Source organism: Taudactylus pleione, unplaced genomic scaffold, assembly GCF_031769625.1.
Source record: "Taudactylus pleione unplaced genomic scaffold, aTauple2 ptg001086l, whole genome shotgun sequence".
Classification (NCBI taxonomy): Eukaryota; Metazoa; Chordata; class Amphibia; order Anura; family Myobatrachidae; genus Taudactylus; species Taudactylus pleione.
Window position 1 is genome coordinate 228,351 of NW_028285487.1, and position 59,089 is coordinate 287,439.

The window sequence follows — 59,089 nt, forward strand, 5'->3', positions numbered from 1 at the left end:
GCCGAGGCATTTAAGTTGCGGTGCAGAGGCGGGGTTGGCCAATGTTCCCGGAAACAGGGACGTGTCCACTCCTTTCCCGGGAATAGCCAGCCCAGAATCTGCATTGATCAACGCAGTGTCCAGGGGTCGCAAGCCGGCCAGCCTGAGTAAGCATAGTCTTAAGGTGCATATCCACTACACGAGTATAGAACGGCTATATGATTACAACATCGTAATCGTTCATTATACTGTGTGTGTAGTGGATTTTATGCCCACACTGAACCGATGGTCACGAAGGTGATCCCAGCCTGCGACCTCCTGCTGTATTTGCATAATAGCAAGGATCGCAATTGCAAAGCTGCCTGCGTGCATACATCATATATCTATAGCCTGCGTGCATACATCATATATCTATAGCCTGCGTGCATACATCATATATCTATAGCCTGCGTGCATTCATCATATCTATAACCTGCGTGCATACATCATATATCTATAGCCTGCGTGCATACATCATATATCTATAGCCTACGTGTATACATCATATCTATAGGCTGCATGCATACATCATATCTATAGCCTGCGTGCATTCATCATATCTATAGCCTGCGTGCATACATCCTATTCATAGCCTGCGTGCATACATCATATCTATAGCCTGCGTGCATACATCCTATTCATAGCCTGCGTGCATACATCATATCTATAGCCTGCATGCATACATCCTATCCATAGCCTGCATCAGAGCCGTAACTAGACTTTTTGGTGCCCTGTGCTAGAAAGAGCATTGGCGCCCCCCTAATTTTTCAAACGGACATAATGCACCCAAAAAAGGGCCATGGCTTCATGGGGAAGGGCCAGGGAAGAGATAGGAGAGACCAGGAGATGCTGGGGATGAAATAAGAGGAAGCTAGAAGCAAGAATGATAATAAACAGAAATTTGACAGGCCCAAACAGCGCCCCGTGACCTGTGGTGCCCTGTGCGATGGCAACGGCCAAACTACCCTAGCTACGGCCCTGGCCTGCATGCATACATCATATCTATAGCCTGCATGCAGTTTTGCAATTGCGATCCTTGCTGAATCAGGCCCTTCGGCTGATGTGTGCAGCGCCACCCACTACCTTTTTGTCTGTATATTCATTGTGAGTGAAGTGGCAATTCTCTCAGTAGGTGTGCAGCAGCTATTTACTATTTAGCCTATTGGGACATCCATTGCAGTTTGGCGCCTAGATAATTTTTTTCTGTTGGTGATTTTATCTGGAGGTCCCTGTGTGGTCCCATCTGCCCCATTGTTAATCTGGGCCTGGATGGGGCAGTAAAATAGAGGGGATTTATTAGAATCCTTTTACATTACAAGCTGCAGATGCCTTAAGGGGGAGATGTATCAAGCCTTGAAGAGAGATAAAGTGTGGAAGACGCCCAACGCAACCAGCGTCTAACTGACATTTATCTAGCACAGGCTTTGAACTGGCAGAAGCTGATTGGGTGCTTTGGGAAACTTCTTTCTCTCTCTTTCTCTCTCTCTCTCATGTTAGTACAATCTAGTAATAATAATGTAAGTGACAATATTTCTCTCATACTTGGCTATGATATATACAGTAGTTATTTGTGTGCGGGGGAGAGAGAGCGCTGCTACATCCGTTACCCCTCAGGCAGAATGTCGGAAAACAGGCTTCCTGCTGAAAGTGCTGTGGTAATGGTGTCATGTGCAGTCGTGAAGATGCAAAACAATGAAAATGTTATTACACTGCTCCCACAATGCCACATTTCAGTCAGTACAATGCTAAAAAAACAAATAACAGTTGGACAACTTGTCTGTACTGCTTCCTTTTACACAGAATGGCCTTCACACAGCCCTGTGCCCAGGGCACCATCGGCCTTATGCCTGCCAAAGTCCAACGCCCACCACATAAAGCTCGGTGCCTCATGACCGTCATCGCTCCTCCCTTACTGTCTCCCTGGCAGGTACATCAAGATTTTCTATTTGTGCAAATTAGCCTATTTATCACCTTGCACAGTCCATGGGTCAACACCTACATCGCCATCCACTGTGGCGGCCGCCAGGGAATGAGTTTGGACCTAATTGCAGGTCTCGCTGGAAATCAGCATTTGTGGAAAGCGTGAAAAATGTCACTTTAATGTCCGTCCTGGTCAGCGTAAGATTCAGGCACCATTATTTCTGTACTGCGCCATAATCCCTCCACCCCGGCACCGTAGCGCTACGTGGTTCCAGCCCCCACTGTATGCAATGGATATAAAGTAAAAGAAACTGACATGGTACAGCTCTAGCCTATTAATAATCCCATTATTAAATGTAACATGCAGCTAATAAATCTCCCCCTAAACCCTCACACCCTCCCTCAGATTCATTTGCACTTTAGACCCTGATTTTTGTAGCCTGTTGCTGTTTCTAGTTTAAAATTACAGTATTCATTAATGTTACCTTTTCTGTTTAATTCTCCAAAACTACTGCTCAATTTGGCCTAATAAAGTGTCTAAAACTAATCTGAGAGTAAGCGGACAACTTTAGTCCTTTTACTACATGCCAGCAGGGCCTCCCAGCACTCTGCTTGGCTGGCATGCTGAGAGACGGGGGGTGCCACGAGGTCAGACTCTTTACATAGCGCTGTGAGGCACGGTCACGCCCATGTGTGCGTGCAGACAGATCATACGTTCAATATCAGAGCTCCTTTTGCACTGTCTCTCCTCTGTGTCACCCCTGTCTCCCTTAGACTGACGAGCAGGGCCCTATTCCCTCATATGCTCTTCCCTTCCTTCCTTCTACCACCATCTCCTCCCCAGGGCTGCCATCAGAAATTGTGGGGCCCGGTACTGACAAAATAGGTAAGGTCCACCCCGGAGGTATGCAGCAGAGGTGGGCGGAGCTGTGGATAATGTGGGTGGAGCTATTTCAGGGTGGGGCATTAATTGTTGCATAAACCATTTTAAACATTTTCAAAATTTGGGCTGTGTGAGCAGCTGTTAGGGAAGGCTGGTTGGACTAGGGGGACAAAGGGCTGGCTAGACTGGGGGGGGCGCAGGAAAGGCTGCCTGGACTGGGGCAGGGCAGGGGAGACAGGCTGGCTGGACTAGGGGTAGGATGCAGGGAGGGCTGGCTAGACTGGGGGGCACAGGGAAGGCTGACTGGACTGGGGGGCACAGGGAAGGCTGGCTGGACTGGGGCAGGGCAGGGAAGACAGGTTGACTTGACATGGGGCAGGGCGCAGAGAAGGCTGGCTGGACTGGGGCAGGGCAGGGAAGGCTGGCTGGACTTGGGCAGGGAAGGCTGGCTGGACTGGGGCAGGGAAGGCTGGCTGGACTGGGGCAGGGCGCAAGGAAGGCTGGCTGGACTGGGGCAGAGTACAGGGAAGGCTGGCTGGACTGTGGCAAGGCGCAGGGAAGGCTGGCTGGACTGGGGCAGGGCGCAGGGAAGGCTGGCTGGACTGGGGCAGGGCGCAGGGAAGGCTGGCTGGAATGGGGCAGGGCGCAGGGAAGGCTGGCTGGACTGGGGCAGGGCGCAGGGAAGGCTGGCTGGACTGGGGCAGGGTGCAGGGAAGGCTGGCTGGACTGGGGCAGGGCAAGGAAGGCTGGCTGGACTGGGGCAGGGCGCAGGGAAGGCTGGCTGGACTGGGGCAGGGCGCAGGGAAGGCTGGCTGGACTGGGGCAGGGCGCAGGGAAGGCTGGCTGGACTGGGGCAGGGCGCAGGGAAGGCTGGCTGGACTGGGGCAGGGCGCAGGGAAGGCTGGCTGGACTGGGGCAGGGCGCAGGGAAGGCTGGCTGGACTGGGGCAGGGCGCAGGGACGGCTGGCTGGACTGGGGCAGGGCAAGGAAGGCTGGCTGGAACGGGGCAGGGCGCAGGGAAGGCTGGCTGGACTGGGGCAGGGGAGACAGGCTGGCTGGACTAGGGGTAGGACGCAGGGAGGGCTGGCTAGACTGGGGGGCGCAGGGAAGGCTGACTGGACTGGGGGGCACAGGGAAGGCTGGCTGGACTGGGGCAGGGCAGGGAAGACAGGTTGACTTGACATGGGGCAGGGCAGGGAAGACAGGTTGACTTGACATGGGGCAGGGCGCAGAGAAGGCTGGCTGGACTGGGGCAGGGCGCAGGGAAGGCTGGCTGGACTGGGGCAGGGCGCAGGGAAGGCTGGCTGGACTGGGGCAGGGAAGGCTGGCTGGACTGGGGCAGGGCGCAGGGAAGGCTGGCTGGACTGGGGCAGGGCGCAGGGAAGGCTGGCTGGACTGGGGCAGGGCGCAGGGAAGGCTGGCTGGACTGGGGCAGGGCGCAGGGAAGGCTGGCTGGACTGGGGCAGGGTGCAGGGACGGCTGGCTGGACTGGGGCAGGGCAAGGAAGGCTGGCTGGAACGGGGCAGGGCGCAGGGAAGGCTGGCTGGACTGGGGCAGGGAAGGCTGGCTGGACTGGGGCAGGGCGCAGGGAAGGCTGGCTGGACTGGGGCAGGGCGCAGGGAAGGCTGGCTGGATTGGGGCAGGGCGCAGGGAAGGCTGGCTAGACTGGGGCAGGGCGCAGGGAAGGTTGGCTGGACTGGGGCAGGGTGCAGGGACGGCTGGCTGGACTGGGGCAGGGCAAGGAAGGCTGGCTGGAACGGGGCAGGGCGCAGGGAAGGCTGGCTGGACTGGGGCAGGGCAGGGGAGACAGGCTGGCTGGACTAGGGGTAGGACGCAGGGAGGGCTGGCTAGACTGGGGGGCACAGGGAAGGCTTACTGGACTGGGGGGCACAGGGAAGGCTGGCTGGACTGGGGCAGGGCAGGGAAGACAGGTTGACTTGACATGGGGCAGGGCGCCGGGAAGGCTGGCTGGACTGGGGCAGGGCGCCGGGAAGGCTGGCTGGACTGGGGCAGGGCGCAGGGAAGGCTGGCTGGACTGGGGCAGGGCGCAGGGAAGGCTGGCTGGACTGGGGCAGGGCGCAGGGAAGGCTGGCTGGACTGTGGCAGGGCGCAGGGAAGGCTGGCTGGACTGGGGCAGGGCGCAGGGAAGGCTGGCTGGACTGGGGCAGGGCGCAGGGAAGGCTGGCTGGACTGGGGCAGGGTGCAGGGACGGCTGGCTGGACTGGGGCAGGGCAAGGAAGGCTGGCTGGAACGGGGCAGGGCGCAGGGAAGGCTGGCTGGTCTGGGGCAGGGCAGGGGAGACAGGCTGGCTGGACTAGGGGTAGGACGCAGGGAGGGCTGGCTAGACTGGAGGGCACAGGGAAGGCTGACTGGACTGGGGGGCACAGGGAAGGCTGGCTGGACTGGGGCAGGGCAGGGAAGACAGGTTGACTTGACATGGGGCAGGGCGCAGAGAAGGCTGGCTGGACTGGGGCAGGGCGCAGGGAAGGCTGGCTGGACTGGGGCAGGGAAGGCTGGCTGGACTGGGGCAGGGAAGGCTGGCTGGACTGGGGCAGGGCGCAGGGAAGGCTGGCTGGTCTGGGGCAGGGCGCAGGGAAGGCTGGCTGGACTGTGGCAGGGCGCAGGGAAGGCTGGCTGGACTGGGGCAGGGCGCAGGGAAGGCTGGCTGGACTGGGGCAGGGCGCAGGGAAGGCTGGCTGGACTGGGGCAGGGACGGCTGGCTGGACTGGGGCAGGGCAAGGAAGGCTGGCTGGAACGGGGCAGGGCGCAGGGAAGGCTGGCTGGACTGGGGCAGGGCGCAGGGAAGGCTGGCTGGACTGGGGCAGGGTGCAGGGAAGGCTGGCTGGACTGGGGCAGGGCAAGGAAGGCTGGCTGGACTGGGGCAGGGCGCAGGGAAGGCTGGCTGGACTGGGGCAGGGCGCAGGGAAGGCTGGCTGGACTGGGGGGCGCAGAGAAGGCTGGCTGGACTGGGGCAGGGCAGGGAAGGCTGGCTGGACTTGGGCAGGGAAGGCTGGCTGGACTGGGGCAGGGAAGGCTGGCTGGACTGGGGCAGGGCGCAAGGAAGGCTGGCTGGACTGGGGCAGGGTACAGGGAAGGCTGGCTGGACTGTGGCAAGGCGCAGGGAAGGCTGGCTGGACTGGGGCAGGGCGCAGGGAAGGCTGGCTGGACTGGGGCAGAGCGCAGGGAAGGCTGGCTGGAATGGGGCAGGGCGCAGGGAAGGCTGGCTGGACTGGGGCAGGGCGCAGGGAAGGCTGGCTGGACTGGGGCAGGGTGCAGGGAAGGCTGGCTGGACTGGGGCAGGGCAAGGAAGGCTGGCTGGACTGGGGCAGGGCGCAGGGAAGGCTGGCTGGACTGGGGCAGGGCGCAGGGAAGGCTGGCTGGACTGGGGCAGGGCGCAGGGAAGGCTGGCTGGACTGGGGCAGGGCGCAGGGAAGGCTGGCTGGACTGGGGCAGGGCGCAGGGAAGGCTGGCTGGACTGGGGCAGGGCGCAGGGAAGGCTGGCTGGACTGGGGCAGGGCGCAGGGACGGCTGGCTGGACTGGGGCAGGGCAAGGAAGGCTGGCTGGAACGGGGCAGGGCGCAGGGAAGGCTGGCTGGACTGGGGCAGGGGAGACAGGCTGGCTGGACTAGGGGTAGGACGCAGGGAGGGCTGGCTAGACTGGGGGGCGCAGGGAAGGCTGACTGGACTGGGGGGCACAGGGAAGGCTGGCTGGACTGGGGCAGGGCAGGGAAGACAGGTTGACATGGGGCAGGGCAGGGAAGACAGGTTGACTTGACATGGGGCAGGGCGCAGAGAAGGCTGGCTGGACTGGGGCAGGGCGCAGGGAAGGCTGGCTGGACTGGGGCAGGGCGCAGGGAAGGCTGGCTGGACTGGGGCAGGGCGCAGGGAAGGCTGGCTGGACTGGGGCAGGGAAGGCTGGCTGGACTGGGGCAGGGCGCAGGGAAGGCTGGCTGGACTGGGGCAGGGCGCAGGGAAGGCTGGCTGGACTAGGGCAGGGCGCAGGGAAGGCTGGCTGGACTGGGGCAGGGCGCAGGGAAGGCTGGCTGGACTGGGGCAGGGTGCAGGGACGGCTGGCTGGACTGGGGCAGGGCAAGGAAGGCTGGCTGGAACGGGGCAGGGCGCAGGGAAGGCTGGCTGGACTGGGGCAGGGCAGGGGAGACAGGCTGGCTGGACTAGGGGTAGGACGCAGGGAGGGCTGGCTAGACTGGGGGGCACAGGGAAGGCTGACTGGACTGGGGGGCACAGGGAAGGCTGGCTGGACTGGGGCAGGGCAGGGAAGACAGGTTGACTTGACATGGGGCAGGGCGCAGAGAAGGCTGGCTGGACTGGGGCAGGGCGCAGGGAAGGCTGGCTGGACTGGGGCAGGGAAGGCTGGCTGGACTGGGGCAGGGCGCAGGGAAGGCTGGCTGGACTGGGGCAGGGCGCAGGGAAGGCTGGCTGGACTGGGGCAGGGTGCAGGGAAGGTTGGCTGGACTGGGGCAGGGCAAGGAAGGCTGGCTGGAATGGGGCAGGGCGCAGGGAAGGCCTGCTGTCCTGGGGCATTGCGCAGGGAAGGCTGGCTGGACTGGGGCAGGGCGCAAGGAAGGCTGGCTGGACTGGGGCAGGGTACAGGGAAGGCTGGCTGGACTGTGGCAAGGCGCAGGGAAGGCTGGCTGGACTGGGGCAGGGCGCAGGGAAGGCTGGCTGGACTGGGGCAGAGCGCAGGGAAGGCTGGCTGGAATGGGGCAGGGCGCAGGGAAGGCTGGCTGGACTGGGGCAGGGCGCAGGGAAGGCTGGCTGGACTGGGGCAGGGTGCAGGGAAGGCTGGCTGGACTGGGGCAGGGCAAGGAAGGCTGGCTGGACTGGGGCAGGGCGCAGGGAAGGCTGGCTGGACTGGGGCAGGGCGCAGGGAAGGCTGGCTGGACTGGGGCAGGGCGCAGGGAAGGCTGGCTGGACTGGGGCAGGGCGCAGGGAAGGCTGGCTGGACTGGGGCAGGGCGCAGGGAAGGCTGGCTGGACTGGGGCAGGGCGCAGGGAAGGCTGGCTGGACTGGGGCAGGGCGCAGGGACGGCTGGCTGGACTGGGGCAGGGCAAGGAAGGCTGGCTGGAACGGGGCAGGGCGCAGGGAAGGCTGGCTGGACTGGGGCAGGGGAGACAGGCTGGCTGGACTAGGGGTAGGACGCAGGGAGGGCTGGCTAGACTGGGGGGCGCAGGGAAGGCTGACTGGACTGGGGGGCACAGGGAAGGCTGGCTGGACTGGGGCAGGGCAGGGAAGACAGGTTGACATGGGGCAGGGCAGGGAAGACAGGTTGACTTGACATGGGGCAGGGCGCAGAGAAGGCTGGCTGGACTGGGGCAGGGCGCAGGGAAGGCTGGCTGGACTGGGGCAGGGCGCAGGGAAGGCTGGCTGGACTGGGGCAGGGCGCAGGGAAGGCTGGCTGGACTGGGGCAGGGAAGGCTGGCTGGACTGGGGCAGGGCGCAGGGAAGGCTGGCTGGACTGGGGCAGGGCGCAGGGAAGGCTGGCTGGACTAGGGCAGGGCGCAGGGAAGGCTGGCTGGACTGGGGCAGGGCGCAGGGAAGGCTGGCTGGACTGGGGCAGGGTGCAGGGACGGCTGGCTGGACTGGGGCAGGGCGCAGGGAAGGCTGGCTGGACTGGGGCAGGGCAGGGAAGGCTGGCTGGACTGGGGCAGGGAAGGCTGGCTGGACTGGGGCAGGGCGCAGGGAAGGCTGGCTGGACTGGGGCAGGGCGCAGGGAAGGCTGGCTGGACTGGGGCAGGGCGCAGGGAAGGCTGGCTGGACTGGGGCAGGGCGCAGGGAAGGCTGGCTGGACTGGGGCAGGGCGCAGGGAAGGCTGGCTGGACTGGGGCAGGGTGCAGGGACGGCTGGCTGGACTGGGGCAGGGCAAGGAAGGCTGGCTGGAACGGGGCAGGGCGCAGGGAAGGCTGGCTGGACTGGGGCAGGGCAGGGGAGACAGGCTGGCTGGACTAGGGGTAGGACGCAGGGAGGGCTGGCTAGACTGGGGGGCACAGGGAAGGCTGACTGGACTGGGGGGCACAGGGAAGGCTGGCTGGACTGGGGCAGGGCAGGGAAGACAGGTTGACTTGACATGGGGCAGGGCGCAGAGAAGGCTGGCTGGACTGGGGCAGGGCGCAGGGAAGGCTGGCTGGACTGGGGCAGGGCAGGGAAGGCTGGCTGGACTGGGGCAGGGAAGGCTGGCTGGACTGGGGCAGGGCGCAGGGAAGGCTGGCTGGACTGGGGCAGGGCGCAGGGAAGGCTGGCTGGACTGGGGCAGGGCGCAGGGAAGGCTGGCTGGACTGGGGCAGGGTGCAGGGAAGGTTGGCTGGACTGGGGCAGGGCAAGGAAGGCTGGCTGTCCTGGGGCAGGGCGCAGGGAAGGCTGGCTGTCCTGGGGCAGGGCGCAGGGAAGGCTGGCTGGACTGGGGCAGGGCGCAGGGAAGGCTGGCTGGACTGGGGCAGGGCGCAGGGAAGGCTGGCTGGACTGGGGCAGGGCGCAGGGAAGGCTGGCTGGACTGGGGCAAGGCGCAGGGAAGGCTGGCTGGACTGGGGCAGGGCGCAGGGAAGGCTGGCTGGACTGGGGCAGGGCGCAGGGAAGGCTGGCTGGACTGGGGCAGGGCGCAGGGAAGGCTGGCTGGACTGGGGCAGGAAGGCTGGCTGGACTGGGGCAGGGCGCAGGGAAGGCTGGCTGGATTGGGGCAGGGCGCAGGGAAGGCTGGCTGGACTGGGGCAGGGCGCAGGGACGGCTGGCTGGACTGGGGCAGGGTGCAGGGACGGCTGGCTGGACTGGGGCAGGGCAAGGAACGCTGGCTGGAATGGGGCAGGGCGCAGGGAAGGCTGGCTGGACTGGGGCAGGGCAGGGGAGACAGGCTGGCTGGACTAGGGGTAGGACGCAGGGAGGGCTGGCTAGACTGGGGGGCACAGGGAAGGCTGACTGGACTGGGGGGCACAGGGAAGGCTGGCTGGACTGGGGCAGGGCAGGGAAGACAGGTTGATTTGACATGGGGCAGGGCGCAGAGAAGGCTGGCTGGACTGGGGCAGGGCAAGGAAGGCTGGCTGTCCTGGGGCAGGGCGCAGGGAAGGCTGGCTGTCCTGGGGCAGGGCGCAGGGAAGGCTGGCTGGACTGGGGCAGGGCGCAGGGAAGGCTGGCTGGACTGGGGCAGGGCGCAGGGAAGGCTGGCTGGACTGGGGCAGGGCGCAGGGAAGGCTGGCTGGACTGGGGCAAGGCGCAGGGAAGGCTGGCTGGACTGGGGCAGGGCGCAGGGAAGGCTGGCTGGACTGGGGCAGGGCGCAGGGAAGGCTGGCTGGACTGGGGCAGGGCGCAGGGAAGGCTGGCTGGACTGGGGCAGGAAGGCTGGCTGGACTGGGGCAGGGCGCAGGGAAGGCTGGCTGGACTGGGGCAGGGCGCAGGGAAGGCTGGCTGGATTGGGGCAGGGCGCAGGGAAGGCTGGCTGGACTGGGGCAGGGCGCAGGGACGGCTGGCTGGACTGGGGCAGGGTGCAGGGACGGCTGGCTGGACTGGGGCAGGGCAAGGAACGCTGGCTGGAATGGGGCAGGGCGCAGGGAAGGCTGGCTGGACTGGGGCAGGGCAGGGGAGACAGGCTGGCTGGACTAGGGGTAGGACGCAGGGAGGGCTGGCTAGACTGGGGGGCACAGGGAAGGCTGACTGGACTGGGGGGCACAGGGAAGGCTGGCTGGACTGGGGCAGGGCAGGGAAGACAGGTTGATTTGACATGGGGCAGGGCGCAGAGAAGGCTGGCTGGACTGGGGCAGGGCGCAGGGAAGGCTGGCTGGACTGGGGCAGGGCAGGGAAGGCTGGCTGGACTGGGGCAGGGAAGGCTGGCTGGACTGGGGCAGGGCGCAGGGAAGGCTGGCTAGACTGGGGCAGGGCGCAGGGAAGGCTGGCTGGACTGGGGCAGGGCGCAGGGAAGGCTGGCTGGACTGGGGCAGGGCGCAGGGAAGGCTGGCTGGACTGGGGCAGGGTGCAGGGAAGGTTGGCTGGACTGGGGCAGGGCAAGGAAAGCTGGCTGGAATGGGGCAGGGAAGGCTGGCTGGACTGGGGCAGGGCGCAGGGAAGGCTGGCTGGACTGGGGCAGGGCGCAGGGAAGGCTGGCTGGACTGGGGCAGGGCGCAGGGAAGGCTGGCTGGACTGGGGCAGGGCGCAGGGAAGGCTGGCTGGACTGGGGCAGGGGGCAGGGAAGGCTGGCTGGACTGGGGCAGGGCGCAGGGAAGGCTGGCTGGACTGGGGCAGGGCGCAGGGAAGGCTGGCTGGACTGGGGCAGGGCGCAGGGAAGGCTGGCTGGACTGGGGCAGGGCGCAGGGAAGGCTGGCTGGACTGGGGCAGGGCACGGAAGACTGGCTGGAATGGGGCAGGGCGCAGGGAAGGCTGGCTGGACTGGGGCAGGGCGCAGGACTGGGGCAGGGCGCAGGGAAGGCTGGCTGGACTGGGGCAGGGCGCAGGGAAGGCTGGCTGGACTGGGGCAGGGCGCAGGGAAGGCTGGCTGGACTGGGGCAGGGCACAGGGAAGGCTGGCTGGACTGGGGCAGGGCGCAGGGAAGGCTGGCTGGACTGGGGCAGGGCGCAGGGAAGGCTGGCTGGACTGGGGCAGGGCGCAGGGAAGGCTGGCTGGACTGGGGCAGGGTGCAGGGAAGGCTGGCTGGACTGGGGCAGGGCGCAGGGAAGGCTGGCTGGACTGGGGCAGGGCAAGGAAGGCTGGCTGGACTGGGGCAGGGCGCAGGGAAGGCTGGCTGGACTGGGGCAGGGCGCAGGGAAAGCTGGCTGGACTGGGGCAGGGCGCAGGGAAGGCTGGCTGGACTGTGGCAGGGCGCAGGGAAGGCTGGCTGTATTGGGGCAGGGCGCAGGGAAGGCTGGCTGGACTGGGGCAGGGCGCAGGGAAGGCTGGCTGGACTGGGGCAAGGCGCAGGGAAGGCTGGCTGGATTGGGGCAGGGCGCAGGGAAGGCTGGCTGGACTGGGGCAGGGTGCAGGGAAGGCTGGCTGGACTGGGACAGGGTGCAGGGAAGGCTGGCTGGACTGGGGCAGGGCAAGGAAGGCTGGCTGGAATGGGGCAGGGTGCAGGGAAGGCTGGCTGGACTGGGGCAGGGCGCAGGGAAGGCTGGCTGGACTGTGGCAGGGCGCAGGGAAGGCTGGCTGGATTGGGGCAGGGCGCAGGGAAGGCTGGCTGGACTGGGGCAGGGCGCAGGGAAGGCTGGCTGGACTGGGGCAGGGTGCAGGGAAGGCTGGCTGGACTGGGGCAGGGCGCAAGGAAGGCTGGCTGGACCGGGGCAGGGCGCAGGGAAGGCTGGCTGGACTGGGGCAGGGCGCAAGGAAGGCTGGCTGGACTGGGGCAGCGCAGGTAAGGCTGGCTGGACTGTGGCAGGGCGCAGGGAAGGCTGGCTGGACTGGGGCAGGGCGCAGGGAAGGCTGGACTGGGGCAGGGCGCAGGGAAGGCTGGACTGGGGGAGGGCGCAGGGAAGGCAGGCTTTTTACTAGAACAGTAAAAAATAGTGGAGGAAAAGGCGCTCTCCTACTTAACTAACCTGTATGTTTTTAGTGAAAATCAATATATGAATATATTAATGAACTTGTAGGCAGCAGCTGTGAAAAATAGGTAAATGCTCAACCATATGTAGACAGACAGTACAAAAGAGAAAATAGACAGCGCTAATATACAAGAAATTTAATAGAATTAAAAATGTATATGTAAAAAAATAATAATAGTATAAAATCTACCCCAATACATCGGCCGATGTAACCACAAGCATTTTATAATTTAATGATGCATCATTGAATACATATAGCAATAAAACAACATGTCAGACTTAAGTTTGTAATAGATCAAAAACTGAGAGCTTACAGAACCAATAGTATCCTAACTAGGAAGCTTTATGAATTCCTGTTATTATTGTTGAAAAATCCGTTTTCACTAGTGCACAACACATAGGGCGGATTTCAATTGATTCCTGCCCTCATCGCGCCCGACGGAGCTATTCTATTCTTTTTTTTTTAATAATATTTTTATTGATATTATTGCGGAAAATTTGACAGAGAACATATTTCTCAACATACAATAGTAACAATACCATATCGTGGCAATGTAGAAAAGTCAAAAAAACACATGGCATAGAATGATAAAAAGAAAGCATTCTCCACTCTATAGTCAGTATTTTAAAGAAATAATATAGAAAACAAAGCATGAACCATTTAAGAATGATTTTGTATAAAATATTCCCATACAACCTAATTGATTTATGCATGACATGGTTTATCCTTAGAATGGTGGGTGACCTTTCTCTAGTATCTCCATATTATACCATGTGGTCATAACTGCCACCCTACGTATATTTTCTTTGAGAGATGGAGATAGATTATTGATATAGGGGAGCCATATTCCAAAGAAGTTCTTTGCATTATTTTCAATATCGAGTGAACTTTCCACCCAATCCATCTGATAGAGATACATTAGTCTCGGTAGCATAAGCGTTAAAGGAATGGGATTAGGATCAATCCACTGTGACAAGATAGTTTTTTTTGCTGTTCCCGCCACCCTGGCTAATAATAAACATTTTCCTTTTGTTAGTCTTGGTTGGGTCTCATTAGAATAATGGTTCCATAGCGCCCATGCCATTGATATCTCAAAGAAAATATGTAATATATTATTTATATGGGATTATACTTCTTTCCAAAATATCTGGACAATCTCACACGACCACAAGCAATGAACTATGTCAGCATTGGGAGCTGAGCATTTAAAACAATTAGAATTGTCTGATATTCCTGTTAAATGTCTAAGTTTTGGTGTGTAGTACGCTCTATGCAATATTTTATAGTGCATCTCAGCATATGAAGATGAGACTAACTGCTTATTTAGTGTATTACAGGACGTAATGATGCATTGGAGCGTTAATTCCGGAAAAATGTATCTGACTAAGCCTGTATCTACCTTAGCAAGATCCAAACGTCTTCGTACATAATCATAGAGCATTGAAGTAGACCATGGATCTCCCATCCTGCTCCTCACTGCAGCGTCTAGAACATTGACTCTATTCAATTGATCAAGTTGCGACATTTTTTTTAAAATATAGCTTCTTACTTGAAAATAAGCAAATACTGGAAAATTAATATTAGGATAACGCTCCTTAAGTACAGACAAAGACAGTATTGTGGAACAGTCTTCATCTAAAAATTTGTAGATCAGGCTAAGTCCCCGAAGATTCCAGTCCCTAAAAGTCCTTGTAGATATTTCATCTTGTAGAGTGACATCACAAAAAATAGTTTGAAACAAAGACTCTGTGTGTGAAAGATGAAGTCTCTTCCTCAACAGTCGCCAAGCAGAACAAGTAGTATTTAGCAGAGGGTTGCATTTAATCTCTGGAGCAATTTGTGAGGGCGGAGTATGCAATAGATTAACCAAATTACACTCAGGGCTGAAAGCCTGATCTAGTTCCTTATACGCAAAACAACTGCTATTCCCTATCCAATCGAGAGCATATCTATAATTGGCTGCGATGGCATAATCCTGTGCACATGGTAAATTTACCCCTCCCAATGATAATGGTTGTTGTAACTTTAATAACGAAATTCTGGGTCGTTTGTTAGCCCATATAAATTTGGATAGTGCTCCATTAATTAGTTTAACATCAGTTTTTGCTAAAAGAAAAGGAAGCATCTGGAGTGGGTATAATAATCTGGGGAAGGAAATCATTTTATAGAGTTGGCATCTGCCCAAAAAAAGATAAAGGCAAATGCTTCCATCGTTCTAAATCTTGTAGCAACTGCTGAACAGAAGGTGTAATATTAGCTGCATATATATTTTCTATCTTATTTGGAAACTTTAGTCCTAAATATGTTAGATGGCCCTGAGCCCATCTAAAGGGAAATTGATCTCCCCATGCTAATCTAGCCTCCGCATACAGTGCTAAAGCTTCAGTTTTGCTAAAATTCACCAGAAAACCTGAGATGTCATGAAAATCTTTTAATATCCTCAATAATGAGGGAAAAGCCTTCTTTGGTTCACTAAAATATAAAAGAAGATCATCTGCAAAAGCTGATACCTTAATCATAGAGTTCCCTAGGAAGACTCCCGTCCATAGATCATCTTTGATAAATATGCGTATTAAAGGGTCTAAAGCAATATCAAAAAGCAATGGGGATAAGGGACATCCCTGACGTGTGCCTCTTGACAGATAAAAAGGAGAAGAGTTCCATCCATTAATTGTCAGGAAGGCAGTGGGGCGTGTATAAAGTAATCGAAAAATATTAATAAAGCCGGTACCAAATTGCTGCATGTGTAAGATACGTGATATATGTGACCAGGAGACGCGATCAAACGCCTTATCGGCATCACAACTAACTATTATAGTCTCTCTATTATTTATTTGTTTAGATCGTGTCAAAGCTGCTATCAACATTCGTACATTATATATAGATGTACGTCCCTTAACAAATCCATTTTGTGCTGGGTGGAGTATCCTAGGAAGAATATTTTGAAGTCTCTGAGCTAGTAACTTAGTGAACAATTTTAAATCCTGGTTTAATAATGATATGGGTCTGTAGGACTGAACTAATGTGGGGTCCTTTCCAGGTTTTGGCAAAACTATAATTCTGGCTTCGTTAAAACCAGTCGGCGGTGGTTTCCCTCCAATAATAGCATTAAATAAGGACAACAAATGTGGCAGCAATTGAGTGGAAAGAATCTGATAATATTCTGCTCCAAAGCCATCAGGTCCTGGGGTCTTACCTTTAGGTAATGTTTTAATTAACTGTATCAATTCCGTCTCCGATATTGGTTCTACCAAAGATTCTCTTTCCTCCTCCGTTAATAATGGCAAACCTGCTTCCCTCAAAAATCTTGTAGCTAACTCAGGAGAATCGGGAGGAGCCGTGTATAATTGTTTATAATATTGTTGAAATTGTTCTGAAATATCGGCTGAATCTGTAACACAAGTACCCAAATTATTCTGTAATTGAAGAATATTTGAAGATGTATTGTGGGTTTTGGCTAAGTTTGCTAATAATCTGCCTGGTTTATTACATCCTCTAAAATATTTGTTACGTTGAATATTATGTGAATATTGGGCACGTTCTTCACACAAAAGATCGTATTCATTGTTAGCTTCCACATATCTCCGCCTATTCTCAGGTGTCTCGTTCAGAATGAGTGTGTCAATAGTTTTAGTCAAGTGTTTGTTAGAGGAATCCAATTTAGAAGCTAGCAGCTTACGACTCCTGGTCACATACTCCATAATCTGTCCTCGAAGCACCGGCTTTGAAGCAGCCCAGAATAAGTTAATATCCTCCAAGTGTTCAATATTATCATTTGTATAATTACAAAATGCTCCTTCTAAATGGGTACGGAAATCATTTGATTTACTCAAATACGCCGGGAATCTCCAATTATATGAAGTATATATGGGGGATTGTAATGAAAGAGTGAACCATATCGGAGCATGATCTGAGACTGCTATGGGTGCTATCCCTGAAGACTCTATCCTTTGATATAAAGAGCGAGATATTAACCAAAAATCTATTCGTGAAAAAGTGTGATGTGGATGTGAGTAAAAAGTATATTCACAAGATACTGGATTTTGACATCTCCACGGGTCGCACAGTTGCAGTGAATCTACTAGCAACTGTACAGGGGACACCAAAGCCTCTCTATTTCTACCTGGAATGTTGGATCTATCCAAACCTTGAGATTTTACACAATTAAAGTCACCTCCTATAATCAATTCACCTTCCATCCAGTCATTCAGTCTAATATATAAATTTGTGAAAAATACTTTATTTGGACCAGTAGGAGCGTATATAGTAGCCAAGGTATAGATCGAATCATGTAGTGATATCTTTACAAAGAGATATCTACCTTCAGGATCTATCAATGTGTCTTTAATAGTATATGGATATTTTTGCGAAAAAGAATCAAAACTCCTCTACGCTTGGACGTGAAGGAGGCAGCTTTATAGTCACCTATCCATGTATCTCTTAATTTATTGGGGTCCCTAGAATTCCAATGCGATTCTTGCAAAAATGCCACATCCGGTTTCATGCTTTTTAAATGTTTAAGGACCTTACGTCTCTTGACAGGCGTATTTAATCCCTCCACATTCCATGAAATGAATTTAAGTACTGACTTAACCCTCGTGGAATCTGAAGAAATCATTGCCATATCAACCTATTCCCACTCTGGGTGCTGAACAGTAAATAATCCTAATACTTGCGCCACCCCCACCCGTCCCAGCGAGCAGGTATCGGGGTAAGAGAACACACTTTTCACGAAACCACGTCATGATAAATATAACAAAGAGAACATATATCTCCGTAAATAACCATGTAAGTAACAAATAAAATTTTTGTGAATTTTTACGAACCCAATAGTGCGATTGGAATAATCGCCTTATATAACAATGAAATAAAAAACGTTTAGAAAAGAGAATTGTAATACCTATATAGGTGTCATGAGACCATTGTAAACACAATAAAATTATGTTGCCCAAAAATTTTTCTTGATATAAAAACTCTTGATAAACTAGAAGAGAAACTAGCATGGGATTTGCTAATGGTCCACATTGTGGCCACCCAGAACACCACAGCAATAAAAGTATTACCACTGCAGTATAGTATATCACAAAAAACTGTACCATAATATTAAAATAATTAAATGCAAATATCAACAAACAGATATAGAGAACATTTAGCATATAGAACCTGAATGTACTTCACTCATAGGGAATTCTTCACATATAATGAAGCATCTGTGACCCATCAATCATAACCCTGCGGTGAAGTGTCAGATGGAAGTGAGTCCAAAAAGTTCTTTGCAGCTTGCGGTGTTTCAAAGAAATACGTTTTTCCTTCATAGGAAATTCTCAACTTGGCTGGATATAATAAGGCGAAACGGTGTCCCCTTTCAAATAAACTTTTGCAGATAGGAGCGTATTCCTTTCTCTTTGTTGCAACCATATAAGAGAAGTCTTGGAACAGGAGTATCTTAGCTCCCTGATATCGTAGCTCTGATTGTTTTCTGTATGCTTCCATTAGTCGAGCTTTGTCAGCATAATTCAATACTCTCATAATAACAGGTCGTGGTCTGTTTCTGGTGTTTTGTCTGTCTGGACCAATACGATGGACCCGTTCCACCATCAGCACTCCCTGGTCAGGGACACTCTTTAATTCACGAGGCAACCATTCAGAAACAAGTGTCATCAACTCAGTAGTTTTAATGGTCTCAGAGAGCCCATTTATGCGCACGTTGTTCCTCCTGTTTCTATTTTCAAGATCTTCCAACTTATCTTGCATGGATACTGCTGCCTTTTCTTGGGTTGATAAGTCAGCCTTAAGTACAACAAGCTCATCCTCCAAGTCTGAAATCCTTTGTTCCGCCTCTGAGATACGTTGATCATGTTGTGTCAATTGTGTCAAGGCTGAGTCTAAAGAGTCTTTCAATGGGGCTAATTTTTGATCCAATAATGAAGCTAAGATGTTGGTAATCTCATGCGTTGTGAGAGGGCCAGCAGTACTGTTGGTTCCAGCATCTGACTCCCGGTCCCTAGGGCTACTTCCCGGGCTAGCATTCTGAGAAGTCGGGGAAGATGAGGAGGCGGCCGAAGGAGCCTCTCGTCCCCTGCCCCTTCCTGTCTGATGTCCCTTAGGACCTCTAAGTGTTTTGACCACATGTTGATCCATAGCGCTATCTGACTGTTAACAGTAAGGACTATGACGAAAGTGTGTACAGTCAATTGATGTAAATGTCTGTTGCCCTTGTTATTGGGCTCTGATTCTGGTGTTCTGGGAGTGTGTGGAAAGGATGACAGCCCACTACTTCTTACCAGGACCCCCACGGAAGATTAGTGATAAACGTCCACTTTTCTTACTACTCGTCTCAATTGAATAAGACAGTTGTGTTTTAATATAGACTCCGTGAGCCAGCAGTCACTCAAATAGGACCGCCCACCAGATTTCAGCAGTGACTTTCTTTGTAAAATTACGTTTTTAGTATATGATGACTGTATTCACTCTTTTGATTTGAGATAGACAGCTGTCCAATGTGGCCGGAGGTAATGTGGTATTCGATGAAAGATTATGTCAGAGCAAACAGCAGTACAAACGCAGCTTATAACTGCAGCATCTTCAGAGAAAAGCAGTTAGGCCGTGTTACTACAAGTTGCAGTGTCTACCTGAGAGGGAAACCCCAGCAGGGAAAACCCACACAGGAAAGTCCTCTATGAAGTTTTGTCTTGTCAAAGATAAATTTATGGGAGGTCTATCTCCAGGTCACAAAGGGAAGCCTTTTAACCAGCATGACCAGCACATAATGGGGGGAAGCTGCTGTATATAGAGAAAGCCCAGTAGTGTATGTGAATTATCCAGGAGTTTGCACTCCTCAGCATAGACCCATGGGTCTTATTCAGCCAAGGGAGAGCCAGATGCTATAGCTATGTCACCCAGGGCACTCACCCCTAAGTCTGGCCCAGTCCTGGATGCAGGCAAGTCTCAGAGTCCGTCCTCAAAACGGTGGCCCCCCGCGGGATGCGGCTCCGACCGCGGGCGTTTTCCGGCTGTTGGCGGTCTAAATTCACCCACCGCCTGTCTCCACGTTCCCAGCAGAGCCCAGCGGAGGGTCAGGGAGACCGTGGAGATGTCCGGCGGTGGCGCGGCAACTCCGCCGAATCCGCGGGATCACAAATCTAGTCCCCGGCTTCTGGAGGTGCAGTAGGCCGCAATGACGCCGGAGCCGGAGGTCACTCCAGGAACAAACAGCGGGGCTCAGCAGAGCATGCGGCGGCTCAGGGCAATCGATAGGGCCCCCCAACACAGCCGGTATTTGGGTATTGGTGTCCTTTTAGTGGGGTTTCAGAGGAGCCGATCTGGGACACGTCTTCCTCCCTCAGATGTCAAGCCACGCCCCAGCTATTCTATTCTTGCTACTGTCGGGCGCGATCAGCTGCCAGCGCTACATTTCAGCTCGCAGCCCCTGGGGGTTGAGAGCTGAAATGTGTGAAAAGTGACATGTTTGGGCGCCCAAACATCACTTTTCGCGATCGCGCCCAGCACTTTGGTCGGGTTTAGCTGCTTTACGCGGCTAAACCCGACCACTTTGGGTGCGATCAGCACGAACATCTAGAACAATTGCATAGCGGCCCGCGATCTCCTGTCACTTTAGATGGGAGATGCGGGCCGCGAAAACAATTGAATTCCGCCCATAGAATGCAGCCAAAATCAGATGCGGTTAGTGCTGAGGACAGCTTGTGATTGCCTTTAGAATAAAACGTTCAGTTTTCTTTTTTTTTTTTTAAATATCTTTTTATTGAACAGCAATAAAACAGTTATACATTGCACAATCCAAGAATTAGAGAAAATAAAATTGTCTGATAAACGACTAGTCTGTTTCTTGGAACAAACAATATACAAACTACTGTTAATCTTTTCAAACTTTTTTTGGAAAATAGTACAAATATAGATTGAAATTATGTCAAAGTACAAAGAAACAAAGTACTTGAATATAATATAATGTAGAAAATTACAAAATTACAAATACTGTATAAAAAAATCAATATAGTACACCGTATAGAAATGCAAGTAAATATACAATCAATGTCACTCAAACTATGCAACTTATAGAGCCAGTGTAAGCAGCAATTGAATTTTGAGTTAACCAATTATCACATCAACTTCGGTATATCAGTCAATCGTTGCGTCAATATAATCTACATCAATGCAGAATTATATTAGAAAAAAAAAAAAAAAAAAAGGGGGGGAGAGTTAGAATAAAATGATAAAAGAAACAGAAGAAGAAAGAAAGGTGAAATAGAAATAGAGGGGGAATCACTGACAGAAGGTGAGAGATACCTTGTCTGGGGGGATTCACAGAGAGCTACATATAAATAGCACAAATAGGGGCATTTTAAGTGATATTTCTTAGCATAAACCATTCCGTGTGATCAAAGACTTTCCATATGTTATTCTGAATCTGGACCGGTAAACATTGTATGTATGGTTCCCATTTTTTGGAAAAAATCCGTACCCCTCTTTCGATGTTAAAGATAGCCATACGTCTCTCCGCATAAATAACCTCCAGCAGCGCAATTTTCCATTCCATTAGTGTAGGTGCTGATTTTGAGATCCAGTAATTAAGGATAAGTTGTTTAGCTACTGTAACCATGACTCTCAGAGCAGGTTTCCATGGGCCCAAGGAGGACTCAGACTCCCATATTGAAAATTCTGCGAAAATAAGAGCTGCCGCATTTTTGGACAATTTAAGATGTATCGTATTATTTAGATAACACAAAATTTTATTCCAAAATCTATGGATCTTTCTGCAGTACCAGAGGTTATGCGAGAGAGAGGCATTAGAGCAGTCACATTTCACACAATTTCCCTCCTCCAGTGGCACAAAATGTCTCCGTTGGGCCGGGGACATATATGTACGATTTAAAATTCTAAGATGAATTTCTTGAAGTCTCGCTGACTTAAGGCAGGGTAAAACACAATCCAGATTCGCAACAAATGGCTCCAAGTCACATAATTCGGGTATCTCTGTGTGCCAAGCTTCCGCAACTGGTGCCCAAGCATGTATAGGAATTTCAATCAGGTATTTATATAAATGAGCTATTCTGAATTTGGTTGAGCGACATAAGAGTAGAATGCGACCCATTGTATCTGTGTTAATTGAGATCCATAAAGGATTATCTAAGGATTGAATGAAATGACGTACTTGTAGAAACATAAAAAATTGTGTACGAGGGATGTCATATTTATCCTGTAATTGTACAAAGGAGAGCAAATTGCCACCCGGATCAAATACATCTTTGATGGACATGATTCCCTTTTGATTCCACATTTTAAAAAGAGGAATGTCAAGTGAAGGGGGAAAACAGGGATTACCCCATAAGGGGATGTACGGGGATGAAAAAGGATTTTTCCCCAAATGTGTATTAACCTTCAACCACGTAGTGTAAGTGTCCCAGAATAAAATATTAGAACGAAATATCTTAGGAATGTGTATTTTAGGGGTGTGTAACAAGGCTGCTGGGGCATATGGGTGAAATAATGCTTCCTCCAAGTCAGGATTAGTATAGTGATCGGTATGTAATAACCAATCAGTTATATATCGGAATATGGCAGCTTTTGCAAATGCAGAGATGCTTGGGATGCTCAGCCCTCCATTTTTTTTCAATAGGTAAGCTCGGGAACGCGGCATTCTGGGTTTCTTGTACTGCCAAATGAATTTAAAAAAGATCTGCGTAAACTTCAGTACATCCACTCTTGTTAAAGTAATGGGTAAAGTTTGTAAAAGATAGGCTAGTTTCGGGAACACCACACTCTTTATTACAGTTACTCGTCCGAGTAGAGAGAGTTTAAGATCTTTCCAATTCTGGAGTTGGGAGTTTAATCTATTTAGCAATGGAGAGAAATTAAAAGCATATAGAGAGGATAATTGAGCTGGTATAAATATACCTAAGTATTTTAATTTATGTGTTGCAATTGTGAAAAGAGAGGCTATGTGGGGATGTGTAGCTAAAAAAGTAGCTGCATCAATAGGGAGCAACTCAGATTTACTCACATTGATGCGATAACCTGCAAATGATCCAAATGTGGTAATTAGATCCAGAAGTGTAGGGATGGATCGTAGGGGGTCAGATATAAAAAGCATCATATCGTCTGCAAATAAAGACAATTTACATGTTTGGTTTCTGATAGTAATACCCTTTACCTCCGTTTCCTGTCTTATTGCTATTGCCAATGGTTCTAGCGCAATTGCAAACAAAAGTGGAGAAAGCGGGCAACCCTGTCTCGTCCCTCTCTGTGTACAGAATACAGGTGATAAATATCTATTAGTGAGAATCTGAGTAAGGGGAGAAGTATATAAGGATCGTATGATCTCAACAAAAAGGGCGGGCATACCAAACCGACGCAGAGATTCAAACAGGTGATCCCAGGTTACCAGATCAAACGCTTTTTCTGCGTCTAAAGACAACAAGAACCTGGGATCACCCGTCTCGCCCATATGCAGAGACTGCAGCACCGTAAGGACTTTCCTAATGTTTGTGACAGAATTTCTGCCACAAATAAACCCGGTTTGGTCCGGGTGTATGATAGACGGGAGAATCAACTTCAACCGCTCTGCTAAAATTTTTGTCAATAATTTATAGTCTACGTTAAGTAGAGAAATGGGTCTATATGATGAAGGCAAAAGGGGGTCTCTGCCTGACTTCGGCAGAACTTTTATAATGGCCGAATTAAAATAGTGAGGGATTATTTTACTATCCATTATGGAGTTAAATACATTAGTTAAAGTCTCTGTGATTTGGGGACGTAATATTTTGAAAAACTCCCCACTCAGACCATCTGGGCCTGGGGCCTTGAACGTCTTGAGAGATTTAACAGCCTGATCTACCTCTTCATGTGTAATTTTGCCAATCAATATATCAGCCTGTGCAGATGAAATCTGTGGCAGGGTGTGTGATTCCCAAAAAGCCTCCTTTTTAGTGATATCTATTGGGTCTTGGGAATAGAGGTTTTGGTAGTAACGGAAAAAGATATTCGCGATATCTTTGCCATTGAATTGTATGGCAGAGCTTTCATCTTTGAGAGCTGCAATATTATTATGTGGCTTGGTACCTCTCAGCATGTTTGATAGGAGTCGGCTAGGTTTGTTGCCGTATCGAAAGAAATGTAATTTACCTGAGTATACATATTTATCATCCATTTGAGTGAGGATTTGATCAAAGTGTAACCTGCACTCACCATATGCGGCTCTAGTCACCGGTGAGGATGAGGCTCTTAGAGCTTGAAATGCGGATGTTAAGGCCGTCTGTGCAGATCTATAAGTGGCGTCCTGTTCAGCCTTATATTTTGTCATAAAGGAGATAATTTCCCCCCTAATCACCGCCTTAGCAGTTTGCCAATATAAACCTGGGTTATCTTTATGTATTTGGTTGTTCATTTCGTAATTGGCCCAAGCAGACTCTAGCATTGACTTAAATTTAAGGGATGAGGCTAATTTTGCCGGAAATCGCCATTGGGAGTATGAACCCAAAAGGAATTTCCCCTGTACATCCACCCACACCGGCGCATGATCCGAAATAGCTATAGTTTCAATCGATGTATCGATAATCATTGGGGATATTGAGTTAGATAAGTAAAAATAATCAAGCCTAGAAAAGGCGTTATGAGTGGCTGAGTAGTACGTGTATTCCAGATCAGTGGGGTGTCTCATTCTCCACACATCTAATAAATTCAATTCTTTGGCTATATAATTTAAACCTATTTTTGGTTGTTTGGGGGAGGAATGAGAGAAAGTTTTCCTATCTAAGGTTGGGGAAGCGACCAGATTGAAATCACCCCCTAATATAATCTTAGAATCTGCAAAAGAATATAATTTGTTAATCAATCCTAAGAAAAAAGATTTATCATATATATTGGGACCATAGACATTACACAAACAATATCTAGTGCCGTCTAGCGTGACATCCATAAGAATGTATCGGCCCTCTTGGTCCACATCAGAGGAGTGAATATCGAATTGAATACCCTTGCGTATTAGGATTACCACTCCACGTGACTTAGAACCAAATGATGATGACGCCAGTACCTGGTGGTGCAGTGTGTTTAGCTTGGCGTGTTCTGTGGGAGTTAAATGAGTCTCCTGTACATAAGTGATATCGGATTTAAGCTTATTAAGATATGTCAATATGCGCTTTCTTTTCACTGGTGAGTGAATCCCCCTGACATTCCAGGTGCAAAACCTAAGGTGGGAATGCATCACAAGGTGTGGAAATTAGGTAATGCAAATAGTAAAAAAGTGTAGTATAAATGTTAATATACTCCCCATAATACCGGTTGGTGTTAGGTAGGTTCATAATAATATGAATGTCGGCTCTAGTATAAGTCATAAATAAGCTATGAAGGGCATGAGCTTCGTGATTCATACAGTATAAAGAAACAAATAAACAAATGGACATAGACATAAAAAGAAAATAAAGAAAGACGCTGATATGCATAGATTGCGAATCAAATGCAAACATATAACCAAAACTATAGTCATTGATCTCAGCCTATTGAAAAGGAAAAAAAAAAGACAATAGTCTTAATAATAACTATAAAGCAACGTCACAAGTATATATGTAATTATAATCCTAAATCAGACTATAAACATATTTTTGAAGAAAAGGGTAAAACCTGGTAAAGGCATCAAAATAGGTATGGGACATCTTCCCGTAATCAATCATTATGGTCCATCGTGGAGGGGTCCGAGGACTCTTTTACTTCGTTAAGGAAAGCCTGGGCGTCAGCAACTTCTGTGAAATCTTTAGGGCCTTGAGATGAGAAAATGCGAAGTCTAGCTGGGAATAAGAGCGCGAAGCGAGTCCCTGATTGGATGAGCTGAGAGCAGACAGGGGACATATTTCTGCGTGCTCTGGCAACCTCCGCGGAGTAGTCCTGGAACAAGAGGATACGTTGGCCATCCCACTGAAGAGGGCCCTTCTGTCGAGCAGTTGACCATATCAGATCCTTGTGACGAAAATTTAAGCACTTGAAGATAACAGCTCTAGGGCGTGAGATGTTAGAATCGCGAAAAGGACCTAATCTATGTGCTCGTTCTATCTCAAAATTATTCAGTTCAGCCGAGATGCCGAGTAGCTCAGGGAGATCGGTTTGAAGAAATTTAGTGAGATCGTTGCCTTTAATCGTTTCCTTAAGACCCAGAAGTCGCAGGTTGTTGCGTCTGGACCTATTTTCCAGATCGTCTACCTTGGATAGTAATTGTTGTTGTGTGGTCGACATGGTAGCAACTTGTTGTTTTAGTTCCGAAAGTTCATGAAAGTTGACTCCGATCCTGTTTTCATTTTCACGCACTTGTTGTGAGACAGAGGACATTTGCGTCTTAATATCCGCCAGTGCCCCCATGAATTTATCCACTTGGTTTTGCAGTAGTGGTTCCACTGTTTCTTTAATGGCTCTAACTATCTCTGCATATGAGAGAGGAGCAGGAACCGGGCCCATTGTGTTATGGGTAGTAGCGGGTTCGGAACTATGTGTGTGTGGCATGTTTTCCACAGAGTCTGTAGGTTGATCTGTACGTTTGCTACTACCCCTGGCTCGATTTGCCTTGGGGGTGGGCTGTGGAGCCATGAACTTATCCATGTAGAGATTGGTCTTAATTTTCACCAGGTTATGATAATACTGAGGAGTGTGTTGCTTAGAAATGGCTGTGATCACAGACAGGAGATCCTTTACATTTCAAATAATTGTGAAGTAACTTGAAAAATAGGGCTGGAGCACCATCTGGTGGTAGAAGCTGGCACTGTAACTATTCCCCAGAGTAAAGGATATGTACATAAATATTGCCAAATTTATCATCAGCTATAGCTGGGGATTCAAAAGAAGTATAGAGTTGCAAGACTTCTGTTTATAAGCAGCTGTACGTTCTCCAGTATAGGGCTTTAACTGGTAACACACAGTACCTTGTCTCCTGTATATGCAGTGTCTGCAAAATGGCGCCGTCTGTAAAAGGACCTTGAAAGGAGCCAGCGTCTGCCTTCTGCAATTATGATATGCGGTCGCGGGGACCCGTCCAGCGGCGTCCCCGTGTGTTCCCCTTGCTGCTCGCACCCACCAGCTGACTGTCTGTGAGCCAGCGTCGCGGGGTTTGGCAGTGGACCAGGCGCGATGCAGGAGCCGGGAGGCGAGGGCCGGAATCCAGCACCACGCACCGCGTCTGCAGTAGGCCGCGAGGTCCGGCAGCCCGAGTCCGGGAACCAGGATCCCGCTAGGCAATGGGAACACCCGCCTTGGGGGCAGAGATGGCTTGTGGCGGTAGGAGAGCCAAGAAGCACCGCGCACGGCCGGAGGGACTGGATCAGCAGGCTCAGTCGTAACGGAGCCCCGACTCCATGCAGCTTTCCTCCTCGGCTTCCAGGCCACGCCCCCCTAAAACGTTCAGTTTTCAATAGCATATGGTCAGTCAGGCATGTTCATAAAGCAGTCAGCTGAAATTAATATTGCAGATAATGGAACAAACTTTAAGGGGCCTATTCATCAACACTAAAATAACGTTTTTAAGGACATTTTCCTTAATTACCGTTATTTTAGTGTTCATGAACACAGCACAGGAGATGTCACTGATATCTCCTGGTTAAGACCCCCTGCGTTAATTTCCACACTCCCCGTACATTAGTATGGGGATATGGAAATTAGGCTATTCATCAAATTCCAAAAATTATGTATTTTTGGAATTTGATGGAGGTACTATCCGCCACTGTGAGGTGGCGTATAGTAGGTGACACTTACCTGTGACAGCGTGGGCAGGTTCTCCTCCGCTTCCTCCGTGCTCTGGTCCGTCCTCTGGCTTCGGTGGCTGCTCTGACACTGTGTTCTCCAGGCAGAACACAGTAAAGTTTAGGGAAAAAAAACAAAACAGAACACGTGTCAGAGCAGCAGACGGAGCCGGAGGCTGCTGCGCGGGCAGGTAAGTTGGGGACGGGGGGGAGGTGAAAGGAGAGGGATGGGGGGCACACAGCATTACCGCAGCTGTAGGCAGTGCTGCGCATGCTCTGGTTTTACGGATGTAACAGCGCATGCGCGGCACTGATTACAGCTGCAGTAAGTTAGTGTAGGGAGGGAAAAGTATCTATTTCCCAAAGAGCAGTATTCGCAAAAATGACAGCTTTTTGGACTATATACTTATGGAGAGGTGGAATGATGAATTTCTCCGGTAATTAGGTAGAACTCTATGCGAGTTCTAAACCTAATTACCTCCAGACAATTTTAAGTTATGACGAATAGGCCCCATTATCTGCAATATTAATTTCAGCTGACTGCTTTATGAACATGCTTGTGGTTACACCGGCCGGTGTATTGGGGTAGATTTTATACTATTATTATTTTTTTACATTTACATTTTTAATTCTATTAAATTTCTTATATATTAATGCTGTCTATTGTCTCTTTTTACTAGGAGGCTGGCTGGATTGGGGGGGCTGGACTAGGTGCGGGCAGGAGAAAGCTGGCTGGGGGAGCGCAGGAAAGGCTGGCTGGACTAGAGGAGGGGACACAGGGCAGGGTCAGCATACCTGTTTTGTTTTTTTGTTTTTTTAAACGAACACAGGCTCCGGCAACACTGGCAGGAAGAAGGAGCATCGGCGCAGCACGGAGGTGGCATTGAAACATGGAGCTGACTGCGAGCCAATTGCTGCTCCTGATTGGCTGCCATTCTGCGAGCTATGATTGGCTCGCGGCTGGCTCCATAGTTCTAATGCCGTTGCCCGGTTCACCGATGCTCCTTCTCCCTGCCAGTGCCTGCTGCCTGTGTATTCCTTGCCACTGCCACCCAGGCCCCCTCTCTGTCCGGGACTGGGAGTCCCAGCAGTCCCCCCCTGATGGTGGCCCTGCTCCTCACCACTGCCCACAATGGCACCCAACCTTTGGGTTCTGCCACCCTGCTGCCTATTTGGGTACTGATGCAGCAATGTTTATAAACCATGCCCATGTTCTGCAATGTTCTGCATTGTATGTCACTTTTGTTCCTGTTTTTTGTTCATACTGTTTGTTTTTGTACTTTGTCAGGTGCTGCAGACCCCTTGTGGCGCCATATAAATAAAGAATAATAATATGCAAAATGCAATGGCATTAATTATTACCTTTTTTTTTATATATCAAACACATTCTGTAGCTGTATACACCGAATTAGGCATCAGTAGGTTACCTATTGATGGTCTCCATTATTGATAGCATTGGTGGATTACATCGATGGTATGAAACCATCACCTGAGAACCATAGATGGTTTCATCCACCAATGGTCATCCCTGTTTTAATAGTGGCAAGGCAGAAAGCATCAGGGAGTGGGGGCAGGGTTTTGCTGGTTGTGTTGGGAGGTGGAATAAAACCTATTGTTTGGCTCTGTGCCATCCATAGAGGTGAACCTTTGGATCACCGCCATTGATGGCAAAACCATTGGTGGTTAACAATCGATGTTTTTTAATCATCGATGGCCATCCCTACAATGAATACAGGGCCTGATTCAGCAACGATCGCAGAAGCAAAGACACACGCAATCGATTAATTCACATTGCGCATGTATCGCAGTGCGCGAACTAGCAATTGCGATGGGAACTGCATTTGCAGAGGCTACGCAGACCCAGAGCACATTGATTGACAGTAAGTGCCGTTTGTGGGTGGTGAGGGTGTGTGGTCGGGCGAACGCAGGCGTGCCAGTGCATTGCATCGCCGTTGCAGGGGGGTGCATAAATTATCCATACGCAGCCTGAGGCCTCATATCGTGCGCTGAAGTTAGCAATTCCTGGGTGAGGTCTGATCTGCCTTACCTGTGCGTATGGGTCCGATGTTGCCGATTATTTTGCTATGTTGCCCAATGTGTGTAAGGGGAAGTGAGCGTCCTTATGTCAGGCTGTGATCGCAATGCGATTGCAAACATTTGCATTTCACCGCTAATATCAGCAACTGCAATGTGTGCGTTATAGCAGAATAGCGATCCTTGGGCGGCCACGCAATTTGTACAGCCTTTATAAACTCATGGATTAAGCACTACCAGTATCCCTGAGGAAGAGCTAGGAGCTCGAAATGCATTGGACTTACTGATCGCTGCTACACTGAAGTACCTGGACTGTTTTGATTTATGCCAGCCAGACACGCAGAGTGGAACTGGGATCCCTCTACGTGCATTTCACGCCATCGTGGGAGACTTTATAGTAATAAGTACCTATACCCCTCCAGTGCACTATTATTCGTTAGTGCTTTGACTTGTACAGTTTTTATTGTTTTATCAATGTTTGTTTTGCCACCAGTGAATTTTTTCACAGTGTGCTATTTGTGATATGGGGCCTGATTCAGACCCACTCGCGAGCGGCTGTCCGCTCGCAAGTGGGTCGATGTTATGCACTGAGCATTGTTGCAATGTTGATTGACAGCACGCCCCCTTTGGTGGGCGTGCCGGGGGCGTGCCTCCCTGACGGGGGCGTTCCCACGGGAACGCCTCCCGTCAGAAGCCGGCCCACTGACATCACTAGTGATGTCAGTGGGAGTGATTTTGGCTCTGATAGAGCCAAAAGCACTCCGGAGCTTGCGGTTGAAAACCTCAACCGCAGGCTCCGGCTCGCAATTTCGATGGTCGCGATGGTCTCGACCATCGCAGCCATCACAAAGCACGCTCGTATAGCCTGTGGGTGGTGACCCACAGCTATACGAGCGTCCAGGAGGACGCTCCATGAAAATGGAGCCCGGCCCTCATTCAGAGCGTGCGCTCTGCTCAGAGCGTACGGCTCTGAATGAGGGCCATGGTTCGCAGGTAACCATTTCTTTATCCTTGTGAATTCTATTAAATTGCAATTTTTTACGGTATTTCTTATTTTTCATATGAACAACTAACGGGAGTCGTACAAAGCCACCCACATTGAAAGGAAAGTATAACTATTAATGGATTTACCACTGATTTACCACTATTGTTCTTTTGGGGTCTCAGGGTGTCCCAGGTTCTATCCACCATAGACTACAGCTAATCGCGCTGTTTTTTTTAGCACAAGCCATATACATTTAGGGGCATATGTATCAAAGCTTGATGTGAGTTAAAATTGTGAGATTATATATCGCCAACCAATCAGCTTCTAACTTACATTTTGCAGGCTGTGTTTAAGAAATGATAGTTTGGAGCTGATTGGTTGGTGATCTATAGTTCACAATTTTATCTCACATCAAGCTTTGATACATATGCCCCTAAATGTACCTTTTTTACTGCTTGTATAAAATCTTATTTATAAGTGGGCTTGCGAGACTCTTATTGAGTAACATGCGGCTCATCAATGTTGCCTCATGTTGAAAGAAGAACTTAAATCTTCATTATTTGTAACAAAAAAAAAAATATATTAATTTAAGGGAAAAAAATCCTTACAACATATAGAAAAGCTGGATAATAGGTGACTCGCCCACAGCTTGTAAGTACTGTAGAAAAGCAGGGTAATGCTGACGAGAAGTAAATCTACCTGTAAATAATATAAGAGAGCAGGTCTCTATAGTGACTGTATAGAGTGCGTAGGCCAGGGAAGCTGGGAGTGCAGAAGGTTGCGTGTGACTGTAGAGTGCTGTCCCCTCCCTCTGTAGTATTTCCCTGTAACTCTGTACATTCCCCACATCTGAAAATGAGGAAGTGACAGTGAGGTGCCTGAGTGTGACGAGAAGGCAGAATACACTACAATAAACATCACACACACAGGCCTCATCATGTATCGCATTTCCTATGGACTGATTATTTTTGCCTGTGCCTGGGTTTCAGGTGAGTTTTATGATTTATCATTGTAACCACTACCTACCAGCAGAAGTTAGGTTTACTAATGAGCTGGGAACTAGTAGCTGCTTCAGTTACCGGCTCTGTGAGATCTCCAGGGGCATTACTGGCTTGTGTGTGTGTGGTTCTGTCTTTTGTGCTTCACGAGCTAGATCAGCACAAATTCTGTTGTTCTTTGGGCATGGTGTAATCAGGACTGGCATTGTCGTAGGCAGGCGGGGTAATTGCCCTGGGCCTGGATGCTTCTGTGAATTAAAACTCCCGTCCTCCCCCAACTTTTTCTAACAATCATTTATTTGTGGGGGTATTGGTAGAAAGTGTTTTGATGTTAATAACAGCTCCTGGCACCTGTCTATATCACTACCACTGGCTATAGATATTGGGTATGGGACTATGGGTGGATAGGGGGCACAGAGCATTACATGGTGGCAACAATGGACCTAGGCATGAGGCTTATGGACTGGGCCCAGGTCTGTGATATGGCGGTTACTGGTAGTAATTGGGGGCATTTGTCTGTACTATGTCCTCTGCTTTGGGCTGTGCTAAATAAACTCTCTGCTTTAAATTTATATTACAGGGAATTATATTACCCTTCCCCCAACTGTTCACCCCTTTCCTACAGAAAGCAAGTTCTCCAGAAGTGCCATCTGACCTACCCCTAAACCCTATCCAAGCCAGCAGTCCATATCTAGCACTATCCATGCCAGCAGTCTATACCTAGCACTATCCATGCCAGCAGTCTACACTTAGGGTTATCCATGCCAGCCGTCTACACTTAGCGCCATCCATGCCAGCAGTCTACACCCTGCACTATCCATGCCAGCAGTCTACACTTAGCACTATCCAAGCCAGCAGTCTATACCTAGCACTATCCATGCCAGCACAATCTACACCTAGCGCTATCCATTCCAGCAGTCTACACGTAGTGCTATCCATGCCAGCAGTCTACACTTAGGGTTATCCATGCCAGCAGTCTACACTTAGCGCTATCCATGCCAGCAGTCTACACTTAGCGCTATCCATGCAAGCAGTCTACACTTAGCGCTATCCATGCCAGAAGTCTACACTTAGCGCTATCCATGCCAGAAGTCTACACAGGGCTCGATTAACAATGGGGTGGATGGAGCTGCAGCTCCAGGCCACAGATGAAAATAGGCCCATAGGATCCATTGAAGTGCAGTGTAGAAAAGGAAAAATATATTTTTTCCTGTAACTACCAACAGCCCAGCTCAATTATCCCGAGTCCCAGCCGCCTGAAGCATTGTCCCTGCACTCTCCCCAGCCCCAACCACCCCCCGACCGTGATAACATATTAAGCTCCGCCCCAGCCGTCAGAAGCACCGCCCAAATACTGACAGAAGCTCAATCTCTGGTCATGTTAAGCTCCACCCCCTGGATCACCCACAGCTGTCCTTTTGTTCCCTGTTCATCCAAAGCTCCTCCTCCTGGGTTATCTTCTGAAGCCACCCAGGTTAGCTGAAGCCCCTGATCTGGCCAGCTCGCATTCACCAATCAAATACCCCGCTCTTCATTTCTACAAAAGCAGGTGAAAATGACCATCGGGCCATTTATCAAGAAGGTAAACAGGAGATATCACAGATATCTACTGCTTACCTTCATTTCGCGGAATGTCCCGCTGTCCCCATACACTAGTATCACAGATATCTCCTGCTTACCTTCCTCTTGTGGAATGTCCCGCTGTCCCCATACACTAGTATCACAGATATCTCCTACTTACCTTTCTCTCCCGATGTGGTCCGCTGACCCCATACACTAGTATCACAGATATCTCCTGCTTGCCTTCCTCTTGCGGAATGGCCCTATGTCCCCATGGGGACAGAATTCATCAAGCTCCGAAAATACAATATTTTTGGAGCTTGATTGCGCCATCTTCAGATGGCGAGTGCTTCCGCTATCCGCTCCTTCCCTGGGAAGAAGTCCCGGATCGTGAAAAGGAGCCCTTTCGAATCCCTCCGCCCCTGTCCGTCTCCTTCCGCCTATCTGTAGGCCACGCATATGCATTTCTCTCACTGCTCTGAAAGGAGCAGTGAAAAGATTCAGGAGCTCATTCAGAGTCGGTCGTGAGCGCTGAGCGCTCACAACCGACTCGATGTTACCCCACAGCGCATGCGCAGGACGGAGCCGGCTCCGTCGTGCTCATGTGCGAGACCCGGCTAACGACGGGCGCTCCATCGTTAGGGGTCTCGTAGCAGACGGGGCAAGCTGTCGATGTTGAGTGACAGCTCGCCCCGTTTGCTGGGCCGGGCTGGGGGCGTGCCCGGCCAAACGGAGGTGTTCCTGTCAGAACGCTTGCCATTTGGGGGCGGCCCCACTGACATCATTGCTGATGTCAGTGGGGAACTTCTTGCTCAAACAGAGCAGGAAGCTCCCTGGGGCTTACGAGTGCCCAGACCCAACCCTAGGGTCTGGTCGTAAGCCCTGATGGTCGCGATGGTCAAGACCATCGCGACCATCACCCATGTCGGTCGTTAGAGCTGTGGGTGTTAACCCACAGCATAACGATCGACAAGGAGGCGGCCGTTCCAGATGCAAGCGGCCGCCCTGATTCAGAGCGACCGCTTGCATCTAACGACCGCCTCTGAATGAGGCCCACACTGCTCTGAAAGGAGCAGTGAAATACTTTGGGGAGACAGCAGATTTTTGGATCAATTCAGCATTGCTCCGGCGCTTGCGTCTAGCTAGAACATTAATTATCGGACCCCAATACTTAACATCATGAATAGACTCCTTAGCAACTAAGGGCCTGATTCAGACCCACTCGCGAGCGGCTGTCCGCTCGCAAGTGGGTCGATGTTATGGACTGAGCATGCGCACGATGGAGGGAGCTCCGTCGTGCGCATGCGCCAGACGCGACGAGCGAAGGAAAGTCCTTCGCTCGTTGTGTCCGATCAAAGGGGGCGTGCTGTCAATGTTGATTGACAGCACGCCCCCTTTGGTGGGCGTGCCTCCCTGACGGGGGCGTTCCCACGGGATGTCAGTGGGAGTGATTTTGGCTCTGATAGAGCCAAAATCACTCCGGAGCTTGCGGTTGAAAACCTCAACCGCAGGCTCCGGCTCGCAAATTCGATGGTCACGACCATCGCGACCATCACAATACACGCTCGTATAGCCTGTGGGTGGTGACCCACAGCTATACGAGCGTCCAGGAGGACGCTCCATGAAAATGGAGCCCGGCCCTCATTCAGAGCGTGCGCTCTGCTCAGAGCGTACGGCTCTGAATGAGGGCCTAAGTTTGCAGCTGGGCACTGAAATCATGAGAACAGTCAGTGCTGTTAGTTCAGAGACTGAGCTGCCTAGGAAAGGAGGGAAGGTACAGTAGCTGTCATTGGTTGTGAGGAGAAACCAGCATGCATAACCAGAGGAATTTCCCACAGGTCGGTGTAATGGGCGTGATGCATGACCCATCGCACTCGGGATGCATTCCGCCGGTCTTCGCATGCATGCCGACGTTGGGAAGATAGATAGGATAGACATTCTATAGATAGATTGTGGTGCAAGTAGTTTCAATTTATTAGCTGTACTCTGTGCGTGCCTCGAAGGTGCGTGCACGAAAAATGGGCTTGGTTACACATCATGATGGGTGTGGTCACTCGAAACGGGGCTGTGTCCACTTGACATGCCCCTTTTTCTCGGCACTCTGGGGGCATGTCCAGCACTGATTGCCTGGAGTCCACCTCACCGCAGGGTGCTGTGACTCACTCAGCAGCGCAGCTAATGGTGCCAGCAGTAAGACTGTAAGGGGTACCATGTACTAGCTGCTTATTTCTTAATGGTATGCCATACCACCTTACTTGCACCACTACATGATGTGACAAATATTAGAATTGCATAAAGCACGTGTGTTGTAGTTTTGGTCGTGCAAAATGGATGCGGGAACTTAGAAGCCGGAGCCATTTTTCCTTGGTATGAGATGGCAGGTGCAGGACGTGACACCCCGAAAAATGGTTGTGGCACTCCTGTGTTATTTGGCCCCACTCCCTGTTACCTCCCCCCAAACACTCCCTGACTGTTAATCACATTGCGAGTAAAAAGTCACTGCAAGCGACAATGGTAAAGTAACGTGATGTATGCGCCGTGCGACTTAGATGCATGCGCAGTTTACCGACAATCTCTCAAATACAAAAATATCGCCATTGTGTATGTAACCCCCCTTCAGTGTGCGGTGTGGTACATAGGTGCATTTGGAGTGATACACCTCCTAATGCCTCAGGCTAGCTCTCCAGGGTGTGGGCAATACCTGAGAAGGGGGTCCCTGCCCATGCAGGCTTTATAACAGTCACACATATAGATACAGGTATAGATAGACACATGCAGCAACAGTTCTATTGAATAACTTGGGCGCCAGACCTTCTCTTATAAAAATAAACCAATTTATTTCTCTCCTCCTGCACATGACTTTACAGGACAAGAATATGGTTACAGCAGCTTCTCCTCTCCCTCCAGCTCATATACTTGGCATGTCAGATGGTATATGACAATCTTATGGATATGGTTACATTACATCACCCTCTTCTTCACCAGCACAGTCTTTAAGCAGAGTCACAATGAATGCTTTGCATTTTACCCACACAGGTCCACCTGGCCCTTTGCTGGCTGGTGCCTGTAGTTCTCCACTTCATATGTGCAGGTCCACCTAGCCCTTCGCTGGCTAGTGCCTGTAGTTCTCCACTTCATACGTGCAGGTCCACCTAGCCCTTTGCTGGCTGGTGCCTGTAGTTCTCCACCTCATATGTGCAGGTCCACCTAGCCCTTTGCTGGCTGGTGCCTGTAGTTCTCCACTTCATAAGTGCAGGTCCACTTAGCCCTTTGCTGGCTGGTGCCTGTAGTTCTCCACTTCATATGTGCAGGTCCACCTAGCCCTTCGCTGGCTGGTGCCTGTAGTTCTCCACTTCATACGTGCAGGTCCACCTAGCCCTTCGCTGGCTGGTGCCTGTAGTTCTCCACTTCATACGTGCAGGTCCACCTAGCCCTTTGCTGGCTGGTGCCTGTAGTTCTCCACTTCATACTTCAGGTCCACCTAGCCCTTTGCTGGCTGGTGCCTGTAGTTCTCCACTTCATATGTGCAGGTCCACCTAGCCCTTTGCTGGCTGGTGCCTGTAGTTCTCCACTTCATATGTGCAGGTCCACCTAGCCCTTCGCTGGCTGGTGCCTGTAGTTCTCCACTTCATACGTGCAGGTCCACCTAGCCCTTCGCTGGCTGGTGCCTGTAGTTCTCCACTTCATACGTGCAGGTCCACCTAGCCCTTTGCTGGCTGGTGCCTGTAGTTCTCCACTTCATACGTGCAGGTCCACCTAGCCCTTTGCTGGCTGGTGCCTGTAGTTCTCCACTTCATACGTGCAGGTCCACCTAGCCCTTCGCTGGCTGGTGCCTGTAGTTCTCCACTTCATACGTGCAGGTCCACCTAGCCCTTTGCTGGCTGGTGCCTGTAGTTCTCCACTTCATACTTCAGGTCCACCTAGCCCTTTGCTGGCTGGTGCCTGTACTTCACTTCATACATGCAGGTCCACCTGGCCCTATGCTGGCTGGTGCCTGTAGTTCCACAGCTTCACACACATCTTACATAACTTCTTTTGCACTCTGCCTCTCCTTTGTCTCTTCTAAGACAATATACAGAGTGTCTCATACACAGTCTGCCTCTCTCTGCTCCCCTTCTCTTTCACATGGGACAGCAATATACAGACTTTTCTATTGCAGCTATCAGACGCTCAGCTGCTGCCCATCCCTATCCTACAGGAATGGCTCCTATAGCCACACTGCTACCACAGTGACCCCCCCTTTAATGGCTGCTGGGTGGCTTTTATGCATAAGGGACTCCTCTGGTACCTTAACAGTAAAAGCTCCTGGGAAATTCCTCTTCCCCATCTCTTCAACACATATACTTGCGTCTCTTACCCCTCTCATGGGTGCTGAACACTTCACTGGGCTGCTCACACTGCAACCTTCCAGCTCTTTCTCTGTGGTCTCTCACAGACTTTATCTCAGTGGTCTCACTCTAGACCTATTTCTCCTTTGGCGTTAGATGGGCATCGTGGCAGTCACCACGGCCCCGCCAATCTCCCCCTGCCAGGGGAGCACAAGGGCTACATTTCTGCTTCCAGCTCTGAAGCTTCCCAAAGATGTCTGCTCTCTGCCAAATTCTTCTTCCCAACTCCCTTTGTTCTCTCCCCCTCCTCCCTCTGCTCTGCCAGCTACACACCCAGTCTTCCCACCCCTGCGTGTCTATCTCTCCAGCCCCTCCTTTACCTGAAAACTGATCCGGGTCTCAGGCATGTAATATCTACAACAGGAAGCAAGCTCTAACACTGAGAGGGGTGTATTTACAAATACCATCCCTTAGAGGGTGTTACATGTATAACTCTGAATCAGTCCAATAGCTCCACTTAAAAGGGGTTTAAGGTAAGAGCTAGCTATGCCCTCCATGGAGACAGCCATGTCCGTGTCACAGTAATGTTGGTTATGAAGAAGCCTTTTTTCTTTTACAGGAAGAGAGAATGGGCTCTATTTATTAACATTATTTTGACTAAAATAAAGTGAAAAAGGGTGTTTTCACACCCTTTTCACATTATTTTAGTATCACCGATAGTTATTACAGGGCAATTGGAGTAGAATTCGTAAAATTCTACTCCAACCCCTAAGTATCACTTATTTTTAGTAATCAGATTGTATTTCCCATAATTGTAATGGGAAATGTGATCTGGCCAAAGTTACTAAAAATAAATTGTGAAAAAATACCGGGGAAAGCCCTGTGATAATAACGCCACCTGGAGGTGGCGTTATCCAAGGTCTCCCCTGGTTACCGGCCTCCTACTCTGCTCTAACGGGGAGAGCAGAGGCGGGAGTCGGTCCCAGTAATCAGCTGTGTGGTCTAAACAGACTGCAAGCTGATCATTGCAAAAAAACAAAATAGTAAAACAAAAAATTTACTTACCTGACTCCAGGGACCGGTGATCGGGCCTCTGGTGATGTCCCCCCTCCGGACAGCTGGTTTCCCATGGTGCACTGTGGCCCAGTCATCAGGTGATCGGGTCCCAGTGCAGTATGGGAGACCACCTGACTGGAGGCATGGAGGACATCACCGGAGGCCCGGATCATGCAGGTAAGTGTAATTAAGGGAGGGGGGGGGGTAGCGGCGGGTCCGCAATTGCGGGGGGCGGGGCTTCGCACCGGGGGGGGTAGCAGCGGCGGCCGGTCGGCGCATGTGCGGGCACTTTGTCACTGTATTTTTTGCGAAAATTCCATGATAAGGCTCCGAAGGGGATTCGCAGGGACAGAGCTTTATCGCAAGCTCTGTCCCTGCAAGGGATTTGTAGTAAATCCCTGTGATATTGCAATGCGAATTCAGTAGTTAATATCACATTAAAATCAGCATTCAATATGCGGATTGTAGTAAATAGAGCCCAATGTAACAACCTTCCTGGAGCTTCACAACTTATTGGATTTATATAATATAACACCTGCTGCAGACTGATCTGTTAATGCTTTTGTGCACACTTCAGGTTTTGGAAAAGTACCAGCGCCTGTCAATCTTACTATGGATTCCGTGAACTTCAAGAACATTTTACGATGGAAGCAGCCATCTGGCCTGGGTGACAATGCGACATATAGGGTGCAATATAAACTGTACGTGCTGTATGTTTACTTTCTTATTAATACTAAAGGAAGCAACAAAAACAAAACATTTCCATCTTTAGTACATACATACCGACTTTTGCTGCCAGGTCAGCAGAGAGGGGGCATGGTGACCTGGAAAGTGGGCTGTGCAGGAGGCGTGAACCCTGGCATTGTATAACGGGGGGGCGGGGGCTACAATTATGCGAATCACATCTTCGTCCCCCAACCCTGACCGTCCACTTGTGTTCTATAAGTGGGCGGCCGAGAGGGAAGTGCGTGCAGGTGAATAGGGGGTTGCCGGGGGGCTGGGCCGTGGAGGAGGGTGCGGTTGACTTGCCTACTTTTTCGGGTGACCGGGAGCTCCACTCGATTTTCGGGAGGCTACCAGCCATTCTGGGAGGGTAGGCATGAATGGCTTAGTATTATTTCATTATCGGATCATGGAAGAGATTTATCAAAGCTTGGAGAGGGATAAAGTACCGACCATTCAGCTTCTGTCATGTTACAGCCTGTGCTAGAAAATTTACAGTTAGGAGCTGATCGGTCGGTACTTTATCTCTCTCCAAGATCTGATAAATCTCCTCTTATGTCTGAATAAGCAAAAAAAAAAACTAAAATCTTTTTAGGTCAAAATAGCAGGCAAAGATTGTGTTATCGCTCCATCCTCTTATCGTAACCTGCAACTCCACTGTGAGGACTGTAAAATATATACAGTACATATTATACATTACTGTTTGAGGGTCACTGTTTGCTATATACTTGTAGATTAATTTATTTTAACTAAATGTTTTATCTTGATGCAACTTTTACTTGGAAGAGAATTCAATTTAAAGTAGGCCTTTCTCACACATTGGTGGCAGCCATTTTGTGGGCTGAAACAATATGCACCAGCATGCAGCCTATTCCCTCTCTGGGAACCGGCCACCACTAAGGCAGTTGTACCTCAGTGATGTCACTATTTTTTAGCGGATAGAAAATACAAATTGCTGCAGTCCTCATAATGTCTGCCTCCATTGTCCACTTTAGAGCATATTATCCAACTGTCTTCATTTTGCTGGAAGAGTCCAGAATCTTGCTTCTTGAAAGCCGGGGCTTACACAAAAATAGTCAGAGTTCCAGGTAAAAGCTGGCATTTTGGGGGTGGTATGGGTGGAGATTGGCCATATTGGGGCTCATTTTATTTAGAATCGACGCGTTGAGAGGTATATTAGAGCAATACCACCTGGGAAAATATTTAACAGTTACTGGGCCTAATTCAGACCCGCTCGCAAGCGGGTCGATGTTAGCCCAGTGCGCATGCGCACGAGGGAGCCGGCTTCGTTGTGCGCATGCGCGAGACCCGGATAGTGACGGGCAAGCTGTCGCTACGGGTCTCGCTACAAAGGGGGCGTGCTGTCGATGTTGAGTGATAGCACGCCCCCTATGGTGGGCGTGCCGGGGGCGTGGCTGGCCAGATGGAGGCGTTCCCATGGGAACGCCTACCGTCTGGGGCCGGCCCCACTGACATCATAAGTGATGTCAGTGGGAGTGCTTTCGGCTACGATAGAGCCAAAACACTCCAGGGCTTGCGGCAACAAGACCCTACCACAAGGGTCTCGTCGCAAGCCCGATGGTCTTGACCATCGCGACCATCTTTTTGGCCGCTCGTTATAGCTGTGGGTGGTCACCCACAGCTATACGAGCGGCCAGGAGGCCGCTCTAAAAATTCAGAGGGACGGCCCTGATTCAGAGCGAGCGCTCTGTCACAGCGTCCGGCTCTGAATCAGGGCCACTGTTCCATGCAGTTGTTTTTTTTTACTGAGACTTCATTGTCTCTCTCACAAGCCCCAGCTGTTAATCAGTGAGACTTTGAGCAGGAGGACAAATAGCTGCTGCATTCTCTATTATAGCCCGCTATGACGTGGACCCACCTAGGGAATATATTTTCCCTAGGTGGGTCCAAGAGGATTATAGGCAGCTTCAAGAGGATTATAAGGCATTTCAGTGCATTGTCCTGGTGTTTACTATCCGATACAGTGAACTGTGGCAGAAAGTTATTATTATTGCTTTATTGTAAGCTCAAAGTCAATAAAAAAATTGTATCATGAACATGGAATATTAAGCAACACAACATATTTACAGTACAGTAGGTGACATCCTTCCAGCAAGTTAACAGGAAATGTTGTATTTTTTTAGGGGTACATTGAGTGCAAAGTTAAACTATACAGAAGTGTGTTTCACTAATGAGCTATACTGTGACCTGTCAATGGTTACATACAAGTCTCATGTGCGAGTGAGATTGGAAGTCAATGACAGCGCAGTATCGGACTGGGTGACGGACAACTTTGACCCCTATGAACAAAGTAAGTGGTCTTCATTATATAGTGTACGTATGTACTTAAAATAGGTTGTTTGCAGACAGAGTTTACTTCCATTTTATACTATGAGAGCTGAAAGCTGTTTCTGTTTCCAGCAATTATCGGGCCGCCAGAAGTGACAGTCTCCTCGAGGTCAGGGTATCTGGATGTTAGTTTCCTTGGCCCCTTTGTGGAATCTGATGGTACTTCACTGAAGGATAAATATGGGGAACTTGTATACAGAATGGTATACTGGAAGGAATTAGACCCTGCACATGTAAGTAAAAATGTAACAGTGGTTCTCAAACTGGGGTGTCACGGGGCACTTGCAGGGGTGCCACGGACTTGTGTACCAGTATCTCAACAAAAACTTTTGGCTTAGGGGTGACGTGAAAAAAATGCTCATACTGTACTGTAGGGCGCTGTGATTTAAGAAAGTCTGGGAACCACTGATGCAGGGGCAGAACTATGGGAGACAATGGAGGCGCCTGCCGCCGGGCTCTAGCTCTGAAGGGGCACCTCCTCCATTCACCCCACTTAGGGCTGTAACTATGTACCCGGAGTGTACCGTCACGGCCGCCCAATACATGGCACCCCTTCCCAGCACCTGAGAAGCCACCATACACTAATGGAGAGCTCCATGTCAGACCATCAGCTGCTGCCTTCGTCTATCTATAGCCTGTCTGCATGCAAATTGCCAAATTACTCGTATAACTTGCCTCCGGGCATCTGGGATGAACTTACGCCACTGCACTGATGTCAGACAATTACTTGTGTCATAATCTGACGGAATGGTTTTATCTCTGTTCTGTACAAATGGGAAGTATATCTATAATTCAGCATATTGGATCTACTTAGGGCTGCCCAAAAACCTCTTGACTTGGTTGATCAATGCAATTAGTCAGCAACCACATTAGTGAGCAATGCGATGAACAACCAACCATAATGCAGTGCGGACTAATGCTAATACACATGCCATGAATGGAGTCATTGACCTGGTCTCCCAACACGCCTGATAAATCCCAACACAGATTAATGTTGTATACTTGGCTTCGGGTGGCATTAATGGGGTATGTTGGACAGTAAACAACTAAAACTCTTCTATGAAAAAAGTCCTTTTATTCCCCAAATTCTGTTTGTTTTGGATTTTATTTTTGTATATTTTATTTGTATTTCTGACATACTGTAAGTGTGACTGTTAGAGCATTCAAAATGACGTCCTGTTTTGTAATCTATACGTCACGTGTAAAAACCTGCGCCATTTTCCAGGTTACAGTCATGAACATGTCACAAAACATCGACATTTTGAATAAACTAGATAAGTGGACCACGTACTGTCTTAAGGTCCAGGTGTATGTTCCAGAAGATGACAAAGCCGGCCAGTTCAGCCCAGTGGTCTGTGAGAAAACCACCGATGATGGTAAGAAATCTAAGTTTTTGTTCTGAATTAACACAGAAAATACAGTTTACACGGCACTGTGTCTAAGGCAGGGATGGGGAACCTTAGGCCCGGGGGCCGTATAAGGCCCGCAGAATCATTTGGTCTGGCCCTCAGAGCTGTTTTCTGGTAGCCTCATCTGGCTAGCAGGGTGCCTAAAATGGCCCACTGCTGCCAGAATCTATGCAACAGTACCGCCTGGAGCATCCTTAGGACGCTTCAGATTGTCACACCGCTGACCTTACAGCTCACCATAGCATCCTCTGGATGTTCCAGGCATTGCTGTAATCACCAGCGATTGTGGCCGCACCCCCGTGTGATGTCACACGGAGGGGGTGTGGCCTGCTAATAATGTCTCAAAATGGCCCTCGGCAGAAAAAAAGGTTCCCCATTCCTGGCTTAAGGAGGCAGAATGACACAGGGTCATAAAGTCTCCAGTGAGTGTCCTAATTGTGATACCAAATGGAGCTGGCTGCTGGAGCGATACTGTATTTAATATTCTTTTTTATTCTCCTCCAAGAGGAGATGTTTCAAGCCCTGGAGAAAGATGAAGTGGAGAAATTGATCAAACCAACCAATCAGCTTCTGTCTTTTATCTACCCCAGTCTATGCAGTGACAGCTAGAAGCTGATTGGTTGGTTTGGGCAACTTCTCCACTTTCTCTTTCTCTGCAAATCTTGAAATCTCTCCCCCGCCCCCCCCCCACCCCCCAATTCTTGTATCTGGATATGAATTCCTCGCGCTTCCAAATGACAAAAATTGTGGTGCGCAATCAAATTATTATTATTTTTTTTAAACCCACAAGAAATGTACAAAAAAGAACAGCCTGTACCCTAAAACACGAAAAAATATATATATTTTGGATAACAGTTACCGTCCCAAAGTAAAATAATTTGTATGTTTTTTTAAATGGTTCAAATAGCTGATTTGTGCATTCTTATAGCAGTGAACGAATGATAGTAAACAATCTGTTTTTGTTCAAATAAATGTTGTAGTTAAATTTGGGTTGCATAAACATGCACTTTGCAGAATAATAACCCATTAATGACAAGTAATTATTGAGCCAATTAAGCGAAGTGAAAATTTCCAATTGCCTAATTAATCATTGAGAAGGGGTGGGGTGTCCTAGGGATACTGAACAAAGTCCCCAAATTTTTACCTTTTAATTGGCGATAAATCCCAATATTGCACCTGCCCTGAAGCTGTGAGGAAAAAAGCTGCGTTAATTCCTGTAGAAAAATACATTGGCTAAAATTTTCGCGGCTAAATGAATAGGAAAATTCTCCCGCCTGGCCAAAAAACCTTGCGCCACGGGAATAATAAAATCACATTGCTAATTGGATTACCCCAAAGAGTTAATAAGGATGTTTTTTGTTTTTTTCTTAAATCACCGCTTCATCTGGTCAGTCTCAGCGCATTGGAACTGAATGCTCAGATTAGGCGTCCAGTTCCACTCTTTTAAATAATAATAAAAATTATATATTTTTTGTTAACTAGATAATAGACATGGAAAAATAAATTATAAGAATTGAAATAATTTTTTCAATGACGTCCTTTTGTTATCGCCATCTTTGGATAACAGAACAAGGGGGAGATTTATCAGATCTTGGAGAGAAATAAAGTGGAGAATTTGCCCATAGCCACCAATCCGCTTCTAACTGTAATTTTCCACTTTATCTTCCCCAAGTATTGCGGTAATGTTTTTCAAATGAGTTTTCCCCGTGCAGTGACTCTACCACTGGCTGGGAACCCCTTGAAGCATAAGGGCGAAGTGATAAAAAAACATATCGCTTGTTGCCCTTCGGTAAATCGGGATCTGAGTTTTACAGATCTATCTTGTAGGTTTCAGAATCAAATGACTGCAGGGTATTAGGAAATGTAATCAGTTCTGTATGTACTAATGTGAGCATCCAAAAGGGCGGAAAATTGTGCCCAAAACGATTTTCTATAAAGCCGTAGAATCTTGTGCACTCAGCCTGCAGGCAGCACGCTGTAATTGTGGGGGTGGCTTAGTATCAGGCATTGGGGCATGTAGTGCATAGGCAAATGCAGGGGGGGTTTCCGTCTGCCTGGAAACCCCCCTCCCCAGCCCACACCATGAACACAATATAAATAGTAATATAATGGAATTTTACTAGTGCTGCATGTTCTTCTCAGTATCATAAATGAAATAAATAGCACCACCTGTGGATCTTTTAACATGTATCAGCCAGTAATAAATAACCTGTGCACCAACTAGGGGATTTGGAAAACATGCACTGTTAGGGATGCACTGCTATAGAGCCCAATATGTACATATATGTCCAGGGCAGTGCTAGGTTCTTCTGCTGCTCCCCCAGACTCCCGGACTTGCTCCCATGCCCTGGAATGGTGCTCATATCTAAAATAAAAACATACAGCTCAGACAGGATGGCCCTACTGCCGCATCTAATGGCTTACTGTGATTGCTGGTCCTCTATAAGCTGGAATTATGACACACAATACACCTTGTATGACGCATATTAAAGCTGGATAAGTGGTAATTATGCCCTCGTCATGGACTGGCCACACTCACACTAAAATCAGGCATTTGGAAACCCCCCTCTAGAAATCCTGCGTTTGCCACTGTAGTGTATTTGCAATTTAAGAGTTTAAGAATTTTAATGTAGATGCATAATTATTTCAACTGTAATAACTTTACAACAAGTGTTTTCCATTTTGAACGCTTAGTTCCTGTCTGAAAGGTTTGTGCATACAGTATAATAGGAAAATGACTCCACCGCACACAACAGCCGCTGACACTGTGTATCATCTACAGGTAGAATATCGCCATGGAAAATAGTGCTGGTGTTCCTTGGATCTCTGCTCATTACCACTGTTGGAACTTTAGCCCTCACCTTTGTCATATTCAAGGTATATAAGATGACCCGGTACATATTTTATCCATCATATTCCTTACCGGAGCATCTAAAAGAGGTTTGTACGTTATCCTGCATTGAATGGCTTTAAGGGACGCTAAATATGTTACATGCTACAGGTATATACTTAACGTAATACTTTTCCTTCCAGTACTTAAGCAAGCCGTTCTATAGCACTCCGTTCCTGCACACACCGCCTGGTGAGGACTGCGGAGAGTCCTGTGAGCAGCTTACCTTTGAATCGGAAGAGATGGACGATAAGGAAGAGATAAGTTAGCACTTTCTGGCATGGCGAGACCCTTCCCCCATTGCCGAATGAAGATTTGAAAGAGAACAATGGCCATTGATGTTCTCACAGTTGTAAACACTATGTTGTTTTAAATTATGTATTATTAACTGTATCAAATTTTTGGGCGGGATACATTAAGCATCACATTTGCATGCAATGCATTCCCGACACTCATCACATGCATGCCGGCCGGCGTAAATGATGCCGGTAGCAATGAATAAAATCACAAAGGACAGCAGCACTCCCGGTAACATCTGTCCTTTGCAATAGAAGGACATCCAGGTTTATGACCCAGGAGTTCTTCTGCCAGTGGCGTAAGTTCATCCCAGATGCCCTGAGACAAGTTATAATTTGGTGCCCCCCCTAAAAAAAAAAAGAAAGAAAAAGAAAGATGCATATCTATCTATCTATCTATCTATCTATCTATCTATCTATCTATCTATCTATCTATCCTTACGCACAAAAACACTAATATAGAATATGTAAATTTGTTTCTATTAGGCCTATTTACTACAGTAAATTGTCAGGATATTCCCCAGCCCCCCTTTTTTTCGGGTATATACAGCTATGCTAGGCTCAGAGTCCTCTAGATGGAGGTGAAAGCCATCTGATGTGGGGTGGGGAGCAATCCTGATACCCCAGATAGAGGGGAAAAGCCCCTGATGTGAGGGCTTTGAGCACTGAGTTTGAGTCAAGATACTGTAATACTGCTACCGTGGTGGAACTACAAATCACAAAATTCCCAGTCTACTGCTAACTGCTTCACATGCCAGGAAGTTGCTCCACCAAAGATCTGCCCCCAGACTCAGTCGCTGATGCCCCAGGCCCCCACCTCCCATGCCCTCTTACCCGCAGCTCTCGGGAAGACGTGCTATGTATTGGGAGTCACGAATAGAAGCCCATAGTATCACATTCCAGAGCTTAGTGCATTATGCGGTAAGCGGCCAAACCTCTGGAAACGCCATTTTCTGCGTTTTGGTCGCAATATCTGCAATGGTGCACCCTGCCCAATTCGTGTACATTTGCAGAATGACACTAATTCTAATGACCTCAGATGATTTGTGTCACAGACAATTGCACACAATGTTGAGCAGCCATTTTGTTGGGTGACAGTTCACTAAAAAGCAGCGGCGTCACCAATGTTTGAGGTACTTTGTGTCACTGGTTCCTTTCCCAGTGAAGCCATTCTCAATTACATTGGTTATGGTTACAAAATGACTGCATAATTCACAATATTTTGGAGCACATGATTACATCAGAGGCTGTTGCTGCAGAGCAGGGTGCAGTTGCCAAGGGGCCCTGACGTGAGGGGGGCCTAGGAACGCCGGAACCCGTACAGTGCCAATCCCTGCGCATGATAAGCCTGATATCATTATCCTTTGATGGATATGTAAATAGAAACAATCTGAGCACATACTGTATATCCCTTTTAGAGTTTTCCTATCACATAGATGCCAGACAGTTTATGGCCGAAGACAATGATTGCGAGACTGCACTGAATATGCACTGCATGGGTTGCCACAATGATCCTCCTGGATCTTAGTATATTGATACTGCAGGCTGAACATGGTGGTAGCCCACAAAATGGCCGCCTCCACTGGGTCAGGCAACAGGTACACTTAAACTGACTGCTTCAGACGAAAAAACTTATTTATGAACTGAACAAGGACATAAATGCATATTACTGTGATGTATCTCCCCCGTGCACCCCTCCAGGTGCAATATCCATGATGATAATAATAAATAATAGTGCTTCCCCCTCTCATAAAATAGAACCAGCACTAGTGCTGATAGCAGCAAAACTGAGGGGACGAAAAGCACGGAATCAACACGATATTGCCAATGACCGCACAGGTGGCACTATACCAGGGAAACCAGCAGGGTGGGATCCCCCTGCCATGGTGCCAGCACTAGGGCTAATCCCAACACAGCCGGATGTGTGAAAATTAGATTTGAATATAATTTATCCCTGACACACTACAGGTCCCAGCATGCCCAGACCACCTTTAAGGGGCTGGATATGCTGGTACTTGTAGTACGACAAGCTCCAGCTTACACCTGGTTGAAAGGGCATGCTGGCACTAATGGTTTCTCACAAAATTATGTAAAAAACAACTCACTGATTTTGTCATAAGAACATTTATTAGAGATAACAGCACATCCGCACAAACCTATCGCTCATCTAAGTCCTAGGGAATGGGGGAAGGGAATGGGGATTTTTGTTCCATCCACGATCCTTAGTTTTGAAGAAAAAAAAATAAAAATTTGTAAGTGGCTAAGCGCTTCTATTTACAGTATACAGTGGGGTTTTCCCACAGTCAGACCATGGGGAATCCCCACCATGGTACACTACAGAGCTTTACACATCACACAGTACCTTACATTGTAAGGATAGCTCACATCATTAATGTAACATTTCAGTTTTTTGCTAAATCTATAGATCATTGTGGACGGGATTTACTAAGCGTCACATCCGCCATGTAGTACAACCCACCACTTATCGTGTACATACCAGCGTTAATTATGCCGGTATGTACTTAGAAATGCGTTTACAATAGTAAGGGACAGCTTTCCTGATAAAAGCGGTCCTTTGCGATAGACTTGGATAGGCAGAACCGTGCATTGTCACGGAGGACACCGGGAGGGATCCCTTTCAGAAGAAACCCGATAAGAAGCACATAGGCTTCTGTTGGGTAACGACATCTAAAGATGGCGTTACCCACTGGGTCTAAGCGAGCTTAGTACATATGGAAATGCGGCTAAAACTCAGAAAACAGCATTTTCATGCTTAGTACATCCCGTCCTGTAGGTGAATTGTTCTCTTAATCACAAGAGCCGCCTTTATTACATGTGACGCTTTTGTGTGTTTGGGTGTTTATTGCATTGGTTTTTCCATATTCAGCGTGGTGGGACTGTAAAAGTATAGGATGCATTTAGAGGGGGGATAATACTCTACAGCCCCCTACTAAACAAAAAGCTCTGCTCTACAATGCAGGACCTCTATCCCTTACATCTAATTTCTACCTGCAGTTTTGCACTTTCATATTTACTAAAGGTCAATTTTAATTCGATTTTGATCTATTTAAAATCGATGACAATCGATCAACATCAATGTTGTGTTTCTGGGGCTAAATCACACAGAAACGCAACATCGTTGTTGATCGATTTTCATCTATTTTAAATCAGTTAAAATCGACCTTTAGTATATATAGCCGTTATAATCTTGTTGAAGATCCAAACATGAGCCTGCACATTTTACATTTATTTTTAAGGCTAAAGGGCTTTTTGCAAGTGCTGTTTTTATCTGTAACCCCAGCGTGATTTTGATGATTTCAGGCTATAAGTCTGTATTTTAAATAGTTTTGTAAATGGTATAAAAGTGAACTGAAGTTAATTTCTAACTCCAGAGGCTCCTGTACCACAAGGGGGCGCATGACCTTGGAGCAACAGACACGACAACTTGCAGCATTTATACAGATCCAGTCTTGACAGCTCCTCGTGGGCTTATTTTTCAGCATTTTAAACCCAGCAGCGTCATGTATGATCCACAGTCATTCAACAGAGACAACTTTTGGATATCCAGCTGTTGTAGAACTACCAGCCCCAGCATGACTTTCCTTAGCTGGGCATGCTGGGATTTGTAGATCCACATCAGCTGAAGAACCATGCACTGCCTAAGCCCTCTCTCTCGATGAGATTTATTAAACCCTTGAAAAAGGAAAAGTGGAGGTATTGCCCAATCAGATTCTAGCTTTTATTTATTTAGAGTGTACTAGATAAAGGATAGCTAGAACGTCATAGGTTGCTATTTTTATCACATCCACTTTTCCTTTTAGTGGGTTTGAGAAATCCCCCCCAACGCGTTTTATAGATCTCCAGTTCTGCCTGTGTAGCAGGTTTCAGCTGACGTATTTTTCAATTGCACACATTGCATCAGTGGTTGCGTGGAGATTAGTAGTCCTATTGTACTGTGCTGTTTTACCCTCTATTGTCTTATCATTTTGACCCCTGTACGGCGCTGCGGAACACTTGTGATTCCAAGCTTTGCACAACGCAGGACAAAGATCAGAGAACTACAGTTCCCACCCTACGCGTTTTGCACTGTTAATATCTCTGCTCTGTAAATATGAGCTTACAGTCCAGGGAATAACACTGAAATAAAAGGGATTTTTTTTTCTGCAGTATTTCAATATTGAAAAACAGGGATAAATCTTAAAAGCTAGAATGGTCCCTGGAAAATTGGGACAACCATGATAGTGCCCGGGATTTATCCAGTAGCATTGCTGGATGGCAACAGATGGGCATTCTGCCCACTACACTGGTATGCACATGGGATATCTACTCCGATGTGATGGCACTTAAGGCAATGAAAATAGCGTTAGCAGGATAGATGACATTAATTAGGAAAATAATATTATGTTGAATGATAATTAGTCCATATTGATTATTTTCATGTTATTTGCGATATTAATTTATATTTGCAATTTCAGTAAAACTTTCTACGACTTGTTTTTATAATGACATTAAATATATTTTTCAAAACCTTTTGTGATTATTGTATAATTAAGTCAAAAATAATGCCTAGTACAGTGGCTCTCAAACTGGGTGCCGTGGCATCCTGGGTGGCTCGGTTGGTAATCTGGGACCAAATAAAATTATTTATGATCAGTGTGATAAGCAAAACCAGGCTGGCAATCAAAAAATATGTGGACTAACAGAAGCACAACCCTGTCCACTAACCCATAACTGACCCTTAGGATTAGGATGATAGATCAGCACAATTTACTTAATTTAATATTTTTTTCTGAATTTCTCAATAAGACATTTTTGGCCTAGGGGTGCCATGAAAAAAAAAAATAATGCTGATACTCTAGGAGGGTGCCTTCATTCCAAGTTTGGGAAACACTGGCCTAGTAGGCTTATTTTGAAGCAGTTTAGGAACCCTGACGGTAAATAAAAGGACATACATTTCCAGTAAGCAGCTATTTAGTTAGCTGACAAGTGTTTACATATAAACATTGGATACAATGGTTCTAGGAAGAGGTGTTATTGTACACGTGTAGGTTTGTACTTTTGTATGATCTGATGTTAGAACCAGGGCCAACGAGAGCCGCTCCGTGCCCAGATGACAAGGGGCGTAGCCTAATCACTGGAGGCGTGGCCATGCCCCCTTAGGAAAAAAAAAACACTTTTTTCAGCGGCGCTGGGGAGGGGGCGCTGTGTGCCCCTCAGCCCGGCGCACAGCCAATGGGGGCGCGATCAGCGTGATTGCTCCTATAGGCATAGGAGACTGCTCTGGCTGCTGCTTTAGCAGCCACGAGCAGTCTCCCAGTGCAGCCCAGCACACATCAGCGTGTACTGGGTTGCTGTGACTTGAGAGGGAGGGGGAGCGTTGCCAGACCCCTGCAGCAAGACCCCGGACCGCTGCAGCAAGATCGGGCCCGGGTAATTTGTACCTGCTCCCCCCCCCCTCTCGACGCCCCTGGTTAGGACACAGAGGCCCCCATTTATCAACTATATTAAACACCAGTGACATTGTTTGTTCAGTATCGCTGTGATACAAATGAAAAATGTACTGGAATTTAACAATACTTACCCCTCCTGCGAGGTCCCGCGAACTCCTCGGCGAGGTTCTCTGCCGAGCTGCTGGCAGCCTAACGCTGCCAGCGACGGTCTGTCTGCGCAGGTGCATATCACGGGGACCCTGCAATGCCTGGAAGGCCTCGCTGAAGCCGGAAAGGCACCGCCGGATCTCCATTGCAAGCAATGGGGCCCGCATCGCTCTCGCCATCTAAAAGCTGGCAAGAGCGATGCTGTACAAACAGCGGTAATCTTAGATTACCGCTGATTGTTAAATCCAGAAACCTGGCATAACCCCTTTAAAGCTGCTATCTGTCTAGTCCACTACACAGTGGGAAACAACAAGCGCCTGATTATTTGCTAAATGTAATGTAAATAGCCCTCAAATCAATGTTACTAAATAACTGTAACTGATAGATATCATAGTAAGTTAGTCTATGGCTGTGTTTCCCAGATTCCCTTGCCCAGTTGTGTCTGTGGTCCTGCAGCCAGCGTATGGTTGGTCAGTGGGTCACCCGTACACACACGTGGATGCACTGGTCTATCTGCATGATATATCGCCATCGACTGAGCTGCAGGGCTGACCGGATAGGTCTGTGAACGGCACCTGCAAATCAGCTCCCGATATATTGTTCATGGTTCGATCGTATCTCGTATCTACTAGTGTGTACCCAGCTTAAGTGACTTGTGCATGATATAAAAATTAAAAACATCATTAAAAAACGTATCTGTGTAGTGTTCGTGAGGACCAGATTTGGGAAACACTAATCAAGGGCAGCGGCGTTCAACTCTAGTCCTCAAGGGACCCTGACATGTCATGTTTTCTGAATTTCTTTAATCATGCACCAGTGATTTAATACTTGACTGTGGCAATTAAACAGTGCTAAATGGGTATTAAGGAGCCTAATGAGTGTCAAGAAAACATTCCCCACTCCATTCCACCACCAGCCTGAACCACTGATATAAGACAGGATGGGCACATGAATTTGTTTTGCCTAAACTAAATTAGTCAGACCAGGCAACATATTTCCAATCTTCAACTGTCCCGTTTTGGCCAGCCTGTGCCCCTCTGCAGCCTCAGGATCTTGTTCAGTAATCATTCTACGCTCAAAGCCAGATTTCTTCTCCATTCTGGTGTTGACCATGTCTGCACACTATATGGCCCAAAATATGCGGACATCAGAATATCACACCCAGATGTGGCTGCTGAACATCTAATTCTAAAGCCACAGGTATTAATAGAGATAGCCCCCCTTTGTGGCTATAAATCTCAGCCCTGAAAGCTTTCCATTACATTTTAGAACAGGGACGCAAATCCATCAGCCGTTAAGAGCATTGCGGAGTGCGGACACTAAAGTTGGGCGACAAGGTGTTCGGTGGGGCTAAGGCCAGGACACACCAATTCGCAAAACATTTGCCAATGGCTCTCGCATTGCGCCCTGCTGAAACAGAAAAGACCTCTCCTCAGACTATAGCAGCAACGTTGGAGGCATCCAATTCACTAGGATGGCAATGCGGCATTAAGATTTCCCGTCACTGGAACTAATGGGCCCAGGGCAAACATGCAACCCAGCCCCCAGACCTATATATAAAAAAACATTTTTATGTAGCATTTATTCATTATTTGCATAACCAGGGAGATGGGAAAACAGCAGCGACTAAACAGTAATGGAGGCAATATATAGTACATACATGAAGTGTACAGAGGACCTGATACAGAGCCGGACGCTCTTTGAGAGCACTCGCTCTGAATCAGGGCGTCCCTGTTTTTTTCAAAAGATGGCCTCCAGGGCCGCTCACTAAGCTGTGGGTGACCACCCACAGCTTTAGCGAGCAGCCAGGTGATGGTCACGATGATCGCGACCATAGGGACTTGCGACGAGACCCTTATGGTAGGGTCTCGTTCCCGCAAGCCCCAGTGAGCTTTCGGCTTTAATAGAGCCGGAAGCTCACCACTGACATCACTCGTGATGTCAGTGCGGCCGCCCCCAAATGGCAGGCGTTCCTTCGGGAACGCCTCCATTTGGCCAGCCACCCCCCCTGCCCGCTTCCAAAAAGGGGCAAGGAATCGACAGCTTCCCCATTTTGGTGCTAGACCCGTAGCAACGGAGCGCCCGTCGCTGGCTGGGTCTCGCTCCGGTGTGCGCATGCGCAGTGGGGGACCATCGACAGTGGTGATAAAAGTAATGGAGACCACAAGAAGCTGTGCAGAGATTACACTACAAGGTGTGGAGTGGAAGGGGGAACCAGGAAAGGAAGGGGGGAAACAATGGGGAGGTTAGTACAGGAGAGCAATGGGGGGAGGAAGAGGGAACTCTGGAGGTTGCATTACTTTTATGCATAGGCAAACGCAGGGGGGGTTTCTGTCTGCCTGGAAACCCCCCTCCCCAGCACAGACCGTGACCATAATAGAAATATAATAGAAAGTTACTAGCGCTGCATGTTCTCAGTATCACAAATGAAATGATTAGCACCACCTGTGGATCTTTTAAAATGTGTCAGCCAGTAATAAATATACCTGTGCACCAACTAGGACATGTGGAAAACATGCACTGTTAGGGGTGCACTGCTATAGACCATCAATAGGGTTAATTATTAATACTGTATAATAGTAACTTGGGGGCCTATTCATCAAACAATAAATGGCCTGGTAACCATGCGGAAACGCTAGTTGGCTTTCGAGAACAAGCGCCATCTTCAGACGGCGCTTGTTCTCGGATCCCCGTTCCTTCCTATGGGAAGGAGTTCCGGGGATGCGCAGAGGCATCCGAGCGGATCCCTCTGCCACCTCCTCACGCCTTCCCGGCGGCTTTGCGCATATGTAACCCGAGGTCACGCATGTGTTGCCGGGATGACGGGGAGCAGGCAAGTAACGCAGCTACAGAAGTAGCGATACTTTCCACGTTGACAACTGCTTTTCGGAGCAGTTGTCCCCTCACCGGAGCAATGATGAATTTCTCCGGTGTGACGCTGCCCCCGCTGCGAGTTGGATGCTAAAGTATCCCTCACAGCGAGTTCTAAACTTCATCATCAGAGGCCATACAGCCTTCGATGATGAATAGGCCCCTTGGTTATGAGATGCACAGGTCAATTCATGTAGGTTTGCAATATAGAATTGTTACTTTTCACTATATATCGCATTGGTTCAATGCTATATAGCTTTGTTAAGCAGCATTTCATGTATACTTACTTACCTTTCCGGCGATGCGATCCAATATCCAGGGCTCCGACGGTCCTTTCTTCAGCTGCGGTCCAGTGTGAGAAGCGTGGAGGCGAAGGCAGGTCCTTCCTGCGCATGCACAGGTGGCTGAGGTCAGGGGAGGCTGCTGGGATATCAAGGGACGGAGCCAGAATGACTGGCGGCAGGGCGGACGGATTTCCCACAAGGCAGAAACATGGGGGGGGGGGGTTTACTCCGCACAGAGTATGCACATAAATATTCATACAAGATATAGGTAACTAAGATGTAAGAATAGTACAAGATGTAATATCTCACCCGTATTATTAACTCATATTGGCGGTGCTCCCCGGAGCCAAATTATACTTTAGATAGAAACAGAAAAAAGAAGGCTCTTTTTGTGGGGCACTCATGTTTAAGCGGCCGCTCATTCGCTATGAGCGATGTTCGCACAACTGCGCATGCGTATGGGTCGTAATGAGCATGTGCAAACCAGTCATTGCAGTTGGAAATCCAGCACTCGCAAAACAGCGAGGGGCTGCTAATTTGATTGACAGAATGTACCATTTGTGGGTGGTAACAGGGGAAGGTGCTTGAAAACGGGGCAGTGGAGATCCGAACGCAGGCGTGCCTAATGGTAAAAAGGGCGTTTAATGGGAGTGCATAATTAGTAAAGGAGCGTCATCTACCACGTCACTTGGTTGATTTTTAGTCTGAACTGCTCGCAGTGATTGCGGTAAGAAAAACCAACCACAAGCACTGCGAGCAGTTCAGATGCCTTTCGATGTACCCGATTAATCTAATAAATACCGGAGATGACGTGTGATGCGAACGGCAAAGGGGCGTCTTTACAAAATAGTGAGTGCATTTTTCGTTCGCTCACTCAGACATAGAGGCGTCAACAAACCGCAGTGAGCGAGCGCTCAATTTAAATAGTCAGCCCCTTTTTTGGAACGACCGTCCGCAAATAGCGTCCGACTCTGAATCAGGCCCTAAATCCGGCTCTGACTGGCGGGCAGAAGACCGGGAAGTAAGCAACCTCCCTGTCCGTTACGCACTGTTGTACAAATTACGCTATCCTGAGATGGTGAATCCGAACACACAGGAGAAGCGGAAAGCTGAGCTCCTGTGCTTTTATGAATCGCACTCATCAAAGTATGGCAATGTGATTCAGCCACGGAGCGTCTGTGCCGCTGGAGAAGTCAGGAACCCACTCAGTGAATAGCACTAAGCAGAGAAATGCCTGGTTTACTGCTCCCTGCGATGTGCTGGGAATTAAGTGACCGCTCATCCTGTGCCAGCAACACAGCCCATATGCAGCCAGGTGCGTCAGGGCGGGCGCCCTGTGGACTTCGAAGAAAGAGATAACAAAGGTAAGTTCTTACTATATCTCTAATTTTCTTCTTCTGGGTCCATAGGGGGTCCACAGGGTTGACCTTGGGGATGTCCCAAAGCAGTCCAACTAATGGCGGGGACGCTCCTGTGCTGAAAGGAGAATCCGGCGCCCGAAGGATGCATCCTGAGAGGCGAAGGTGTCAAAAGCATAGAACCTCAGAAAGGTCTGGATGGAAGACCACGTGGCCGCCTTACACAGCTGAACAGCCGAGGCGCCACGGCTAGCTGCCCACGAAGGGCCTACAGACCGAGTAGAGTGAGCCTTAACAGAGGCTGGAACAGGCAGGCCCACCTGTGTATAAGCCTCATAAATAGCCAAACAAAGCCATCTAGCCACAATTTGTTTGTTGGCAGGCCAACCCCTCCTGTAAAATCCAAAGAGGACGAATAAAGAATCCGACTTTCGAATGGAACTAGTCCGGTCCGCATCCAAGGAGGCTTCACTAGCCGAGAGGTCAGGTGACTGAAAGGTAGGCACAACAATTTCCTGATTAATGTGGAATTTAGAAACCACCTTAGGAAGAAAACCCGGACGTGTGCTAAGCACCGCCCTGTACTGGTGAAAAATCAGAAAAGGAGGACGACAGGAAAGCACCCCCAATTCTGACACCCTCCTGGCCGAAGCAATAGCCAGGAGAAAAACAGTCTTAATAGTCAACCACTTGAGCTTCACCGATTCAAGAGGTTCGAATAGAGGACTCTGTAGGGCGCAAGTCCGGCGGTTGGAATCCCGACAGTGGCTGCCCGACATGGGTGAAAATCCAGATCGTCCCTAAGGTAAGTATAGACTAACCTAATTCCCTCCCCCAACACTAACCCTCCCTTAGGGGTGCCTAACCCTAACCTTTCATCCAGTGCCTAACACTAATCCCCCCTCTAAATGCCTAAACCTAACCACCCCATCCCCACCACCTAAACCTAAGTCCCCCGGGGGGTGCCTAACCCTAAGTCCCTCCCCGGGGTGCCTAACCCTAACCCTTCCTCCCCCTAGCCTAACCCTAACATCTCTAGGGGGGTGCCTAACCCCAAGTCCCCCCGGGAGCCCTAAACCTAACCCTCCCCCTCGCGGCTGTCCGCTCCCGGCATCCCTTTGAACGGGATGCCGGGCACCGGTCTCCAGGCGTCGGTAAAATGACAGGCGTCTAGATTTAGACGCCTATCATTTAACCCTCGCCGGGATTAAGCAGTCAGGAAGCCGGCTGTCGGGATTAGGTCTGCCGGCTTCCCGACTGCATACCGGCCCTAAGCACCACCGCCAAATCCCAAGGAGCCACTGGGGGAACAAAGGGAGGCTGAATCCTGAGAACACCCTGAAAAAAGGTGCGGACATTTGACAGTGTAGCTATCCTACGCTGGAACCACACAGAACTTTCAAAGAAGCTAGGCGTAAGCCTAGGTCCTGATAACACAGGAATATGCGGACTGTACACGTCTCGTCAGCAATTCACGAATATATGCATGCTTATGTATATCACTATTACCTTTATTGCAATTAAGAATGTATAGAAATAATTGAGAATATATAAATTAGTTGTGTGAGTTGCAGAAGACCGTATTTGTCGAATGGCTTCAGCCTAGAGCGGATAGGGTCTTGTCTATTTCCTTTAAAGTAGGCAAATCCTGTGTCTGATGCAGCAGCCATCTTGTTTAGTGGTTTGCAGTAAGAATTGTGGCTTTAAAATGTCAGTGTTTAGCGTGTACAGACGAGGAGGCAGCAATTCTCAGATTTTATAAACAAAAAGAGTTAAATCAGATAGCCTTGGTCTACAAGAAGCAGGAACTGAAGGCTAAATGAGAACAGAAATAGAAGATAACATTTTATATTGTCAATATTTTGGTTAGGACATATAAACAATTAGGGTCTAGTACGTATGATAGAATCGAGCAAAATAGAGGTATATGGGGGAGATGTATTAACAGCAAAAATGCGGTAAAAGCCCTGAAAATGCAGTTTTCGTGGGTTTTACCGCATTCCCCGTAAGTATTAAGCAGCAGAATGCGCTGCATTCTGCTGCTTCGCATTGCTAGGTAACGCCACCTTCAGGTGGCGTTACCCAATAGAAGTCTATGGGCTTCTTAGCGCGACGCTCGGGGCTGGGAGGGATCCGGACGGATCCCTCCCATGAGCCCCCGCAGCCCGCGTCCTTCTGCGCATGTGCAGAAGGACTTCAGGGTGTTAAACCCGGAAGTCCCTCTGCCCGGCAGCATCGCAAAGGACAGCTCTAATCGACGAGAGAGCTGTTCTTTGCGATATTCTTGCTACATGCCGTGGTAATTAACCGCGGGATGTACGCGAAGTCGGGGGGGATGTACCGCATCGGCGATGTCGCCGATGATACATCTCCCCCTATATTACATCTTTTAGAACTCGTTCTGACCAAAAACTTCTTCCTTTTTGACGGGGAGTTTTTCTTGCAAACAAAGGGGTGTGCGATGGGTTCATCTGTGGTACCGACGTATGCCAATATTTACATGTTTGATATTGAAGAAAAATTATTCTTTACTGAACCCACGATTTCATCCAGAATTGCATTTTATAAGCGTTTTATAGATGATTTATTTTTTATTTGGATTGGGCCTCCTGAGGATGTAAAAGTATTGCTTGATTCTCATAATCTGTCTCTCAGTCCTGTGAAACTCACATATAAAATGCACCAGAATACCATAGAATTTTTGGATGTTCAATTAACGCTACATGAACGAATCAGTGATTAATACGAGTTTTTCGAAAGAGTACTGATCGTAATACTTATTTACATGCTAACAGTTGCCACCCCAAGGGCTTGAAATATGGTATACCATACTCACAAATGATTAGCATTAAAAGAATCAATAGTATTGATTCTAAAGCAGGAGAACAGATCGATGATCTGATCGATCGGTTTGGGAGGAGGGTCTATGAGCTCAGACATCTCAATTTAATTAAACAAAAAGTGTTGCTATTTGGACAAGAGGAATTACTATGCAGGAAAGTAGAGGGTGCTAAGATTAACAAATTTACATGGGTTACACAGTACAACACATTGTCCCCAGAGATAAACAATATCACCAAGAAACTGTGGAACCTCGTTCAAATGGATAGTGAGTTACAACTTAAAGATGTCCCAATACGCCCGTGCTATTCTAGAAGCAGCAATCTTAGAGATCTCTTAGTAAAGAGTGATATTACAGGGAGAGGCAAGATTTTGACCAAAAGCTTCTTTCCAAGAAACTTGGCTGCTTTAGATGCACCT

The 59,089-nt window shown here is 49.1% G+C and overlaps 1 protein-coding gene across 1 annotated transcript; it reads left to right on the forward strand.

The window, feature by feature from the left end:
• The first annotated feature begins 30,978 nt into the window (after window positions 1-30,978).
• Window positions 30,979-50,219, forward strand: LOC148453790 (interleukin-10 receptor subunit beta-like). The gene is made up of 7 exons (XM_088461682.1): window positions 30,979-31,098; window positions 38,629-38,752; window positions 40,919-41,085; window positions 41,196-41,356; window positions 42,349-42,499; window positions 45,315-45,472; window positions 45,566-50,219. The coding sequence occupies exons 1-7, from the start codon at window positions 31,047-31,049 to the stop codon at window positions 45,689-45,691; spliced, it is 939 nt and encodes a 312-aa protein (XP_088317808.1). The 5' UTR covers window positions 30,979-31,046; the 3' UTR covers window positions 45,692-50,219.
• Window positions 50,220-59,089: the final 8,870 nt, after the last annotated feature.

Coding starts and splice junctions, on each gene's coding strand:
- LOC148453790 (XM_088461682.1), top strand. CDS start 31,047: ATGTATCGCATTTCCTATGGACTGATTATTTTTGCCTGTGCCTGGGTT. Junction 38,753..40,918: donor TATAGGGTGCAATATAAACT/GTACGTGCTGTA, acceptor GTATTTTTTTAG/GGGTACATTGAGTGCAAAGT. Junction 42,500..45,314: donor TGAGAAAACCACCGATGATG/GTAAGAAATCTA, acceptor TATCATCTACAG/GTAGAATATCGCCATGGAAA.